We start from the raw sequence: 71,910 nt of genomic DNA on the forward strand, positions 1-71,910 counted from the left end.
CGTGCTGTCGTGCTTGAGTCGCTCTATTGGACTGGCCCTTCTGGGTCTCTGCTAGTGCCTCCCAAGTATTGTGCATGTTCAGGCTGAGTAGCTTCTCCGTCGACATCGTAGGCGAAAGCCCCAGTGCCAGCGTGTACTTATTTCGTATGAGAGTGTTCAGATTGCCCGTCGCGCAATTCTCGAGACCCAGGTATTTTCTTCAGATATATTTATGTCCCGCCCTTAAAGGTTACAGGGCCACTCACCACGCCACATAGCCTACTTCGCTTATATGCTGGAACTCCTTACGTGCCTTATAGGGAGCGTTCTAACGCAATAATTTTTCATGTTGGTTTATTATTAGCAGAGTTATAAATATTTAAAGCGTCGCGAACCCATAATTTCTGGAGGCTAGCCTCTCTGCCAATATAGTCACTTTGGTCAATTGTCCTGTCTAGCCTCAAAAACCAAAATTACTTCCCTGCGTTCTCCCATACCGGAGCCGGAGGATCGCGTAAGGTACACGTCACAATTTCCGCCTTCTTATTTTTCTCTCACATTTTGCTGCGTGGCGTACTTCCAGTGACGATCTCACGCGTGAGCCTGCGAACGGTTGCGTTTGTTTCGTTTCGCTTCGTGCACGATCTTGAGAGCTGTGCACGAGAGCGTCTGCATTGTTTTCTGCCTGTTTCTGCTAACTGGATCCCTCGGTGCGTACACGTTTGGAGACGCTGGCCCGTCCCATGGATCCTTACCAAGATACTCCACGTCGTTGTACCACTGGCACCAGACTAGCGGTATGATAAGACTGCGCATAAACACTGAGGTAGACGCGAAAGGATCAAAGACCATGATTGCGCTCTGGAACACGGTAGAAAATGACATAGTTTCGTTCTCTGTGCACGCGTCTGCACGACGTGGGAACAAGCAGACAAAACGAAGGTACAGTCGAGTGCAAAAGCTTAAGGACGAGAGGTGCCGCTATTTTTTTTTCGCAACCTAGACAGGAAGGCTGAAATTAAGTGGTACTGCCTATGTGCGCTGGTTTCACCAGCATCATGCGTTAATACAATTTCGCGTTGCACTTCGGAGCTAGGAGAAATTACTTCCAACCACGTGACTGTAAATTTAACCCACCGAGCCGACACCGAGGAATCGGAACTCAAGCGCACGTACCTTCTCTCGTACTAAGACATCACACAACATTACAAGCAAACCCGCAGAACATACGCACCCCGACACACAAAAATAAGATGACTGTTTCTGCGAGCCTGCGAATCATCATTATAATACACTGCATTTTAAAGATATTATGCTTAGCTGTAGTGAGAACGAGATCAAATGCAGCAGCATACCGTGTAACATAAGAAACAAGATTGGAACCTAACGGGGAGGACCGCTTCTGGAGGTGGTCCCCACAGGGGCATCTGTGTCAGCAGGCGCTGCGTGCGTTGCGACACCAAGGAACCGAGCACATGTCGGTCGGAGCCTACCGCGCTTAGCCGTGTATAGCTTAACCGTGTCTGGGGGAAAGGCGATCCCCCGCGTTGAGCCGACAACGAGAGTGCTCGGACCTTGAAGGCCCTTCGGCGGAGGCAACAGACCTTTTTGGCCTCAGCTAGATGGTCTGCCTTGATTGACCTGCCCGGGGAAACCATTATCCATTTTTTTTTCTGTCCACTTCTCTGACCTTTCACTTTCCTATTTTATCTTTCTTGTCTTCATTTTTCTGTTATTTTTCTTCCTACTTTCTGTTGGCGAAGGTTAACCCTGTGTAATTAGGCTCAGTCGGCTAGAACTTCGGTGTTTTAACCAGAGCTGTGCAAGGATAGTTTGCGAATGTATTATGATACAGACGCAAGATACTAAGGCGATAAGTACTCCAGATACAAATACACGAGGCTAGCAAAGTAATTATATCCGGTAGGGTACTGGCCACTTGTAGCTTATGATACTTCGATAAATTAGTTAATTTCTTGTTTCGCCTTCACTGTAAGTGCTTCTGGAACTATAATGGTGTTTCTTGGAAATTTATCTTCCACCAGCAGACCTTGTTTCTTTCAGATTTCCTCTACTAACACGTAGGAAACTTTTACATATTCTAGCAAAGTAAACATGAACTTATTTTTGTCCCCTGCATTGCGAAGGCCTCCCTCGGTGATCTCCAATCACTCCTGTCTTGCGCTAGCTGATTCCAAGTTGTGGCTGTAAACTTCATAATATTATCACACCACGGGATTCTCAGCCGCCCACGACTGCGCTTGTCTTTCCTTGGCAGCCACACACACGCGCGCGCGGTACACCCAGACATTCCTCGACCGTGCCGACTGCGTGTCTCATTTGTGGTGTTCGCAGAGCAAGATATCACTTAAAGAGGCTCCAGCCGAAATGGAAACTTCGGAAGCCTCGGATACCGAGACTCCAGTCGAGAGTAATGGCGCCCCGGACCCGAAGGAAAACTCCGCCGTGGTCTTCTCCCTGCGCAACCAAGTCGGGGGCTTGGTCAGGGCTCTGAGAGTGTTCAAGGTAAGCATCGTTGGGAACTGCACAAGGCGTTGAGGAGTAAACATCGTGACCATTCTCAGACTTGCGCGGAGCTCTGCATATAAAGGAAACCGATAGAGGTTGCTCTGAAAAGAAACTTCGCAGTTAAATCAAAAGTCATTCTGGTCCAGGGGTCGAGAACTGAACGTGCGCCTTTTCGGGACAGTTGCTCTACTACCATAAGCTAACAAGGAGGCCAGTGGGTGGATGAGAGAAAAAAAACGGGATAAATCGAGCTGCTCGATGTTTTACTAATAACCGTACGAATTTAACAGACAATGGAGTCTATATGGAAGTGTAGGAGAAATTAAAGACGAAAAAACATTTCATTTTTTTTTAATGCTTTTCTAGGCTTCATCTTCTGTCTGTTTCATATAGCAGATGCATCGTTTCCCGAGTCAATTTCCCTTAACAAAACTTCTGCCACCTTGTGAACTTCCGCAAGGTTGCATCTCCGGACGCGAACAATTTTTTTTGCAACTGCCACGCCTTATCTGCGAGAGACCTGTAGGTGCTTCTCAAGTAGAAGCGCATTCCCGAGAATATCGTTATACTTTCGCAATATTCAACATATTTATTAGATTCCGAACGGACTTTCAGAATCATCTGGTAAATACATATATATATATACACGCCGTGTGATGCCGAAAATCTGTTGTTTAGAATTTACAAGTTCCCTCAATATCGACACGAATCGAATCATTCTGCTCGGTACCCGTGTCCCGTCCGTGCTTTTTCCTTTATGCGCCTACATCTCACTTCCCAAGATTCGTTCGACGTCCACTTCCGACACCGACTGTCCCGCAGGAAAAGAATGTCAACGTGCTGCACATCGAGTCCCGCAAGTCCCGCGTCAACCCGGCGCAGCACGAGATCTTCGTGGGCGTCGACTGCGACCAGGGCACCATGGACGACGTGGTGCACGCGCTCCAACACGAGGTGGAATGCATCCAGCTCAGGGAGTACTACTCCTCCAAGGGTCAGCTGCTGCTGCAGCAGGACGGCTCGCGCGAGGGCTGCTGCGACACCCCGACACCGTCGCCACCCGCCGCCGTCCTGCGAGGCGGCCCCACCCTGGCACCCGGCGAGTCGCTGTGCATCGACGACCTCCCCGGTGAGACGCGACGAATGCGCGCATGGGGCAGTTTAAAGCACAAACTTGCTTACAAACTAAAGACGCAATCTCGGTGTTGGGCTGCTGTACACGAGGTCGCTGATCGAATCCCGGCCACGGCGGCCACATTTCGATGGGTGCGAAATGCGAAAACACCCGTGTACTTGAGATTTAGGCGCACGTTAAAGGACCTCAGGTGGTCGAAATTTCCTGAGTCCCCCACTACGGCGTGCCTCATAATTATAAAGTTGTTTTGGCACGTAAAACCCCATAATTTAATTTTCTTAAGGAGGCAACCACAAGCGTACAATATAAAACGCTTGCACGTGCTTCGACGGACGCAGCTTATCACCGTGCCAGTGCCCAAACGTGACGGCTACGATGACGTCAGTGCAACGTATCATCAAGCGTACATAGTCTCGCTTTTTAACGGATGCTGTTCTTCCGCCGGATTAGCAGTGTTGCTGATTTGTCGCTACTTGTAAGATGCGCCTATCGTGCTGTCACGTTTCGTGTTGATGAAACTTCTCGACTTGCTAGTACCCTAAAAGATGGCAGCCACGATGACGTCAACGCAAACCGTGAATTTAAGCAATGGCGACAAGTGACGAGATGGGCGGGCCGTGCTATGGACGCGATATGACTAAAAGAAGCAACGACAATTTCTATTGCTACCCGATTAAGTGAAATTGTACACTAGCAAAAATATTGCGAACCTGCCCCGACGTAAACGTTTTAACCGGTCTGCACTAGACACTGTTATGGTAAGCCGTCAGTGAAAAAGTGTTCCATGTAGCCAGAGTGCAATGTTGTGGCGCCATCTGGTGTTCATACGAATCAAAACTCTTTGGCGGCTCTCTGTGGCATCGGAGGCTTACAGCGTGAAAACAAGAGAAAAAAAAAAGAGCGAGAAAGATGCAAGGAGAACGGCAGGGACGTTAGCCAGATCCACGTTTGGTTTTTTACACTACACTGCAAGAAGGAATAAAGGGGTGAAAAGAGATAAAGACGGGAAAGAGCACTAGCCGCAAGCACACTTGAAGTAGCACACCAAGTCTACAAACGGTTGCAGAGACCTTTCGATTTCAGATACTGTAACACCGCCTTCGCTGCTTTCTGCGCCAGCGGCTTGTACGGCCATGGTCAAGGAATTTTGGCTCTTTAAAACGGTCTTCAGTCCAACCTGTTTAAAACGGTCTAGAGAGAGCAGCGTCGCACGTCATAAGCACAGGACATGTTCAGTATTTCCTTTGATCCCGCAGGAGTCACAAGTATGTGTGTGAGACATTGCTATGCGGAACGAACATGCTTTCGTAAAAGCAACCCCGATCCGGAGACGGCATAACAACGTTGCATTGGAGCGGGGAATTCGTGATGGCTGTTGCAGCTTTAAGGAAGGATCAAATTTATGTAGGCGAGACTTCGGGGAACTAAGACACCACCAATAAGTGTGCGTAATTCTCAGTCAGGAAATAACGTTGCCTTGCAGCATTAGTTCTTGATAGTGGTATAGGGACCACTTGGGTTCCTTCATGAGTGGACCAGGCCTCCTCGCCGGCGAAGTTATTACCACTAATACCAGTATATATTTCCACTGAAATTTTGTTTCCTGTCATTTCTCATAGGCTTGGTGGTGGTCATTTCTTGTTTCCTGTACCAATTGCTGGTGAGTCATGTGGCGTAATGCAAAGTGCTAGCTATGAAGGGCTACCTTTGATTCGCAAAATATGACCCATTTGCGTGGACAGTCATGTAGGATGTGTTGTATGGCAGCTTGCAGGGCAGCAAACTCTGCCACCGTGGATGTTGTTATGTGCGAAAATTTGAATTTCACTGCGACTAGCATATCCGGAATGACAAAGGCCGCTGTTCAGCTGGTGAACGAGACCAACTCATCAGTATAGGTGCGCATTTGGTCCCCATATGTCTTCGTCAAAAGAAACAGCTGATCATATAAATAACGACAAAGGATTGTCAATAGCTTGATCTCACCGCGAAATGAGGCTAAGCGAAGGCTGATTTCACCATTATTTTTTTATGTCAAGACGGAGAACAACAGTAAGAGTGAATTCCGATAGAAGTTCCTTTCGACATTGGGATCTTTCCTACGAGAGCTCCCTTGGCGTTTGTCATAATGTCCAATTGGGATGTTGTAAACCCGCGTGATCCCCATGCTCAAAAACACTGCAGAAGCGGTGACAGGTGTTCTCTGTGCTAAACTACAACCGCCCAGCAACTTGAAGCTTTCTACGCACCCGACCGAAAGGTCTCACTTACTCTGCCACTTAAGTCAAAGCCGAATAGGTCAGGCATTGGGACGCACGGTTAATCGTTATTTGGACATAAGCTGAATCGATCCCATCCTGACAGTTTTAAGCGCTGTAAGGAGTCAGGGTAAAGGTTGCCAGCTGGGTGCTCCTCTAAAATATACAGCACAGACGCTTCAGTTACGGTTGAAGATATAACCGCGAGTAAAACTAATGGCGCAGCAACTACACCGCCGAGATAAGGCGTTTCAGATACTGTGTCAAGAACAAAAAAGGAGGGAAATAAGAAACATCTATTTCTCGACAGGAACGTAGGCTCAGAAAGACAATGTATACGCAAGATATTTACAAACAATAAGCAATAAGGTGGCGAGCGAGGACAACAGCGTGACGTTAATGTTGAGTTCCTAAAATCATAGATTCTCATATAAAAATTACCAGAGGGAACCTTGGCGCTCGTGTCTACGGAAGCTGCAAGTATGACGGTTCACTCAGCATGGTAATGGCCTGGTGGCCTGGTGACTTCGCAGCATGGTAATGGCCTGGTGACTTCGCAAATTTATCATTTTGAACGGCATACCACGTTTTAAATGCCACAATTCACAGTGATTACGCATGTGTACTTAACCGTGTTTAAAATACCACGAGGGCTTGGAAACTTACAAAGCCAAAGCGCAATAAATAGCGGAACAAGTACGTTTGAAGGACGAGCACAAAGGTTAGTCAAAATGATGCACTAACCACCATTCCCGCGGTAGCTCCTGATATTAAGGCACCATATAGTAGTTGAACGACCAGAGTGCCAGAGTTTCGTCTAATAATTCTGTAAGCAGCTCTCAGTCCTGAAACTATGAAATTTTCACTCTCAGTAGTACGAAAATATGAAGAAAATGCCCATGGGAAATAGGATCTGACCATGCTGTAGGCAAGCGGTAATTTATAGCTGCCGAGCGCGCGAAGAGTATGGTGGATATAGTAGAGCAGAGAGCGGGAGATAAGGGCCTGATTATTTGTTACCGCAAACTACGCAATGTCTTGAGAGGTCCAGCCACCTGTAAGAGCCTACTTTCCAAGAATCTATGCGCATATAGAACCCGTAGAGTGGGACGGGTGGTATTAGGGGAGGTTGCCAAGGCTCGATGATCGACGTCATGCTCCACCTAGTCATTTTTCCTTCCTCCATGCATGTACCCACGAAGGGGTTCTACCACACACAGCATGTTTCTTAACAGGTCGTCATTTTTATCAACACGGCTCCCAAAATCGAGAAAGGAAAGATTCGCAGCAGTGCACGAACAACCTATGTACTTCTGAGAACCGATTCCCCTTTTGCTTTCTCCTCTTTCTGGTCCTCTGTTTCACCTTCTTGCCTTAAAGTGGTGTTCAACACGGTGGTCGTGACGTGTTTCCGGCTGCCGCAATCATTTCCGGTGCTTGAAGTACGACCTTTGAGGCTAGCTTCTATCACTCCGAAACAGCCGGTGCTGTGGGGAAAAATTTGGACAACCTCCTATGACATGCATCAAGGCTAAAGCTGTCGCGAGCTGCGTGTCTCGGCTGCCAGGCGGAGCCACTATTGGCTACAATCCTGATAAAGCATGCAAACTAAATTTGAGTTTACTTTTCGTATTTTCAAACCAAAAGCTAGCAATAACCAAAACATCTGGAAAAGTTCTTCACTCATTTGGCTTGAATTCAATGCGTAGTGCGAGAAAGGTTGCACATTCACACATTCTCGAATGTTTTGGCGTGCTTTTGTTTTCCTGGGTCAATGTACTGTAGTTTCGTGAACAAATTAAAATATGTATTACTCATAATTGAACACTAACGCCTTATGGAATCTTATTTTCTCACAGAATTCGCCGGTATGCCGTGGTTCCCCCGCAAGATTTCCGACTTGGACAAGACTTCCAACAAGGTGCTGATGTACGGTGCGGAATTAGACGCCGACCACCCGGTGAGTGACACATCTCGTTAAAGAGGGTTTGAACATCGCGCCTAAAGCCTCCATCGATCTGATTGGCTTCTCCCCAGTAGAGATAATACGTGGGCAAGTGAGAAAAAAGAATAAATTCCAGAAATATTCCCGCGCCATCGAACTGTGGTGAAAAACATATTTGTAAAATCAACATAAGATGGCTTAGAGGTAGTAGAAAAGATAGCTTTCTTATTATGTCAAATTGAAGTACTATGAAGATAAAGTGACCATACACACCATCCCACCATGGGTTGCAAAAGAAAGAACACTCAGAACTTTCTCGCATATGCAAAAGAAGGAACCTTGTAAGCCAATCCGATTCTTGCAGTTAATACAGGTTGAATCATTGGGCTCACAGCTTCGCGAAGATAGGTCCAGGTATGCATATCGAACGTACATTCTCGACAACCAAATACTACATAGGCACAGAATAATTACCCCTGTTAATTTATTCGTGCCTTCGCAGTCTTCGGCCGGTAAAATTCTAACGCCGTGTAGTTGTCTGAAGGGACCTTTGGAAACACAAGGCAGCCACACATGGTAGCCAAGGACGAAAACACGACGTCATGGGCAAACTAAACGAGTCGCAACATTTCAGCATTTCCTGGTTGGCCACTGCATTTGAGTGGCATAGTACAAGGCAGTGCCGATTTCAGCGCCTAGAGCGAACATAGAAGATATACCAAAGCAGCAGGGGCGTAGCCAGGGGGGGGGCTTATGGGGCTTCAGCCCCCCCCGAAATTTTTTCTTGCTGTCCATGCATCGCCGACAAAAGCAACCCCCGGCGCCGGAAATCATTCTGAATTTTGTCTAGAGCGTCTTTTTCACGCTCGAAAAGCCATTTCACCGCGAAAGTTGCGAACTCGGGCTGAATTTCGTGGCAACACCCATGCACCGGGAGTCACATAACGCAAGCAGCCCCATCCGAGCACAAAGTTTCAAGGATGTTTTCATGGCGAACGGGCTCGCCGCGGCATCTCGCGGAATCTACACTCTATCATGGAATTTACGGAGCGCGTGGATATCAATTCCGAAACTTTATGTGTATAAAGTTCTCATAAACTTTTGATGTGAAAGGTGCATTGACATTTCCAAACGTGTGCTTTAGATTTTCAATTGTGGAACTTCATAAGTTTAATGCTCCCATAAATATTTGACGCCAAAGGTGCATTGACTTTTCCAAAGTCGCACATCGGGCCATACAACGAGACAAGCCAAATCAACACGCTATCAGACAAGTTGACAGAGCCCGCAGCGAGGCCCGATGAGACGAAGCGTTGTGGTGGTTCATTCGTGCCGTCATATCACATAAAAAAATATAAACATTTTTTTTTTCACCTGCGCCAAAGCATCCAGTGATGACACTAAAGCCAGCCAAGGCAACCACGTTCTTATTTATTTTTTCTACTTTGACATTTATTCGCGAGGACACATTCAGCCTCTCGAATTTTTTTTGTTCTCGCTCCCCTACCCGCGCGCTGCCAGAGCCAGCCAGAGCGCATGGGTTTTTCTCGCGTTGCCCCGACCACCGCGCGGCGCACTTCGGTGCGCGTTCGGTTTTCTCTGGCCGAGTGCATTTTCGCCTGGCAGAGCTTTGGACGCTATCTAGCTAGCCGACGAGAAAAAGAAACAATGGCCGCTAGCCGCCATCACTGTGGGGACTCGACGGATTGCAGCGCGTTCGCTTGAGCGCAACCTCTCCAGAAAGTCTTGTCTCGCCGGTGTAGGATACCGAGCAGTATGCGCATGGTTCTTGGTGGACCAAGCGTCTCGTGTTTTCTTCGATATTCCTTTAATATCCATATTAGTTGCCCAATGTAGGCATTCGATTGTGACCAACATACCTTGCGTTTTTTTTGTTCATTACGGTGCCCCCGCTCCACAAAAGGAAAAAAGAAGCGTTGTGGTAGTGCAGCGAATTGTCGCATGGTGAAAGTGGTATTTTGTTACTTCTTTTGTGAAAAGTAATGGGCCATGGGACGCTTCAGCTGCCGGATACTCTTATTATATTATTGCGACCGCAATTATATGGACACTCTATGCGCATTCCTGCCGTCGCCGTCGCCCTCATATTTCACATAAAGTCCAAGTGCGATAACATCGTGACCCCGCGCCGCATGCTGTATGAACGAGTGAAAGCGTGTGGGGGGTGGGGGGGCCGACGATAGTGGCTTGATCTTATGTGCGCAAGGGAGAAAAGTGAGGAGCAAGCGCGTCGCCTTCCGTCGCGCGCGATACATCGGGGGGAGTGGATGGAATGGGGGCAGGATCTAGGATTCTGTGAATCTGTGATTGCGCAACATGTTTATTTGCCTTGTTTGACGCATTATATACCATGACTTTTTCTTAGATACGTAGATTTATTGGAGACTTACTTATCGGTATGTTTAAATGTCTTGTTGCGAGATTTTGTGTATACGTGCAGTGAACTTCGTTTCCAGTGGCACTTTATTGCCCTTTATCAAGCTGCATCTTCGCATTTGTATATTCCATTGTATATTCGCAATTCTAATGTACGAAGGTGAGTCAAATTAAAGTGAGCCTACCCACCCCGCGCAATTATGGTTCTGTTCATTATCTGCAAGGCCTGCGCGTAGCACACGGGCATCTCTCATTTACAACAGTGACACGCAGGTGGGAGGATAAATGTTCTTTAATGCTCTCATACACTAGGTTGAACATGGTTGCGTGCCGTAATGGACTCTCCAAAGGTTAAGCAGTGTGGTACCGTCAGGTTTTTGACAGCTGAAGGTGTTTCCCAAAAAGAAATTGGTCGCCGTATGGCTGCCGTGTACATGGAACATTGCATTTCATTGGCCACTGTGAAGCGTTGGAACAAACGGTTCAAAGAAGGACGTGAAAGTTGCAAAAGCGATCCCAGACCGGACCAAAGCCATCGTGCACCCCTAACAAAATTGCAAAGGTTGATGAGCTGATGAGACAAGAACGGAGGATAAGCATCGATGAACTGGCAGGGCGGGTGAACATCAGTGACGGTTTGGTTCACGCCATATTTCATGAACATCTCGGTTATCGGCTCTTGTGTGCGCAATGGATGCGCAAGATTTTGAACCACCGCCAGAATAAGGAGAAGATCGGCGCTGCCTTTACTCATCTGATCCGGTATCACAATAAAGGTGACGATTTCTTGTCTGCAATTGTGATCGGAGACGAACCATCAAGTCACTTCTACGAGCCTGAAACACGACGGCAAAGCTTACAATGGAAACATTCCAATTCACCTCCCCCAAAGAAAGCAAAGGCAGTCATTTCCGCCAGAAAGGTGCTGTTGACTTTTATTTTTCGATCGTCAGGGGCCATTACTGATAGAATTTGCTAAATCTTGAGAGACTATCAATTGATTCCGATATTGTGAAACGCCGGATCGGCTGCGTGTCGCAATCAAGAACAAACTACGTGGAAAATTGACGAATGGGGTCATCCTGTTCCACAACAATGCCCGTTCCCATGTCGCTGATGTGGTTAATACAAAACTGGTAAAGTTCAAGCGGGAAACGCTGCAGCATCCGCCACACAGCTCAGACCTGTCGCCTTTACATTTTTCACATCAGCGGCATGCACTGCTTTGCTGGCTTCGAACTGATGTAGTTCTAAAGTTCGTGTTATATATTCTGTACTTATTAAATAGACAAAATACATGGAAGCAATGACATCAGTTATGTTGGGCACGTTTGGCACATACGAGCTTATTCTTTTATGAAAAAATACATAGTTTACTTGTATTGACAGTGCTTAGCGTTCAACAATTCGTTTGCAACATCTTTGGCAATGGCAATGCAGTTATTATTCGTGTATTTGATCCCTAGGCAAATTGTTTAAGAGGAAGTTTTAGGTCGGGCCCAACTCCGACGCGGCCTATACAGATACATGTAAAACGCAGAAACGATTTTCTGAGATAACTCCTGAATCGCTTTTAATGAAATTTGTTGCATTTGGGAGAGTAAGTTAAATTCTAGTGTCTGTTGGAAGCGGAATTTCGATTTAGGGCCTGAACTCTGTTTAAAATATTTTTAAAAATTCTAAAGTTCGCAAAAAAAAATACGAGCACGAAGTTTACAAATTAATAGCTCTGCATCAAGAACAGATATCGTGGTTCTGTAAACGGCATCCATTACACCATTCAAAGCGGACAAATTCTATATGTCAAATTTGTATCTTACGTGAATTGGTTATGTTATGTACAAGGATTCTGCAAAAGCCGTATTTCCATAACACTTAATTTTTTGAGTCTCATGTGTAACATATCAATTTTGCCCGCTGTAGATGTACTATTATGTGCGATTCACAGCATTGTGATATCAATTTTCATTGCTGATTTACAGAGTTGTAAACTTAATTGTTTCGTTTTCTGAAAATTTTCGATTTTTGCCGCTTCTCAATAGAATATTGACGACCAAAATAGAAAATTCGAAACAAACATCACTAGAATTTAGGTTTTTCTTCTAAATGCAACAAACCTCGTCAAATTTGGTGCAGTGGTTGCCGAGGAAAACGAATTCTCCTTCTACATGTATTTGGATAGGAGCATCCGACGTAATGTTTCCTCTTAAGGAGGAGGCCCACCTGCAACGTGAGCCCCCCCCGAACGAAATTTCTGGCTACGCCACTGCAAAGCAGTTTACATAACATGGAAAACAGAGGCTAGGAAATATTTCTTTCTTTACAACGCCAGAGTTCTTGTTTCTTCACATAAGAAATTTCTAGCAACTATTTAGATATATGGCGCACTCATGTCTTATATACCCATTCGAGTATGCTGCTGTTCACCATCTGCATCCTGGAGTGCGATGGGCCAAGATATCACACCCATTTTTCCGTTCTGTGTGGCTCGTGCTGCAGGGCTTCAAGGACCCGGAATACAGGCAGAGACGGATGTTTTTTGCTGACGTTGCGATGCAATACAAATAGTAAGTGTGATGGTCCCCGCATTCATTCTTGAGTGGCAGTGAATTGCGTAAACTTGAAAAGCCACAAGTTACAGAATACACGGCAGCTGCCAGACATCGAAAACGTTTCTGTGAACTGCTTTCCGGCAGGCTACCCATAGAAAGCATAGCGATCACTCCCGGTTACCCTATGTGCGTAGAAGAGCGTTTTTCTTTTTTTAGTGTGTGTGCAAATATGGCGGATAAAGTCTCACTCCGGCACATCTAACTTTAACATGCATTCACTCTGACAGCTGCTTTTGTGCCATAAAACCTTACATCGCTACTTTGACAACGGCTTCTGTGAATTTAGACTGGCATACCGGTGCCGAAGTTCTGGTGCAAAATAAAAAAAAATAATCGTACAAAAGAGAGTTCGGTATTCTTTTACTTCAGTAATAATTCAAGTATAATCCATATCAAACAAGTTTTAATGTTTTGCTTTTCAGGGATATTTTACCAGTCCTAGTTTGTTTAGTGCTGATCGCTCTCTCTCTCTCACCCCGCATATATTGAACAGAAAGAAAGCTACTGCTACGGTTTGGATAGTGGTTTGAGTGAGTTGTTCGAAGTTAATGACGTGAATGCAGCTCAACGCGCCGAAATGCGGTAAGATACGTGCATGTTGAGTGGAAAGAAGTGCGGTTCATGGATAAAAGAGCTCGCCCTTTAAACGTGTGTACGTTAATGCAATCTTTCGGACTCTTATTTTTTGCCATATATGCCCTTTCAAAGGGCTCCTGCTATTTCCTTGCACCTGACGATATTCCCACGTGTCTTGAATATCGTGCTCGATAATGCACTTGCATTTTACGTTTCTATATAGTTCTTTGGCCAATAACATTCATTTGTTAGTCAGTGCCTGAATTTGCATTTTTTTCTGCTACCCACAAACCTATCTTGCTGCTCTTCGGTGCTTAAATTCCTTGTGCTGCGTTCACGTCATGTTTCGCTATGGTATACTTCCGAATGTCTGGGATGAAATAATGGGCGTTCCACTTACCTTTGTGCTTAAAAGCACGAAATAGCGTTTTGTTGAAAACGTAAACGAGAAAACATTGTATTTTTACAGCGAGTTTGATGGCGCATATCTCCAAACTGATATCATCTCGGAAAGTCATTCGAAGTGGATATGCCTTGGAAACTCACCGGCTACTATTCGCAAATTGCAATATAGGCCATAACCTAATTAATTAGGAAGTTAATTAGTGAATTTCTGCTAAGTATTGGAATATGTGCCTCCATTTCTTGTGCAAGTAATGTCCGCATCTTAGAATAATCCAACTCATGGACTAGGATTATGTTTTCAGCAACAGGTGATTTTGAAAAATTCCGTAAAACGCAAGTGGATAACCCCCTATATACCCTTGTGAGGAGTCCATGTGGGCTGTTTTCCATTGTAATTACCGGGGTGATTTCCTCGTGATGACGAAGGATTTTCATGGTCTGCTGCAATTACAGTGGCTCGCCCATCCCACGGGTGGAGTACACCCTCGAAGAACGTACCACGTGGGGACGCGTGTTCCGGGAGCTCAGTCAACTGTACACGACCCACGCCTGCTCCGAGTTTCTGGAGAACTTTCGCCTACTCATAAAATACTGCGGTTACAGGTAAAACTGAGCTGTCGTAGCTGCCTCAGCGGTCTTTCAATGACGAGTGAATGGTCCAACCTTTTTTTTTTTTAGTTTTCCATATACGCTATACATGCTCCTTCGACTCTTAACAACGCTTCATTGCTTTTCGGGTTTCTTTTATTGCAGAGAAGACAACGTACCACAGCTGGACGATGTCAGTCAGTATCTGAAGTGTAAGTTTCAATACTGCGTACTCGTAATAGGCGTGCAAGTAAAGGATACAGTTTCGAGAAACCCGGAACCCGTAAAACACGCATTCACATGAAGAAGAGTTCCAACCTCTTTCAGGCAACAGTTTTTCTTTATTCTGTACAAAACCTTCACAGTGCAAAACACTATAATATTCCTTAATCTTCGGTACTCTACTTGTGATTGCGGGTACGTTTGGTTTCCCACTTAAGATGTCTGCACGAAGGTCAAACTTTCGCTATATTCAATTATCATCATCATCGTTTTATCAGCATTACAAGGCACAAAGCGCCTTACCGAATGAGATATGTACATGGAAATGAAGTTAGCAACTAGTGCAAGCACAAACTGACTCCAGAGGTCTAGCGGAACCTTCGACAGCACCACCAAACTGAGCATAATATGGTAATAGCCCGACCAGGTAGCTATAAGGCGTATGAACGTCAGAACTGACCAGTTCGCCTACAAAACAGCGCAGCAAGCTGAACAATAACCAAGGATGGTCGTCTCTTGCTGATATTTGGTAGGCTGGCAAGCACCCACTCGTACGTTTCCTTATTAAGAAGATTCTCCAACATTTATTCTCAGACATAGTATAAGGGAAAATTAAGGTTGACTAAAAAACGATACGCCGCCAGTGGCAGCCGAACCCGCCACTTCTGCCTTACGCGCTTTACTCTGAGATTCATAACAGCAGCACGCAACACACAGCCTAGCGAGTTAAGGAAACAGCTTTCCGTATCACATGCGGCGACTTCGCGCCGGCGAATTCACCACGCTTCTTGACGTGTCCAGTTGCTGAATTCGCATCGGTGGGTTTACATTTAGGAACGCATGCGACCCTCACAAAGCACATGGTCGTGGACAGAGCTTGGCTGGACGCATCGGACTAAAGCAAACGTTGGTGCCGGTACACGTCTGTTATCGTCGAAATTTTCCTGAAATTTTCGTGGCCTCCTTACTGGTTGACGTCTGCGTATTTCGAATGCACACTCAAACTCTCATATAACCTCTTTGCCAGCGCTTCGTGGTTCCTCGTAGTACCTCGTAGAGATGAGTGGTGATGCTTTACAGTGATAGAGGAGCAAAAGTGAGGAGCGTGACGTGTTCTTCGCTTCTTTCTCTGTCCTTGCAGATAGAACAGGTTTTCAGCTAAGACCCGTGGCAGGTTACCTGTCGGCCCGAGACTTTCTGGCGGGCCTCGCATTTCGCGTGTTTCACTGTACGCAGTACATACGCCACGGCTCAGATCCATTCTACACACCGGAGCCGTGAGTACTTCTTTACGTGCTCCTGTAATTCCCGCAACAATTTTTGCTGCTGCTTATCGTCGATGCATAGAGTGGTTACCGCGCGCTGTCAGACGTCGTTCTCTCGCAGATAAAAATTTAGATAGTCTGCAGATTGCCTATTGAGCTTTCTCAGACCCCTTTCTTTTTCTTTTCTTTCTTTTTTAGACTTGTCCGTTTGGCCATGCGAAATTTACCACGTGTTTCTGCGACGACTGTCTTCGATCAACAAATATAGGGGAGACGATATGATCATTTTGTTGACCAAGTTTCTTGCGTACCAATAGTTTTCATTAGAATTAGTATCATAACTTAGTAATATTATTATCAATTAACAAGGTTATGGCATCATTAATGATAAATGATGAATGAACAATAAATTAGCATAACACTTTGATTATTAATAAACAATAATTTACGCTGATTAAGCAATCAATGTACCTCTCATCATCCAATTTCTTGCATTCTGTGTTGATCTTAATTGCTGAGCTCCGTGTCCTCAATAAAACAAGATCCTGCTCGATCCTTCTATGAAATGCAACATGGAGTGGGACCAGACCCATTGGTGTTTTATGGCAATAACAATCGCAGAGCACAAGCGGAAAGGAACAATAAGAAAATTGTCACACAGGAACAGTTTTCAAACGAAACAGAACCATGCTCAACAACGCAGTCTTCAATACAGGAGAGCAAATATTTGGGCAGGAATCAAAGAATGCTCTTCATGAAAAATGCTTTTAGAGGAAAAGGAAGGAGTCAAATTTTTTTTTCGTGCCTTTCTGTAACCCCAGGGATTGCTGCCATGAGCTTTTGGGTCACTGCCCGATGCTGGCCGATGCGAACTTCGCGCAGTTCTCACAAGAAATCGGACTCGCCTCCCTAGGTGCTTCAGACGATGAGATCGACAAGCTCGCTACGGTGAGACGTCTAAGATTATATTTTTATTAAATTCGCGCTACTTTATACGCTGCTTCTATATCGAGACGAAGCTCTCATGCATAGAAGATCTAAATGTGAATTCACTAAGGGGCTTGAATGCTTAAGATTTAATAAACCATACGCTTAATTTTCAGCAATTTCCAATTACAAGTATTACAAAGTGAAAAACAACTGCATTTTACCCCTAATATCTCTCATACAGTTATTTGAAAATCTCTCTTGCGCTGTTTAATGGTAGCAAACCATAATATGATCCTAGTTTCGAGCAGGCCTTCTTAATGTGACGGGCGCCGGAGATACCATACTCAGCCCCATTTGGGTCACTGCGTCAACATACCGATCGAGAAAATTCTCTCGGCGTTTGGCGACCTCCAGTGACAACTTTTGTTTGCGTTGTAAATATCTTCAGGGTTCAATGAAAGAATTTGAAGCGTTCTGTATTGGCTTCAAGCATTTAATCCTATATTGGGGTTTTTTCCCGGCCTATACAGTTGTATTTACCTTCGAACCGTCGGTATGGTGTTGACGGTTTCTTCTTAGATTTTCGTAACTATAAGATGCAATCTTTGTCCGAAACTCCAGAGGCTATATTAAATTTGTTTCAAGCAAGCCACCATGCGAAGTTTCAAGAAAAGTGCATGCGTCCACTGACCAACGGTCTTTACTGTTCCATAGAAAACATGCGATGGAAAAAATACAGCAAACCAATAATGATTACAAGTGCCACATCATGTGCCTTATTAACAAAATATAGCGTAAACTACATTTAAGTACAGACAGATAATTCGACGTTATCTGTTTCGGGTGCTTAGTTTCTCGAGGCTGTATCTCCTAACAAGGCACTCAAGACGAGAGTCAAAGGCTCTGAGCTACAGAATTAGGCTTTCGATGTGGCTGCTCGCAGTAATTTTGACAATTTCAGGATACTTCGCTGCATTGCTGCCATAGTACTGATATGCTTTTATTATTATCGTGTCGCACTTAAATTCTTTTTTTCTTTCCCTCTGTTGCGACATTCCTTGTAGTGTTACTTTTTTACGGTGGAGTTCGGATTGTGCAAGCAAAACGGTGAAATGAAGGTGTACGGAGCTGGTCTGCTTTCTTCAGCGGCAGAGTTACGCGTAAGTATATCTTAAATAACTAAAATAGGCATAAAGATAGTTATTATAATGCCCTTTTAAAAACTAAGCTGTACATTGAATTCTATGTCAGAACGCAGTTATACTATGCAAAAATTTATTAATTTGCTCTATAATGAAAGCTTAGCCATCTGTCATTCTATGGACAGAAGTCCACAATGGATACCGTGTAGACAGTACGTGGACTTATGGCCGTATACCATTCGTCGCTTAATCTCTAATAGGCTTCTGCAAACACCCATCTGTAAGTCTATGGGCCGCAATAACTGAAAAGACTTGTTGAAAAAATATGTACATACACAATATCACACTTGTTAGCCAAGCGGGAAAGTACATATGAAAAGGTAAAGTGATTAGCAACAATTATTGGGACAATCTATAGAGTCAAAGTTCACAGCTTGAAGGAATGCTTCAGGCTGTGAATACTGAACTCTGCTTTTTTTTTGTTTTTTACTTACAGCACGCCCTTACGGACAAAGCAAACGTGCTGCCGTTTGACCCGACCATAACGATTGAGACTGAGCCGATCATCACGGCTTTCCAGAACGTCTATTTCTACACGGATAGTTTCAACGAAGCAAAGCTGCAAATGAGGTGAGGTTGTACACTGCGGAATACTGTTGTTCCGTTTTTACCTGAAACAGCAACAAAACAGAATTGACCATAGCAAGGTGGTGAGTGCTGCTGCGCTGTACTTGCTACTGTGAAAGGAAGTTACCAAAAAGTAAATCACAATGAGCGGTGAGAGTTTTTGTCGAGGGCTAAATCCCCTGTAGTATAGGTAGGTTTAATACCACTTAAAACGAGTGAAATTAGCCGATAATGAGATTAACCGAATGTAAGATGGGGGCGTATTTCATACTGTTAAGCAAACCTGTCATCTTCACTCAGAAGAGTTCGTTGAAGCCGATGGCATTGGCTTCATGAGGTTACAATGCATTTTAAATATGAGGAATTTAACGTCCAGCGCATCGCGTCTCAAAGACGGCAGGCGTGTTGTCAATACACTCGGTGTTGTTCGAGGTGAGAATAACGCTAACTGGCGGCGAGCCATTTTTTTTTTTCAGTCAGTCTCACCTCTGCTAAGCCTTAGCCTATCGATTACCAACTGATCTCCACGAAACTGATCAACCGCGAACAACACGGCCCCTTTTTAAATCAAATATAATCCCTCCACTATTGGGACAGCTTAGATGAAACTGCAAGACGTCAAACCCTGTCAACCGGTAAATAATGCGCTTCATTGCGCGTGTTGTGTGTTTTGTGTGTTTTTGTTGCGCACTTCCTTTTTTTGTGTGTGTCACATATCAAGGTTTGTTACTTTCAAGTCTATTTACTCACTTTTTGTTTTTGTCAGGGAGTTCGCCAAGACCATCAAGCGCCCCTTCGGCTTGCGCTACAACCCGTACACCCAGACCGTGGACGTCCTCACCAACACCCGCAAGATTGCCAACATAGTCAGCGAACTGAAAGGAGACCTTTGCATCGTCACCAATGCCCTGAGCAAATTAAGGGTGTCTGACACGGAAAATCCCAACCGTTAAGCAATCTAACGTACTCAATCCCATGGCCAAGGGCTGACAAATAGAGAGCTTTAGCTGGCCGTATATGTATTACCAGCGTTTTCGTATTATATCGTTACCGTGTCAGCTCAATACGACAGACATCAACTGGATCAGAAGCGTTGGTGGTGGCGTCTTGTGGCCCTGCTTTCAACCTGTGCGCGTTTGAACATGGCCTTCGAGATTGGCCGGTTCACGCGGACACCGCGCACACTGCATATCTCGAAGGTCATCATAAAAATATCAAGTTTAACAAATTTTGCCTGCAAAAACAAAAAAAGAAGGAGAAAACCTTGCTGGTCATTTTGCCACTGCCGAAGCCTTTCAAACAGCAGATAAGTATAGCTCGGCCAGTCAATGCAGCGCGAATTTAGCATGCCTTTTCTAAACACAGCGTGCAGGATTTGCGCCACCGCGTCACAACATTGAGTTAACCATAATAGGCATATGTCTGGCTAGAATTTGTTAATTAAAAAAAATTAGCATGGACTAGTTGAAGGAAGGACGTGCTAGGAACAAGCCCAGCACTTTCTTAAATTTGGCTTGCGCACAGGAATTCCCGTCATTTTATCTCTGCTCGCTCTCTAATCGGTATCTGCTTAACAACGTAAAATAAAGCTTAATCATTCAGATCTTTCATATCAACAGATATAGGCCACGGAAATGCAAACTTAAAGGGACACTAAAGTGAAACAATAAATCAGTTTAGACTAATGAAGCATTGACTGGGAACCCTGCAGGCAATCATTTCATAAAAATAGTTTGATTATTAGCTGAGAAAATGAAGGTCCAAGTATCAGTATTTGAATTTCGTGCTGAAACCCCAGCGCCGGTACGTGAGCGTGACGTCAGGAATTCCAAAGTATGTTCTCGCATTTGGGCCGCGTTGGCTGAATAAATGTTCCCGAAACTTGCCATCGTTAATATTTGGTTCCTTTAGAACACAATGTAATCAATCTGTACCGCTATTATAATTAGTAGGTCCTAGAAGATGCCATCAAAATCCAAGACGTCACAGCCCCGTGATGCAGGAACTTACGTAGGCGTCGCCCCCCATATTTCGTTCTTGCGCTTTTTCTGGCTTACCAAACGTCTTATCGTTGTAAGAGTGGTGTTTTTGGTGTTATTGAATGGTAACTTACTGATGCAGAAGGAATCATTTTCCACTTTAGTGTCCCTTTAAAAAAACGGCTGCTAGAAGTTCCTCATAGTCAACCAATATGATCTGACTAGCGAAATTTTTTTAACTTCGTCTCAAGATGGGGAAAGACGCACGCACGACAAATACGGTTGCAGGCCGGAAAAACTTAGTTATTTAGTGAGCATACGTCATGACTCACTCGAAATTTTGCGACACGCAGCACCTTTACGAATAATTTTTTTTTAGAATTGGTATAACAAAGCGTCATATTTTTCTAAAATAGCAAATGGTATTTACCAAAAAAGCGCCCCTATGGTATGGTATTTACGCAAATATGACTCCCCGTTATTTGTTCCTAAAATATAGTTCGGGAAAACACAGAGAACTTGTGATACTTGTATGTTAATATTGTTCGACCAGGTAATATACCAGCCAGCCGCAATGTGAAGGCGGCTTGCAACAAACTCTGAGAGGTTAAGAGAAAGCCGTAACTCTAGGCCAACTTTAATTGCCTTCACCACAATTTGGATGAAATTTGTTGCATTTGATCATCATCATCATCACCATCATCATCATCATCATCCGCCTATCTTACGGCCACTGCAGGACGAATACCTTTCCCTTCGATCTCCAATTACCCCTGTCCTGCGCCATCCGATACCAACTAGCGCCTGCAAATTTCCTAATTTCATCACCCCACCTAGTCTTCTGCCGTCCTCGACTGCGCTTCCCTTCTCTTGGCACCCATTCTGTAAGCTTAATGGTTCACCGGTTATCTAACCTACGCATTACATAGCCTGCCCAACTCCATTCTTTTTTCTATTTATGTCAATTAGAATATCGGTCATCCCCGTTTGCTCTCTGATCCATACCGCTATATTCCTGTCTCTTAACAGTGCACCTAACATTCTTCGTTCAATCGCTCTTTGCGCGGTCCTTAACTTGTTCTCGAAAAAATCAAATTCATACGTTTCTAGCAAGCGCAATTTTGATTTGAACTTTCATCTTCTTTTTTACATAAATTGCAGAAAGCATGTTTCGTAAAAAGAGAAGCACAAAGTTTTCAAATCTGTAACTTGGCACCAAAAACGAATATCGCAGTTCTGTCAACTACAGCTGTTACCGCACCTAAGCCACCCAAATTTGACCTATGAGCTTACAATTTTCCTTAAAAATTACAGTGCTTAGGGCAGTTTTGCAAAAGTCCTCGTCACAATTGGTAGTACATTCGAAAGTGGTGTGAGATGCATCAATTTTTTTCCAGTTTAGACCAATTATAAGGAGTAGTTTACACAACTATGATATCGTTTTTATTGTTGAGTTGCAGATTATCAAGTTTGGTACATAAGACCTTTATTTGCAATTTTTAACATTATCTTTTTAGTATTGACCGTCTAAACAAAAAAAACGTATTTTTTTTTTCAACGCTTGCTACGTTTTAACAATTCCCTTTGAATGCCACAAACCTCCTCAAAATCGGTGCAGTGATCGGCGAGCAAAATTATTTCTCCATTTTTATGTATTTAGCTCCTGAGCTAAAGGTTTCTCTTAATTAAGCGTTACTGTTCTTTACAGTATCCTGACAATAAAACCGTCAGAGAAATCACTGACATGCAATTAGCTGCCAAAAGAAGAAAACAGTTGCAGCTATGCTGTCGTAAGGTGCATGACACTATGGTGAAAGGGAGTCTACACCAACATCGATTTCTGACAGCATGCTGTTGCAGACAGGGCATGTGCTTGGTCGATGCCATCCAGCCTGAACTGTCTACGTCGTTCGTGTTGTGTAGATCATGACAACCATGAGCCATTCAATCATACCAGTTTCGAAACTGCTTGTACACCTTATGTTTAGAAATACGGTCACAGTGACTGAAAATGGATTATGAAGGTCTGGCTATCGTGTCGCCTATTGACAGAAGAAAACATCCATAAAACGCCACATTTTAATAGCTTTCGACTAGAATTCTTGTAAGGCACTCTAGCGTTGCGTTTGTTCAGCGATCATGGGAATAATGGGTAGGACATCGATTCATATGTTATTCGTGTCTGTAGGTTTACATGTTCTTGTGTTATTTATTACTCTTTATCTTCTTACATTATCTTTGTACATTTCCAAGCAATCATACCTTTCAAAAAGCATGACGGCCATAAGGTTCCGTACTGATGTATAATAAGTGCGAATTGTTACATTCATAAAGGAATATTTTACTAAATATTATCGATTCACAAAGTCACGAAGTCGTTTGAAACCAGAAATATGAAGTCTGAAGAAATGGATGTAATACTCATTGTATGGGGGCAGAATCACTGTACTCGTAGCTGACGTAGACACTATAGCAAAAGAGTTCCTCCTAAGAAATGTTTGCAGGAAGCTTATGACTTGAACAGCACAGCAAGGCTTTGCTACAGCCACTCGCTGTAAGCAAAGCCAAACAAACAGTATTTCGATTCAACATCTGGGTATCAGTCCCATTAACCATTTCGAGCCCATTTAATACTCGATGTGTGTCGACGAGCTTCATCTTGTGGCTCCCTGGTGACACATCAGTCAGTGAACCCTCCCCCACAGGAACGTAGCTGAGCATGTCGGAAGTTCGACACGAAGTTTCGGAATCGGTGTGATTGAAGAGCTTTGGTGACAAGTGTGTTTTGTGCCAGTACAGCACTGGTCAAAGTTCTATTCCGCGCCCGCTTACGAGACAGGTACCGCGGCCAGTTGGCCGCACTTTCGCGAAAAGCGTAATGCTTTTTAAGCGTTGTGTGATGTTCCGAGAACACGGTATGGATATGTCGTCGCTGTCTGTGCTCGTCTATGTCGGTAGCACGTTTGCTTTGTCCTACCATTATTGGGAGAAGAAAAAAAACACTATAGAGCAGGGACGACGAGACACGAAGAAGATGGCACAAACAAAACGCCTGAAAAGACGGAGAAATGCGGCCGCTGTCTTTCAGTGCAAACTGAGGCAAACCGGAATTCAGCTATCCACATAATATGTCGCACGGCCCAAAGCATAGGCGCCGACTACGGGGGAGAGGGAAGTGCGAGCCCCCCACCCCCCCTTCCCCTACCTAAATTGTCATTACCAGAGTTCTGTCACCCACACCATTTCAGGTTTCATTTGAATTGGCTCAGATTTTTCAATTAAAATTTTATTGCGGCTAAAAGCTTACTGCATCACTGTTGGCGCGGACGTGCACGGCTTTTCGTTCATATTTTCGCGTTATTTCTACAAATGCTGACAACAAGAGGACAAGCGCATAAAAGTGCCAGCGGCGGCTACTGCATCCATATTTTCTCACTTCAGCATTTTTTTTAATTTCCACTGTGAACAATATGCACAGACACAATATATGTAAATTTAAACGAAGGACAAACTTCAATATATCATTTAAAGAGAAGGAGTTAGCCTACTAACAATTATTTCTAATGTTATGGATGGTTGCTGCCTAGAGAATGCAAATGTTGCTGTATGTTCACCTCGCTTCAAATTGCCTTGCCTGCTTTGTTGACCCTGAAAAAAAAAATCTACAGGCTTCAGTTACCCCTCTGGCAGGGTCTTTTATCAACGGTGGTTGAAATGCACCTGAAGATATGTATCTCAGTACTGCTTCTCCTTCCACTTGGCAATGCTAACGACTCGTGAGAAAAAAAAGAACTTTTAATAATTTACAACATTTATTAGGGATGAAAACATGGCCACTTAAATGCACAGATCATAAATATACATAATTCACACAGTAACCCATACGAGGCCAAGCAGAATTCACTCAAAATAAGAATCAATAGCATTCATGCGGAGCCGTGGTTGTACTGGGACTCACAGTAAAACAAAAAAAAAACAGAGACGCGGCAGTTTCGCCGGAAAGGCGAAGCAGTATTAGTGATAGCGAAGTATACGACAAATACATGAAGAAAGATCATACCACTAAGTGACGCCAGATTCATCGTGGTGCGAGTGGACTCGTGCTGTGAAACTGAACTGTCTCCTGCTATGAGGCCTTGTAAATACGCATATAAGGCCGCCATTTCAGTGAACAATTCCTCGAGATCACGCGAAGTTTCTTCAAGTGAAACTGTTGGTGAAGGTTAAATATATATATATATATATATATATATATATATATATATATATATATATAGTTTCCCTGTGGACACATTGACCAAACAGGCCGTTGTGTTAATATACGTCTCAGTGAACAGCGAAACTGATTGAGTAATTCGCCGTTCCCTCATCTTGCGTCACGTTGCCAATCGTGCCAGCGTCAACCCTTGTTCGAAAGCACAGTCATTTCGACCTGGCACCCTGACCATGCAGACACCGCGAGAAATCTCGGAGGTGTATTACATCACCAAAAGGGCCGCTCTGTGCGTAAGCCAACGATTTTTGTCACTTAGTGATAGAGAGCTTAACAACCTCGATCATTGTTAGACACGTGCTTTCGATGTTTGTTTTTAGCTCAACTTAGCATGCACAGTGATACTGCATATTTCTTCCCCCGTACGTGCAGTAAAATTTAGTTGAGAAAAAGGAACGTTTGTTTGTGTCATGTTCGTGTCTCGTCGCTTCCAAGCTACATGTTTTTTTTTTTTTCAATGCTTAACCACCAAATAGCCCAAATATCCGATTTTTTGTTTTAACCCATGTTGCAGTTTGTGTTACTGCAGTAGTAGTTCTCAGCTTTGACAAAGGTGTAGCATGTACAGATCGTTCGTAGGAAATGCTACAGGATATGAGGTGACAATATTCGGCAGTGTACACTGTGTAAAAGTAATTAGTATTGTCATTTTGCTTGTCACGTATTGTTTGTCGTGTTCATGTGAAAGTCCAGAGTGTCACGAAACGCAAAAACATGTTTATGAGAAGTAGACTTTTGCGGCAATGTTTTTTTTACGGATGCCGGAGTGTGGGCTTTTTACTTCTTTGTGTGTGTGAGTGTGTGTGTACGTGTGTGTGTTTGTGTCTATGCGTGTATTTTTGTCTGTGAAGTATTTAGTTGCTTTTGATTTTCGTTCCTTAGTTCGAGTAAGTAGATTTTGGTTTACTTATTCGGAAACAAATCAGCTAAATTTTCCGCAACGCTCTTGTGCAAATTACTAAGTGACTAATGAGGCCAAGACAATATTTATTACGAAGAATTATTATTTAAATCAAGTAATAACTGGGTACTAGGACATACAACTAGGAAATGCACAAATCTTATGGCGTTTGAGAAAAACTTCGTTTCTTCCTATAAATTATGTTAACTTTTATTTCGAATAACCTGCGGATTGAACCACGGAAGCTGGCGCACATCTTTAGGGAACCTAAACCTCTTCGCTTTCAAGAAACCTCATTTGGCATCTGTTATATATTCCCACAAGGAACGGGCGATTCCTCACGAAGACGACTAAAGTTTTACTGTTTAGTGCCGAAAGAAATCACTTGATAAATGTCTAATCTTTTTGCTATAGTTATATTGCTTAGAGGAGAAAGGAAGACGTTAGCGATACCTTGCCGCACCGAAAGGGACATTTCGTTCACTATTTATTTTGTTTTCATTATTTTAGCGTCCGTAAGAATTTCATTCAAGTAATTTTCATCAATCATTAGGCCATACGGAAGTGAATTGAGAAGCAGGAGGTAAATGCTTCGAACGTTTGCACCTGATCTCGCATGTAAACGTAATCTAATCTACAAAGAATCAATCTACAGTGTCACGTTACCTTTCTAGAAACTTCGAAATGGGTGTTGTTTTTTTGTGCGAATACATAACTTTCAGACAACTGTGTCATTGAAGGCACCGAACAATTTTCTTGCAGTTCAATCTGCACGCGATGAATGTCGTCATGCACGTAGCATAAGTTGCGGGGGTAATCTCGAAGGTTACCGCCCTATTATTTGCGCAAGCAGTATTTCACATATATATATATATATATATATATATATATATATATATATATATATATATATATATATATATATGTGTGTGTGTGTGTGTGTGTGTGTGTGTGTGTGTGTGTGTGTGTGCGCGTGCTATTTCTGACAACTTCAAATTACCTATTTCTCATGTAATAAACGAGAAGAGAGGGGGTTAACCGAGGGCCCCGATTTTTATTAGTCATATCATAAGAAGCCAACAAACACTGACACATATATACGTCAAGGTATGTCAAGGTATGTGAGTGCTGGCGCTGGCTAACACTCCCAGGGTTCTACTAGTACACATAAATACTCAAGAAAGTGGATGGGGAAACAGCGCCGCGGTAGCTCAATTGGTAGAGCATCGCACGCGAAATGCGAAGGTTGTGGGTTCGTTTCCCACCTGCGGCAAGTTGTTTTTTCATGCACTTTAATTTCCGTTAATTTATCGTTTCTTTATTTCATTTATTAAGCACAAGTAATTTCCCCTATGTTGTCCTTGGTGTCAGTGTTTGTTGGCTTCTTATGATATGTCTATTTCTCATGTATTACTTATGTTGCATGTACCACTCTACCACGACCCCTGTCATTGGGGTTAACAATTTTTCAAATAAATAATCGGGAAAGTAGCCTCAATCCAACAATGGTATTCATACTTGTAGAGGCAGTACAAAGGTGAAGAGAACGAACTCGGTGGCATGCGTCATCAGCCCGTTTTGAATGGCATGTTCATGACACCTTGATCTCCTTCATCCCCATTATCATTGCACGGATAGAGAATTGCAAAGATGTAGAATCAGTAAGTTCTTTTCAGCAAATTGCAGTAGCATTGGCTAAACGACGCTTTCTTTCGCCATGAAATGCAACTTCAGTTAACCTTTCGTTTTCAACGGTTCACTCTCACGCTGGTCATTGGCTCCGAGATCAGCTGGCACGTGCGTTTCGCGGCACGAAATCTCGGAGGCCATATGTTGGCTTCAGTATTTCAAGTTTTCGTCGAAAGATGGATAGCAAATTCTAAAGAAAGAAAGATAGGTAAGACAAAAAGAGCTTGGTGGCACAACCCACCACGCCGCTTCACAGGGACGCTCGTAGCATTCATACACCTAGCATCCATATGTAGGTGACAACCTCAAAAGTCAGCTCAAGCTCCACCCACACAGATGCACTTATCTGCCATCTATGACCCCATGCTGCAAACCCCATGGTACTCGAGACACACCAATAATTAAAGAAATTTGCCTCAGCCGCGACGTCACGGAAATGGGCGAACGTAATTGGCTGGCGCATTTACGCAAATTTTTGGTGTGTTGAACTGCGGTCTCTGCATTCTTAGGTTACCCCGGACTACAGACAATACCAACTGAGCAGTAAAAATTCATGAAACAGGGCGAAAATGAAGGCCTGCCTTTTCACCTCCATTCAAATCAAGGACTTGACTATGTGAATAAGTCTCTACGCGCGGTATTTAGAGGTGCTGTGACCAATAGTGTGTTTTTGAGCCATCATTCTTTTGCAATGTTCTTCCCTTAATATTTCCCCATTGTCATGAGCACACTTGTCCTATCTGGTGTGGATTCGTGCCTGTATTAGTTTCTACGGAATCATACCTGTGTTGTGTGTTCTTTGATGTACTGTCTCTCTCTCTCTCTCTTTCTCTGGGATGCTAGCTCATTGAGCGATAAGAAAAAAATGTCGGAGAAAGAACGGCTTATGCTAGGCGTTCTCTCCCAAACGAGCAGATATTCTTGCTGGGCTACATCTGTACTTGCGACATTTCTTGTTTCCCTGTCTTCTTCGAATATCAAGATATTTAGAAATTTAGTCCTTTTTGTGCAAAACGCACATCAACGTATTACTGAATTTCTGTGCCGCATTTATTTATTCTATGTGATAATAGCAGAATCATAGTCTCGTAGCACCGCATATTTTAAGCGCACTAGTAATCTTGTGAATCAATCCCAGGGTTGCTTCGAAATGGTACTACGTAGGCCCGAAAAAAAAAGTGAGTCGGACAGTATTTCTACAACCTCGTGAATAACTCGTTATCATGTATATATAGGGAAGACAGTATTCGCAGATTATAAAATATATATATATTGTATATCGTTATGTAAACATGCTTCAGGATCCGCAAAAAAAAAAAAAATCACATCTCTTGCTATGTCAGTTTTAGCTCATCCTCGTAGTTACAAACGGCGAATAACACCGGTAAAGGCATTGTCAGTGACGTCACTCGGTTTCAAAAAATAACTCAAATGTTTGTTTAAAAGTGGCACGGGAGTTAGGGACGAGTTCCGGAGGTTCTAATACTGCACGGAACAGTCATTACAAGTGACTAGAGAGGAGCACCTTTTGTTCCCCTTGCAGAAGCGATTGTGTGCAAATATAGGAAGAGTAACGTTTGTTTGGTGTACTCCGAAAGCAATGTAATTCTGTCAGTTCTTTATGCTGGAGTCACTGCTTGTTCGACTGCTATCGGAGAGCCCTCCAGCCTCGTACTCCTAGATAGAAACCTTTTACACTGCTTTTGTCCAATCAGAGTGAACGTGCTTGCTTATGTGTGGAATGAGAATACTAAATATAGAGTTAAATATGCGATCCCGTTTGAAGAGTTGTATAATTTTATACACCGAGATGAAGGGCTCCGAGATTGTTTGAGCCCCCACTCAAACAAACTTAGGAGTTAAATAGTTAAATAGTTAGGAGTTAAAGGAGCTAAATAGTCAACTAGCACTTAGTGCCGCAAAAGGAGTCTCTAATACTCCCTTTCTTAGTTATTCTTCGTGGTGATGTAAAATGTGTCTATTTTAAATCGCCAAATGGTGCCACTCACCTTTCACATTACTCTTGTTTGTGTTTGTTTGTTTGTTTGTTTTTTCTTGTTGCCGAGACCACCCGAAACAAGTAAAATCGGGCTTTGTCTGCATACGTAGATAGCGTGACCGAAAAGAAAAGCATTTCAGTTGTACCCGCATTGCTGCTAAAACACTTGTATACTTGTTGTACCTGCAGTTACACTGTCCTTTTCAGATTTAGAAATAAATGATACATTCCATGGAAGATACCTTGGTCTCATCTGTACTTTCAAAACTGCCACTCGAGTACAACAAAGCCTTGCCAAAGTTTTGTCACCGGTTCTGAGTGGGCTTTCCAGCAACTGTTCGACGACGTTGTTACCATCCTGACCTTTTTTTTACAGCCATACTGCTGTCTTAAGACCAAGCAGGTGGGAATAACAAGGTAGGACAAGGTAGGTGGGAATAACAAGATAGGACATTATATTAACAAGCTATATAACGGACGCGACACCATATTCAAAGGGTGGACACAGCACGCTCAGATGCGGTGACAGTATCTGAAAAGACACTGGCAGGCAAGGCATGCCACTCTTGGAGTGCGTGTTGAAAAAAATTAATGTTTAAAAATGTTTGTACGAGACGAATAGGGGAGTAAGTTGCTACAATGACGTATACAGGGACGAAATGTGTGTGCCGCAGCCGGCTGAATACATTTACACGTGTCAAGGCGCAATGACCTTTCACACAAGTTCTACAGCAATTTCAAGCTTGCGATTTTTCTTCGATGCTCCAGTGTGGGAATGTTGGTCACGCGCATAAGTGTGGATGGTTTTATTCATATGAGTAGCGGTAGTCCGTCTCACGCAGACCAGACTTCTGGCAACTCATTCACGGCGAAAAATCTAAACTTCTTCAAGTTATCCAATATAATCAAACAGTATATGCAAGCAACTTGCCCCTAATTAAGCATCTATGAACAGATGTGTTGTCATATTGGTTTCTTGCCACGCTTACAAGAGGGTTTCCTCTTTATTTGGCCGCGGATGTCTTTACCGTCTCGCTCAAGGTATGGATACCTTAACGATTTCATGGCGGTAGAGCAGCCAACAGTGGGCTTTCGCAAGCAGTGACTCCCCCAAGTGCGGAAGAAAAAAAAAAGTAGGAGGGAGCGTCACGTGACAATCCTGAAATCTCGTAGAAAACAAATATAAAGGAAAGACGCGTGAGAAATACGCTCTCACCGCGTAATAAGCAAACGATAATTTCTAGCATCCAAGCACGTGGAAACTAACGGAAAGTGTAGACTGGGTGGCAAGGGCCGATTGTGACGAAGGCGGCATTAACAGCTACCACGAACCATGGTCTCCGAGATCCACCGCGACGCGCGCTGGGGTAAATCTCGGAGGCCATGCACGAACCAAACAATGTGTTGAAAAGACTGACAAGCATAGCGGTCCTACTTCCCCAGAGTCGACACGAAAATGGGCCTCGTCGGAAAGAAGGGAAGAGTCAAATTAGGTTGGCTTGCTGAGGCCAGCTGCTCGACGTCATACTGTCTTAGAGTAGTTTTTTTCCTTATTCCATGCTAACAAGGAAAGCATGAACTGAACGTCACTTGTCCTCGCTCATCAGTCGAGAACTAGTGTATTCAACATGGCATGGTTGGAAGGTCGGGGGAAAAAAGAAGGTCAGTTTTGAAACAACATTATTTAATGTCGCCAACAAAGAACAGAGTCCCCATGCACAAACAAAAAGTCCTCAAGCGAAAAAAAATAATCAAACACGTTTCCCGCTTGCGATAATAAAGATGTCTGTGTCACTCTCACAGACTCAAAGTGCGCTCACGGGATGGGGAGATGAGCAACTTCCAACAGAAGGCGATGAGGCAGTCATGTGTCCCACACAGTTGTTCACTGAAGTGGCAGTCACTGCGAAGTCTTCAGGTCGAGGTGGAAACGACGGCCCTCAGCTTCCTACAACGCTGCATTACTGTCTTGTCTTTTGAATGCCTTCAGTGAAGTACCGCTCACGTCAAACATTTAAAAGTCACTGCGCGCGTAATTGTAACCAGAGCTCTTTCGAATTGCTGTCTTTTCAGTAGCAGCGTGGGCTCCGTGAAAGCTTAAAAAAACACCTTCTGCGTGCGTAATGTTCAAGGGACACTGAAGAGGTATTTAGGTAAGTGAATTAGGTTGAGTTATACTTTTGAAACAGCAAAACGGCAAATGCGATTATGATAGCGTGCCTAGGTAAGTCAAAAAAATACGCAAGAACGAAAACCGGTTGGCGACGCCACCTGAAAGTCGCCTCACGCGCTCCCTGGGACGTCATATATTTTGACAGCGTCAACTGTGGTGGAAATTACTGTTTATAGTTGAATTATTACTTCATTGTGTTCTAACTGATTTAAAGTATCGACCAAGCAACTTTCAATATCCCTTTCTGTCCAAAAAAACAACTGTAATGAGAGAAAACACTTCGAAATCCGCAACGTCACACTGACGGACCAGCGCTCTAATTCCGGCGTGAAATAAAACAAAAGAAAGGAAAGAAGACTTCGTCTTATTATGTTCACATTTTCTTCGTCAGGTGAAAGAAAATAAGAGTTTTTAGAGAAAATTTTCCGAGTCCAAAGTTATTTAAGTGTGCCCTTGGCGTCCTATTAGAGTGATGAGCAGAGTGTCATGCACTTCTGACCACACCATCAATGCTCAGGTGAGTGATGAGCAGAATGATGCTCATTATTTCAACGTAAGGTGTACGCTCGTCACCGTCGCTTGTACAGGGGCCAAGGAAGCGGCTCGTTGAAGCCTTGAACGAGCGCAACCATGGGTTCGTGGAGCATCACGGTGGCGTCGTAGCCGACGACGAAATCCAGGTGCATGAACGTGTCCTGCGGAATCTCGTAGTCAAAGACGATGGCGTCGCCTATTCGACTCCTCAGGCTTTGCACGTCATTCGGATCGGCGAAGCGGTCCGCGGCGCCGGTGAAGAGAGCAATGGGTGCGAAGATGTGTTCCAGAGGGTACTCGTAGGGTTCAGGCTGGGTATAAGGGTAAGGAACGTTGTAGGGGCCACGTGTTCAGTTAGCCGTGTACACGGGGAAGTGACGCAGTGGCACGAGATTGGCGAGTTTTCGCTTGTCTGTTTATATAACCTATTTCACAAACCAGCGGGTTAGCAGAGACGTAGAAGCGAGTAACAACGCTGTTAGCGACGTCTTGCGACGCTTTGGCCAGCGACAACGCGTTGGAAGCATTTTTTGCTTTACGAAGGGGTTCTCACCAGTGGAGTAGCTAGGTCGTCTGGCAACCGGGGCCGATAGCTCTTCTGTTAACCCCCCCCCCCCCTCCCGGGTGTAGTCGAGGCCCCCCCTACTGGCCCCGTGCACCCGGGGCCCACGTCCCCCCCCCCCCCCCCCCCCCGTTGCTACGCCACTGGTTCTCACCGAAGGAAGATATCAAAATAAGAGGCATGTTAAAGATTACGTCCATAACCACGCTATAACTAAGTTATAGTCCATAACCATAATTAAGTCCATAACCACGCTATAACCAACTATAACTAACCTAAGTTTAATGCGGTAGTTCAGTGCCATAATAACTTTGTATCATCTTTAGTTAAACAATGCGTCGCATGATGGCACCACCAGCAAGGCGCTCACGTCTACGCCACCAGTAACCCGATATTCTGTCAATGGTATTAGTGTGGATGAGGACAAATGCTCTATTAGCCCTTTAATGGGCATATTTATGTGCGCACTGTGGAGCCGATTCCTTTGCTACATTTGAAAACAAAATCTTTTCAATGTTTCTTTCCAAAATTAAAAACTTTGAAAGAGCATTCTCGCTAACATTCTGGTCGTACTTCCCGGTACAATAACACTTACTGAAAGAACATATACATATATTCTACTATAAGGCGACAAATGAATGCAATGGACTTGTAATTTTTTCTTGGCTAAAAGCCCACTCCGCTCGTCGTACGAGAATTTAACTCGTTCATCTTGCGTTGCATTTTGCAACGAATCGGCGCTCTGCAAAGTGTCACGCAAGTTGCTTGTTTAAGTGACACATAGGCACACTGTAAGCCTTGGAAGGTGTTCCGCATTCAGCGGTTGCATTCGAGCTGCAGTTCCACCATGTTCTGTAAAGTGCCTCTCGTTGCTTCCACCAGGTGCCTATGGTCACATCTGATTACTGGGTGGGGGAGGTATATAGCGTAACGTTACTTTTAGTAGGGAAATCCCGTATTTTCCACATCCATAATTTCATATAATCATATATTCAATCCTGCGTAAAAAACCGTGCATCCCCATGTGAACCTTTACTGACATATGGGAATATGGTAAAAGGCATATGGGTATTTTTCATAGGGAAGGCTTGTAAAACAGACTGCAAGCCTATCAGCGGTTTACTTCCTGCATATTGAACTTATGTAACAGCTACATTAAGTAAATATCAGGAGCATATATGTTCTTACGATTCCATGCAAACTCATAGTTTTGTGAGAAAGTACTGTTTAGTATCACTATTGCCCAGTAAGATGTTATCGGAACTGAAAACTGATAAAACTGCATGCATCAGCAAAGAATGTTGTTTTCTGATAAGCGCTATTAACACTGCATTATGTGTCGGTAGCACTAATGTGGGGCTAACAAGTTACTATATCGCTTACAATATTAAATATATGCCAAAACACACATGCATAATATGGTCCCGTGGGTTAGCATATAAGTTAACTCACCTGGTTGTATCGTATCAAATTTTCTTCGAAACCGTAGTTGTACATAATAAAATTCTGCGCTCTGTACATCTGAAAAAGTAAATTAACATCAGTTACATAAGTAAAATGTTTGCGCTAACTGTACTGCCCGCCTCCTTCAGCGGCACTTGTAAAATGCGGAGCTAAAACCGAGGGAAACGCGGCAGTGAGAGCGTGTTCTCGGTAGCGCTAATTTGCTTACCGCACCATAGATATCTTTCAGTCCCAAGTCTTGGCACTCGAGTTTCCTAAAATAAAGGTGCTGTTTCTTTCCTGAGCTCCCTTGCGTGAAATGTGTATGTATGCGAGAAAATAAACGGTTCTCGAAGCTTAAGCAAACGCACGCTCATATTCATTTTCTTCCTTTCTGTTTTTCTTGCGGCAGAGCTGCTTTATAAATCTGCAAGCAACGACGAAGAAAAAACGCCTTCAGATGAGGTGCCTGTTATCCACAGTCTCCTGTGGCCTACTACGCTTGTTCTTTTTCTTTTCTTATTTTTGATCTGCTAGATTGAGCGAATTATTTCACAATACTAAACCGGTAGTTTCGAGGCTTCAGCTTGTCAGCAGTCAGCGACTCCAGTCAGACGATACATATCGGGGCCATTATGGCCGCTGTCAGTGTTGTCGAGTTCCGCCGTTTTGGCGTTTTTGAGCCAATCAGAGCTGACGAGATGGCGATTTTGACAATACGGAGGAATTTGACAGTGCCCAGGGTATGGCACCCTTCAGATTCGATCACTGAAGACCGCGTGAAATATTTCATCGACTACAAAGTTATTTTTCTTCCGAGAACTCATGGTGGCTTTCCCTAAGTAGTTTTCCGTTGCAGACAGAAAGACGACAAATATCGCTTTGTATGATGTTTTTCTTGCATACACCGCGAGGATCTCTTTAGACTGTCATAGAGGAGTTCTTTTATTCAGTACTTTCAGCGTATTCCATATTTTATAAAAATTGCGGATAAGAAGTATCACAGAAAGCTCTAGCAGTTCGAAACATGTGCAGCTCTTAGTTAATGAAACCATATCGAGAACATTGCTCACCTGCGTGTAATGAATTATGTTACGTATTGACGTTCCCGCTGGCATGTGGGCAAGGTACACGGGTATCCGGGTCTGGAAAAAAAGTGACACTGTGACCCAGCAAAATTATTTGGAACCGATCTGACAGCATGTGTAAATAGTCTACATTGAAGGAGTAAATGTTTTAAACTTCCTAATGTTCACTTTTCTCTCATACTCTTCTTTTTCCTATTTAATCAGCCAATGAGTTGATTAATTAATCAACTGAGCAGAATTAATTTTTGTAGAGGGCCTGAAAAAAATAGTTTCACCCCTTTGCGTTATTAAATTCTCTTCTCCTCGAAATTATCTGCATAATTTACATTATAAGGCTTCGTTTAAACAAAATACCACATACTAGCGCTACACATCCACTCATCACGCCATCGACACCACCACATATTCAACCTTAGAGAGACAGAGACGTATTACACATCAAGAAACGCGCCGGCTATGTGCCTTACACGCTTTTCTATACATCGGCTAGGTGGCACACCACAAAAACTGACTCGGGAAGTAAGGGAAGTCCACAGAGTACACTGGTAAATCGACTTCTAAATTTAGAAGCGCCCTTTGCGAGACCGCCGACTTACCTTGTTCAACTGTTCTCGGCTTGCCCCCACGGCAACGTTGACTGGTAGGAAACAGGCCCCACGGAAAACATTGTTGCAGAACTGAGTGATCAGGAACTGGGTCGTGGGAGTGGACGTCAGGAGGCCTCCCTTGGTGAAGTGGTGGAATACCGACTGCGCAATTTGTTACGCTTTAAGAGCGGCTGTTTGTGAACGTCGATTGTTGCGGCTCGTGGCAAAGACAGGCACGTGCACAAAGTACAACTTGGCTGGTATTGTATAAGTAGGGAAATGTTGCGTAGCTTAAAGATTTTCTCTATTTATGTTGTTTTAGTTTTAAATATCCACTTGATTATGAATTACCTATCCGGTAGCAGTCGTAAATTAGGTGAAAACAACAGGCAAATCATTCTTTATAACACTCCTTTCAAGCGGTATCAAGCGTTCTTAGCAAACCTTTGACAATTTCGTGATTTCACCCTTCAGTGTTATGAATGCGTTTTTTTTCGCATTCAAGGTATTCTAGGGCAATATTGCCGAACTTCAACGTTTCACAATTCCTAAAGATTCTGCAGCCCACAATCCTTCCCAATGATTTGGCGGTTTCCATCTGTAGGGCTTCCTTATCGTAACATTGTTTTATTCCTAACGCAGGTAGGGTAAAAGAATAAAAAATTCGCTGCAATACTCTGTCACAGAATCGTCATGAAATCCCATGCACAGAGTTCGAATCCGTGTAAGCGAATCTTTCGCGTCCACTCCACCAGCCATGGCCAAGTGAGCACGGGTGCATGACGACATCTTCGGCCTGCGTGCTGTCTGCAGTGGGCAGCCGTGACCTGATGACGTCATCCGTGGCCTGAAGACCTCATCCGTGGCGCCAGACAATCGGCATCGCGCCGTGCCTTCCTCTCACCCTATAATGCCAGTGCTTGTGTCCACAGAAACGTGGTGTCCAAAACCTAACGCAAGCGCTTCTACCGCATCCATCCAGCAAAACGTGGCCTTCGAGATCTGTATTTTACACCTCCCTAAGTTAACCCATTCTCAGACGAAGGAAGCAAGCCGAATGACAGGACGAGACAGGACAGGTTGACAGTGTAGCTCGCCCTTTTTGCTTCGTATGAGTGTGTGTTAATTTGCGTCACTCTCCTCATAATTACTGCTTCTCAGTAAACCTCTCTCCCGTCGGCACCACCACTGTACCGCTCCTCCTCACGCGTTGCCGTCCATACACACAGTCCGCCAACACATTACATCTACCACAACTGACCAGGCTATCGAAACTCCTCGGGCGCCACAAAAAAAAAAAACTGCGTTTAAGAGATGACACGATTACTCACGGCAATGAGCTCGGCGACGGGACCCAGAAGAGTGAGCGGCGTTTCGATGTGAGAGATGTTTCCCACCGGTGCGTAGCCTGCCACGAGATTTACCTATCAGAAACCAGCAGAACACAGGCGGTTTCTTAAAGAGCAGCACATAGTTCCCTGCTAATGTTAAAGAATTATACTTCAGTGTCTGAGAGTTTTCTTATTTTTGTACTTTGCATCATATTATACTTACTGTTTCCACTGTGTTAATTACTTCATTCATTTGCACTGAAATTGCCGCATCTTCTCGCCTTCGCCATGCATGATAATGAAATCCCACTTCTTCTTTATTAGTGAAAAGGATATTCTGCATTGTACTTGCAAATTCGGCTAACTCTCAAGAGTATCGCTGACAACGATCATTGAATGTTGTCAGAGTTAACATTCCTAGTTTTCACATATGTATTCTATGGATAAGGCTAGTGCATCTGTTGTTGTTGTTGTTGTTGTTGTTGTTGTTGTTGTTGTTGTTGTTGTTGTTGTTGTTGTTGTTGTTGTTGTTGTTGTTGTTGTTGTTGTTGTTGTTCACGAAATGTATCAAAGCCTTTATCTCCCCTTCAATTTCTTTATGGCATGTCATGGCGTACAACCCCAAGGCAGCCAGCGCACTTTCTGTATGCTTCTTTTTTTCCATTTTTGTTCTTATTCTTATTCTTGTCTCCTTACGTATGTATTTCGCGAGACATGTTCCTCTAGAAACGTTTCTTGTATGTTGTAAATGCGCTTCAAGTATGTTGTACTTTACCCGTATAGTCAAGTTTGTGACAAATAAGGTGACACTGACAAAAGTGCTGCTTCACTGGTCTGAAACTGTAAGAAACTTGTGCTGATGTCCTGATGATTGAGGGACATTGTACCGGATCGAAGAGCGTTGTTCAAGAAAGCCTTTACGATACGTGTGCATTCGTCATGGCTGTACACAGAAATGTCCTCATTTCTTCTGCGTTTGCTCTGTAAAACACACTCCAAGTTTTCGCTTTTAGCTTCCGTTTTTATTCTATTTTTTACATTGCAGCATAAGTGGAAAGCTGTCTTCGCATAACTAGGTAAAATATAGCTGACGCCAGCACCCAAGGTATCAAAATCTCCTATGAATACCTTCTTTCGCTGCCAGTTCAGCGAATGCTTCCCACGAATATGTATTTGGATACTCTACAGTAAACAGCCTAATAGTTATTCTCCACAAAACGCGCACAACAGCCTGTGAACTTGACATTACACTTTTTCTCGACTAATGTCCACAAACTTTGCGCAAACAACACTGTCTACAAATCTGTGAAGCGCAAATTCGCCAAAATAGATGACAAATTGATGGCTTTCAAAATTAAATTACGGGGTTTTACGTGCCAAAACCACTTTGATTATGAGGCACGCCGTAGTGGAGGACTCCGGAAATTTCGACCACCTGGGGTTCTTTAACGTGCACCTAAATCTAAGTACACGGCTGTTTTCGCACGTCGCCCCCATCGAAACGCGGCCGCCACGGCCGGGATTCGATCCCGTGACCTCGTGCTCAGCAGCCCAACACCATAGCCACTGAGCAACCACGGCGGGTAATTGACGGCTTTGTCTATAGAACTAAACAGCCTTTATTCGGTCATAAGGTAGTGATAATAATTAAAAGCAATATATAGATAGAGTGTCGACGCTCTACAGACTCTACGCTCAATGGACGGTGTGGACAGAGTCACAAACCTTGGCGTTATATTCGGGTCTCGTCGAAAGAAGCACCAGCATTTCCGTGAAGCCTTGAGACCACGCAACGATGCTGATGTTCATAAATCCTGTGACGTGGGTAACGTAGTCAATCGTTGCCGCCAAGTCGTAGCGACCGATCTCGTCAAAGCTGCGAAGACCGACAAAAACACCGCCACGCAATATTTGGAAAACAAGAAAAAGCCATTTTCAGCAATTTTTCGTTCATTTGTGTTCTTCGATGCTATAAACAACTTGTGCTGCATTCACCGAATTTAAGAAATGCAGTAGACCAGCATTAATATAGCGAAATAGCGCACGCGAATATTTTTAGAACTCGGCTAAAGTTAGCTGACACACCCTGTAGATAGATTTCTCTAGCCTGCGGACTTGTTGCCTCCAACTTCTTTCAACTATAGTGTCCACAGCCTTTCCACAAACGACCCGTCGGAAGTTCTGTAAACTAGAATGGGCCAAAGTGCAGTCACTAATTTTTTTATATGTAGTGTTTACGCTTATAGATGTTTGGGCAGCTTTGGAAATAGCATACCCAAGCGTGTTATCATTCGCAACAAAGCAACATTATCGTTATTTGCTCAAAATGCTCAAACGTATTCCCTTCTGAAGCAGCTTTGCTTACCCAAAAAAACGAAATTCGGTAGAACGCCTTTCGCGTTCTTTTGTACGCCTAATCGGTAAGCCTCCTGCAACTATAGGCGCTTTATTTGTTAAACTCCCTGTTGTATGCCCTTTATGTACTTTTGTGCCATTTTTGCACCCTATTGTACGCCCAGCGAATTGCGTCCGCTAGCTTTGGGTGCCATAATTCTCAAAGTCCCTGTTCTTAGCCAGAAGGTCACGTGCACAAGGAGATAGACCTAAAAAAATCGCCAGACAGTAGTCTAAAAGCGCTTTTATTACATGGCATGCTGGACCAGCAGTAATTGGGCCACTCTTGCAAGACTTCCTTTTCAGGCCGTTGGATGCACCCTGTCACTATAGAGCCTGCAGAAAAGCCACGCTACGCACTCTGTCCTCAGGTAGTTATGTGTAGCGCGCTATGACAGCATCTCGCCATCCATACCGGTACCGTCGAGGCTTGCAAGGTTACTCATTTCTATATATTTGCATAGGCTTAGTCCCCTCGCGGGAAACGAAACACGATTTTAAAAGGTTGGACAGCAGTTCGTCTTTCCCGTAGTGGCACTTTACAAAGTATGCACCATAAACTACATGCCCTGCGCCGAGACAAAACAAGCTGAAACTGACAGAAGTCCGTTGCAGTCAGTTTCAAATAAACGCGTATTGAAATCTTACGCATTAAATGTTAGACGTCCCTTTCTACCTGCTCATAAGAGAGAACACTAACTGGCTAAATGCCTCGGGTACTCATGCGGCTTCACTTCAAGCAAAAAATAATAATAATAAAAGTACAAAACCTTTATCTTTTTGTATGAATGTGCCGTGAGATTATACGCGTGGCACCTCTTTTTCTTTCTTTCTTTTGCGAGGTTTCTTTCAGGCTTAGAAAAAAGTTTTGTGCAGCAGGTATTAAGCCAAAGAATACTCATTCAGGTTGGTCGACAATTTTGTCATTCGCGCTTTAGCTCTGAGTATAACGTTTGAGAAGTTCATTAACTATTATTAAGTAATTAGGTGAAATGTACAAAACAGTGCGCCTTGCTCCAAACGACGGCAAACAGCATTATCTTCGTTCTGTTCAGGTAAATGGACCTTGCATGTTTTTTGAATTAGGCACAAGTCACATAGGACTCATGGTATATACGTCATCAGAATGCGCGATACCACAAACGTTTCTCCGGTAGTTTGCATTGTCACGCTTCATTTACTTTCAAATAGAACTTGTGGCGAGAGGGAAGACGTTCCCTAACTTGTTTCACAACGCCCGCGCGCCCATTTCGTTATTACCTCCATTCCCAAAATTCCGAGTCCTCCGTGGTGAGCGTCTTGTGGTAGTTGGAGTACGGCGTCCCCCTGCTGTTGATAAGCCATACGTCGAATCCTCTGTCCGCTAGAAGAAAGCCTGCGCATGTAAAGGACATCTGAGAGCATTTAGAATATTTGTTTGTTCTTTAGAAAAGGAGTACTGACAAAAGAAAATTTTTGTGAACCACTTTTCTCGCTTTCTCAGGTAGGAGTAGACTCAATTATGACGGTACAAAGTCTCAATTACTCCCCGGTGTTCCAAATAATTGATTACCGCACCTTGCCTGCAGCCCGACGAAAGTTCGCGCCAAGTGCAACTTGGGCTAGCCTCGACCGAAAGTGTATGTGACTGTCAAGTGTCACAACATTTGTAAGGTCATTCAACCTCTGTGTGACGTCGATGAAAGACCTAGTCTTCGTGGGCGAATATGGGGTGGGAGCTGTTACGCACCACACGCTCGAACAGCCAAAATTTCTTGTAGTGAGGAGTTAAGGCAGTTAGCAGTACAAATGTATTGTTTTTACCGCACATACTCGCACTGATATTTCCTTCCTCCATCCCTCTCCTTTCTTTCTTTTCATCCCCTCAACCCATTTCCCTCGTGTAGGGCAGTAAACCGGACGTGCGTCTGGCTGACCTCCCTACCTTTCCTTCCTTTCCTTTTCTTTCCTCCTCTCTGGTGTAATTTTCGCAGCCTGGGATACATCGCTTTAGGCCACGATCCATCTTTTTCTGAAATAAACTGATCCGCTCATTGGCCGAGATGGCTCTGCGATGCGCATACCACAGATTATCGAAGATAGCGAAGATTAAAGCCACTGCCTCGCCAAGTAACCTTAGCGTTCTTACTCGTGTATAACCTCAATTGGTGCTTCGGTTAAATGCGTAGAGCATGTCTGAATATTTCGTGAACGCACGCATTGTCGCATAGTATGAATAGCATTCATGAAGAAATGCAGTACAGGCGTGCTTCCTCTAAGATCCCCGTTGCCACAACGTTTAGTCCCGTGTTCAAAATTACAACCACTATCGTCCTTGTCAAAGTTACCACAAAATGGCACCACCGAATCATTCAAGTTAACAGGACATAAAGGTGAGTTGAACAGATGCGAACGCAAGCGACCATCTTTTAAACCATGCAAGTATGACTACAGCAGTTAAATTAGAAGGGCACGCCAACGGTACCACGTACTTCCAAGCGACCGCAAAGGTTTTCGGTGCACAGAATTCGTGAGAAAAAAAAATTTACTTCTTTTTCTGTACTTCTCCACTCAGCCTGGACTTTAATTTAGATAAGCGATATGTTCACCACTTCAGCGAAGTATGACCTGTACACTCTTAGGCATATAGTTTTCGTTGCCCCTTTCCCCCGTTTTCGGAAAATAAGTGATGCACGAGAAATGATGCATCAGAAGAACGTATGCGGCCGATGTGCCACGTAGAAGCAACGTTGCTTCTGGTAACGTTGCGCAGAAGGCTAGGCAGACTGTCCTGTATCGAAAAGACAGAAATGGTTCAGGAAACCGCGCATAAACCATCGAAGATGATTGTCAATGCGAGCGAATAGCCAAATGCTTCTAAACAGCTATTCGCTTTATTAAAGGAATACTGCGATTGAGTGCGTGCATTGGTGCAGCGAGGACATTAGGGCAGCCTGCGCTGTTTCACTGCGCTTTCACGCAGCGTACAGGAGAGGAGAGACAAAGAGGAAGAAAGACAGGGAGGTTAGCCAGTGTAAGTACCGCCTGGCTACCCTGTGCTGGGGAAAGGGGCAAAGGAAATAAAAGGAGAAAGAAGAACAAGAGGAGAAAAAAAAGAGAAATCGGAACATCCACGCAGTAACGCGATAGTACGCGATACAACACTCAAAGGCGATCGCACAATTCGCATGTCCTTAAAAACTTCAGCAAAGCCCTTAAGGCTTTGAGTGTCGAAGCCCGTTTGGACCAGTGTCCTAGAGTACAGAGCCGTTCTACCCACTCTGTAGCGGCCGCATAAGGCGATTCCTTCATTGTCTCCAGATCGCGCGAACGCCTAGGGCCGATTTACGCTCGAGCCGCCCATCGCCGCAAGCCGCACTGCACGCGTGCGGTCGCGCGAAAGATTACACGTATCAACCACTTGTGCACAAATTTCGGTTTACAATGTGGAAGGTATACACTGTGCACACAGTGTAAATGGTAATTTGTGCACAAGTGCCGGATATGTGCCATTTTTCGCGCGACCGCAAGCGTGCGGTGCGGCTTGCGGCGATGGGCGGCTCGAGCATAAATCGGCCCTAAGGCGACTGCTGTCCTCCTCTCCCTCAGCCGCCACAGGTTGAGAGGGGCGTCGGGAGAAGACGACTGATGTCCTTCCCGAGCGCTCCACAACAGCGTCTAAAGTCTTTCAGACTCTCTCGCGAGGACGCACGTGCGTCTCGAAGAGCTACGATAGTGGGCGTTTGGCGACGAACTGGCCCTGCAACACAGTGGCGCGAGACCATGCGTCACTTGCATCGGCACACTTGTATAGGCGGTGAGAGTCCGGCCGCGAACTACGTCTGACCACAGAAACGGGCGAAAGAGCCAAAGAAAGCTATTCGCATTTCAAAAGGAAAGTAACGTAAATGAGATTATAGAGCCCAACCAAGCTATACGGCACAAGCATGAATTTGCGAAGCCTACGTGTAGTAAGCGCGGATGTGCCCAACGTCCCCGATTCGCGAATGATTGGGGCCGCGAAATGATAGGGCGTTAACGTAGTTAGTCAATGCGTTTTGGTTTATCGACACACCTTCCCTGAGGGCACCGGCAATACCTGCGCTCTGGTGAGGCTTGTTGATGACGAAGTCTGCAGCCGAGGAAACGATCCCGTGAACCAACAGCACGGGCGGCCTCTGGTTAGGCGTGTCACCTTCCACGCCGTACGGCATCCTGTCCACTTCGAGGATGTAGTCGTCCTCGGTGATCACGTGGTGCACTTGGACCGGGTAGCCGTTCTTGTGCATCAGACCAGCCTGCGCGGCAGAAATTGTCTTCTCATGTTGAACGCGCCGCGGTTCTCATCGGATCCCCCACTGAAGCTAAGCCGAGTATTCCAGAGCGCTATTCCACTCGACACAGCTGCACTCTTGGCTCTAGCAAGTAGTCCCTCTATATGCTTCCTATGAGAACATAAGTATAGCTTTCAGGATATGTCACAGATGTTACATCCAGAACCCATTCCCAGCTTCCATGGCACTGCTGGCGATGAGCCGGAAACAATTAGGTGGTTGAGATAAAGGCGCAGCTGCTAATCGTGCTAGTGCTCCGACATGGCGATCCCCATGACGTCGGGGAAAACCGTGGAAGAAAGAAAGATAGTCTGGGAGGAAGCGTTACGTCACAATCCTGATGCTCAGCGATTATACAATACAGAAAGGACGAATCACGGGAAAAGCACCCGAACATGTATATGGCAAACGGTGGTCGCCTGACATCGCCAAATTTACCGAGGGCCAATAAAGCCATATTAATCCAATTAAGACGACCCACTAAGCTTCAACAAAAGGTACTCCGTCACCGGAACAGGAAATGGCTTCCCTAGTGCAGCATTCGGCCACTCCCTCTAAAATAACTCATTCGATCAACCAATGGCCCTCAGTCCCCAGCAGCTGCGGAGCACCTGACCAAGGCGGCGGTCAGACCTATAACGCAGCATAGGGTGCTAAGAATCTCTGCACCCGGACAGGCCGCCAATAGAAACTGACCCTGGCAACATTTAACACCCGAACTCTCTCGAGTGAAGCCAGCTGACTCTTCGAGGAACTATCAGGCATTGTCTCGAATATCATTGGCCTTAGTGAGGTTAGAAGAACTGGGGAGACTTATACAGTGCTGACTAATGGCCACGTCCTCTGCTGTATAGAGGACTTCCAGATAAGAAGCAGTATGGAGTAGTATTCCTAACCCATAAGGACGTAGCGGACAACATTGACGAATTCTACGGCATTAATGAGACGGTAGCAGTAGTCGTAATAAAGGTTAATAAGAGGTATAGATTAAAGGTAGTAAAAGTCTATGCTCCAACCTCCAATCATGATGATGATGAAGTAGATCAGCTTTATGAAAATGTTGAATTACCGATGAGAAAAGCGTCAGCTCAGTATACTATAGTAATGAGTGACTTCAATGCAAAAGTGGGGGGAAAGCAGGCTGGTGAAAAAGCAATTGGCAACTACGGCGTCGATTCTAGAAACACTAGAGAAGAGATGTTGGTAGAATTCGGAGAAAGTAAAAAGCTGCGAATAATGAACACTTTCTTCAGGAAGCGTAGGAACAAAATGTGGACCTGGAAAAGCCCTAATGGTGAAACAAGAAATGAAATTGATTTCATACTTTCTGCCGATCCCAGCATAGTGCACGATGTAGAAGAGTTTCGTAGGATAAAGTGCAGGGATCATAGGCTAGTGAGTGCTAGGATGCACCTCTATTTGAAGCTAGAAAGAGTAGTATTGGTGAAGAAAGAGGCCAACGCAGTAAGGATAAAAGCAGACCAATTCACGGTGGTACTTGAAAACAAATATGCAGCCTTTGAACAGCGAGATGAGGATGACATAGAGGTAATGAATGGTGCCATAACTAGGCTGGCTTCAAAAGTAGTAACTGAAGTGGGAGGTAACGCCCGAAGGCAGCCAATAGGTAAGCTCTCCCAAGCAACGAAGGACCTAATAAATAAACGAAAAAGAATGAAAGCGTCCAACGCAGGAGATCTGATTGAATTCGCGGAATTGTCAAAACTGATCAACAAGGAGAAAACATGGGATACTCCAAATTATAACGTAAGAAAGACTGAAGAAGCAGTATTAAATGAACGCAGCATGAAATCAGTGAAAAGAAGACTTGGCATAGGACAAGCCAAAATGTATGCATTGAAATATGAAAGATAATTAAGCAGGGTAACATTATCAGCAATTCCGAAGATATAATAAAAACAACGGAAGAATTCTATATTGATCTGTACAAAACCCAAAGCAGTCACGTTACCTACACATGAAGTAGTAATGAACAGGATACAGAAACTCCTCCTATGACTAGCGATGAAATCAGGAGGGCCTTGCAAAACATGAAACTAGGAAGAGCGGTAGGAGAAGATGGAATAACAGTCTATTTAATCACAGATGGAGGAGACATAATGCTTGGAAAACTGGCGGCTCTTCACGAGAAGTGTCTATCGACTGCAAGGGTCCCAGAGAACTGGAAGAATGCTAACGTTATACTAATGCACAAAAAGGGAGACTTTAAAGAATTGAAAGATTATAGGCCCATTAGCTTACTTCCAGTATTGTGCAAAATATTCACAAATATAATTTTCAATAAAATAAAGGCGACACTTCAGTCAACAAAGGGAGCAGGCTGGCTTCAGGAAGGGATACTCTACAATGGATCACACCCATGTCATTAACCAGGCTATCGTGAAATCCGCAGAGTACAATAAGCCTCTCTATGTGGCTTTCCCAGATTACGAAAAGGCATTTGATTCCGTAAAGATACCAGCAGTCATAGAGGCATTACGTAGCCAAGGAGTGCAGGAGGCTTACGTAAATACTTTGGAAAATATCTACAGATATGCCACAGCTATCTTAAATCTACGCAAGAAAAGTAGGAAGATACGTGCAAATAAAGGGTTCAGACAGGGAGACACAGTCTTTCCAATGCTATTCACTGCATTCTTAGAAGAAGTATTCAAGCGATTAAACTGGGAAGGCTTGGGAGTAAGGAGCGATGGCGAATATCTCAGCAACCTTCGGTTTGCAGATGATTGTTTTGTTCAGCAACACTAGAAACGAGTTAAACCAAATGATTGAGAACGGCAACAGAGTGAGTGTAAGAGTGGGGTTGAATGTTAATGTGCACAAAACGAAGACAATGATCAATAGCCTGGCAAATCAGCAAAAGCTCAGGATCACCAGTCAGCCTCTTGTGAATGAATACATTTGCCTAAGTCAATTACCAACAAGGGACCCTGATTATGAGAAGAAAATTTAAATGCATTCTAGCGGTACTAACATATGGGGCAAAAACTTAGAGGCTGACGAAGAAGCTCAAGAACAAGTTAAGGACCTCGTAAAGAGCGATGGAACAAAGAATGTTAGGTGTAACGTTAAGAGACAGGAAGAGAGCGGTGTGGATCAGAGAGCAAACGGGGGTAGCCGATATTCTTATTGACATTAAGTGAAAGAAATGGAGTTGGGCAGGGCATGTAATGCGTAGGTTAGATAACCGGTGGAGCATTATGGTTACAGAATGAGTGCCAAGAGAAGGGAAGTGCAGTCGAAGACGGCAGAAAGCTAGGGGGGGATGAAATTAAGAAATTCGCAGGCGCTAGTTGGAGCAGGACAGATAGGAAATCGCAGAGAGAGCCCTTCGTCCTGGCAGTGTACATAAAATAGACTGATGATGATGACGATGGTGTGTGTGTGTGTGTGTGCGTGCGTGCGTGCGTGCGCCATGTGAGTGATTTCCTAGACTTCACACACACTTTTTCCTACTATGACACTTCTAATGCGAACGCATTAAAACCTCACGTGCTGGTTCACGTGCTAGTTCACGTGGTGGTCACGTGCTGGATCAACTTTTTGAGAGAGAAAAAGGAAAGAAGAAGACCGCTTCGAAGAAAGTTAGCTTGCAAAGGCTGGCTGCGTGACATAATGGCCTCTTTTAGTTTATTTATTTCCTCCATGGCCTTGTGCCTAATTTCGCCTTGCTTAGGCGATCGGTTGTCGCGTCACTCTTCACTGTGGTGCGAAAGCTTTCTTTAGATCCGCTTTCGCGTGGCGGCATGGTTTCGTATCGAGAAGCAACATGTGCATTTCGCCATGGCTGACTGTTTGACACAATGATGTCTCTTTAAATACGAGCGTTTGTTTCATGCATGATACAGTAGCTCTACCGGATGGTGGCTTCCCGCACTGCCCTTCGACTTAATGCGGTCACTTGCCTCAAAAGAGACTACGGGAAATTTTCTAAATTAACAAAAAAACATTTCCAAACTGCTCTCGTCGTGTCCTCCAATTCGCAGGACTGGAGGCGTGCTTTTCAAGCAACTCCTTGTCGTAGGAATCCCTTGGCATGGCAAAGTTACATTGCATGGCCTCGGAGATCTAGCGGTGCGCCGGCCGTTATTGCAAGGTACCAACTTCTTTAACCTCGAGCGTACCGGAATCTTGGAAGAAGGCCAACATAATCTTAATCCGTAAGAAAGGGCACGTCAAAGACTTGAAAAATTGTAGACCTATCAGCTTACTGTCCGTTGGATACAAAGTATTTACTAAGGTAATCGCAAATAGAATCAAGAACACCTTAGACTTCTGTCAACCAAAGGACCAGGCAAAATTTCATAAAGGCTGCTCAACCATAGACCATATTCCCACTATCAATCAGGTGATGGGGAAATGTGCGGAATATAACCAACCCTTATATATAGCTTTCATTGATTACGAGAAACCATTTGATTCAGTCGAAACCTCAGCAGTCATGCAGGCATTACGGAATCAGGGTGTAGATGAGCCGTATGTAAAAAATTGAAAGATATCTATAGCGGACAGCCACCATAGTCCTCCATAAAGAAAGCAACAAAGCCCCAATAAAGAAAGGCGTTAAGCAGGGAGATACGATCTCTCCAATGCTATTCACAGCGTGTTTACAGGAGGTATTCAGAGACCTAGATTGGGAAGAATTGGGGATAAGAATTAATGGAGAATACCCTAGCAACTTGCGATTCGCTGATGACATTGCCTTGCTTAGTAACTCAGGGGACCAGTTGTAATGCATGCTCACTGATCTGGACAGGCAAAGCAGAAGGGTGGGTCTAAAAATTAATCTGCAGAAAACTAAAGTAATGTTTAACAGTCTCGGAAGAGAACAGCAGTTTACGATAGGTAGCGAGGCACTGGAAGTGGTAAGGGAATACACCTACTTCGGGCAGATAGTGACCGCGGATCCGGATCATAAGACTTAAATAATCAGAAGAATAAGAATGGGCTGGGGTGCGTTTGGCAGGCATTCTCAGATCATGAACAGCAGGTTGCCATTATCCCTCAAGAGAAAAGTTTATAACAGCTGTGTCTTACCAGTACTCACGTACGGGGCAGAAACCTGGAGGCTTACGAAAAGGGTTCTACTTAAATTAAGGACGACGCAACGAGCTATGGAAAGAAGAATGATAGGTGTAACGTTAAGGGATAAGAAAAGAGCAGATTGGGTGAGGGAACAAACGCGAGTTAATGATATCTTAGTTGAAATCAAGAAAAAGAAATGGGCATGGGCAGGACACGTAATGAGGAGGGAAGATAACCGATGGTCATTAAGAGTTACGGAATGGATTCCAAGGGAAGGAATGCGTAGTAGAGGGCGGCAGAAAGTTAGGTGGGCGGATGAGATTAAGAAGTTTGCAGGGACAACATGGCCACAATTAGTACATGACCGGGGTAGTTGGAGAAGTATGGGAGAGGCCTTTGCCCTGCAGTGGGCATACCTAGGCTGATGATGATGATGATGATGATGATGATGATGATGGATGAGATTAAGAAGTTTCGAGGGACAACATGGCCACAATTAGCGCATGACCGGGGTAGTCGGAGAAGTATGAGAGAGGCTCCCACCTCCCTGCAGTGGGCGTAGCCAGGCTGCTGCTGATGATGATGGTGATGAACTTCTTTATAGGAGTGTTGATATTCAGATATATATGACTGGTGCTTGTACGCATTCGTCGTTCTATATATTAGAGATAGACACTTTTAACAGAGAACATGCGTTGCATAACGCGTACGTATATCGGAATACCACCGACAACATCGCATCTAGCGACGTCTTCCGGCGCTGTGATCAACCATCACACGCTAGAAATCCTAATTTCAGTTACTCTTCCCTTGAAAAAATATAACGAATTTTTGTGGTGTACGATTTACGGATTTATGGGAATATTGCAGATTTTTATGGTTTTGTGGTGTCATCTATATATATATATATATATATATATATATATATATATATATATATATATATATAGGAAGAGTACAGTCGCTGATTACAAGGAATGAATGAACGAAACATTGACGATGCAGAATACGCTCTCGCTTGCTGACTTCAGCATTGTAGTGAGATGGGTGTATTCTTTAGTATTCTTTAAACCAGATTAGTTTGCACGGCCCGGACAAGGATGCATGATCGTCGCGTGTCTCAGCGCGCTTTGGTTAAACAGTGTGCTGCAAGACGCAGCCACTAACACTGCGATACCACGGCCGGTCTAGAGGGGAAAGGAGCGCGCTATTTTAGGAGTGCGTGTCTCTAGCCCGGCCGTGACTATACATACGTCTACGATTGTACGTCTCAACGAGGCCTAGAACTGCGTACACTGCATGAATGCCCCGTAGCAGTCGCCGCAACAGCGAGGGGCGATAGGCCCCCGGGCTCCATCTCGCTTCTCAATCCGGCCTTGACTGACTACCGCGCGCTCGCTTCACCCCCGCGCTCCTTACCGTTGCTTGCACGGCTTCGCACGCAACATGTGGATAGCGCCGCACGCGAGGACTTCCGGGAGACGGCGTGGAGCCCGTACCGTCCCCTCAGCGTGCGCGATGCGCGCGCCGCTGACGGTGCTCGGGATCCGTGACGCATTGATGACGCATGGGAGGGTGTATGCGCGAGAGCTTCTTGACACGGTCGCCAGGCGTGAAACGCGACCGCCAGGCTACCGATAAGCGAGCGCGGGTCATCCTTCTTGGCCTTGAAAAGACGCGCGCTGCACTCCACGGCGCTCACCCGTGAACAGGCGCCACCGCAGCCCGTCGCTTGAGGAATGAAATGTGCCTAGCCCCGCTGCCTTCCAGTAACGTTTTGTCTCTTGATAAGAGTGACTCGTTGGGCTAGTTGGTATATGAGAACACCAGGAAATTTAAAAAAAAAATAGACATCGAGAGGCAGACAGAGACAAAGCGACAGGAAGGTGGCCGGCCACCTTTCTTTCCCCTTTTTCAAGTTTGCTTCTATTCTTTTAGTTCTGTCTCTTACCCAGCTAACCGGCTGACCCCATCGAGACTGGCGAGAATGGAGTGTACTTTACCGAGTCTTCTGTCTCATCAATGCAAGCGATCACGCACTGGATGCACTTGCCCTTCGCCAGCCCCCTCCCCCCTCCCTTTGGGCATTTCCCTCTGTCCTGGCCTCAAGCCGAACGTTCAATGCACTGTATCTTTTCTGTTATTCAATGTATTGAGAAGGATAAACACACTACTTTAAGCTAGGCGAAAACCTAAGACAATTCGAAGCTTCAGTTGTGTTCATTCTTTTGAGGTGCGCATAAGTAAAAGTAAGACAGAGAGAGAAAACTTTGGGGGTATGGTGGGTGAGAAACGTGCGATGTGTAAATCAAAAATTTAGTTTTTTTTTTGTATTGTTGATATGAAGTGAAAGGAAATGTGGGCCCCATTATCGGCGCCAGCTAGCCCATTCGGCAGGAAAGCGAAGCAAAATCACAACAAAGAAGTCACATGCACTGCCGATGTTCAAATAGCATCCACATCTGCAAAATTTAGAGTTCGCTAGAATTACGTATACACTATACAATACCATACAATACCTCTGTCGTTGAAGAGAAAAGTGTACAATCATTGCATTCTGCAGGTTGTAGCATATAGGGCAGAAACTTGGATGTTAACAAAAAGCCCGAGAACAAGTTGAGGACCGCGCAAAGAGCGATGGAACGAAATAAATGTTAGGCGTAACGTTAAGAAACAGGAAGAGAGCGGTGTGTATCATAGAGCAAACGGGGATAGCCGATATTCTAATTGACATTAAGAGAAACAAATCGAGCTGGGCAGGTTATGTGATGCGAAGGGTAGATATCCAATGGACCATTGGGGTTACAAAATGGTTCTCAAGGTACGGGAACTGCAGTCGAGGGCGACAGATAATTAGGTTGGCTGATGAAATTAGGAAATTTGCAGTTGCAAATTTGAATCAGCTAGCGCAGACAGGGGTAACTGGAGATCGCAGGGAGAGGCCTTCGTCGTACAGTGGACATAAATATATGATGATGACGACGCTACCAAGGCGATCCAAGGGATTCAAAGACACGCAAAAGTCTGCAAAAGGCCAGCTGTGCATTATGAAAACATCTTGCGGTTTTTAAGAGATTTACAAGCACGGACGCGCCTTTATGTACATTTGTATGCACTGCACTCTAGTACAGTATTGCTGCCAGAGCTTCTCTCATGTCTCTCGATCACGCCACAGAGTACTTTCTATGTCAACGTGAAAATATCTACACGCGCTCAATCACGAGTTGAAAGGGCTGACCAACAGGCAAAATTTCTATACCATCAAACCGACAGTTGCGCCAATAGGAGAGGTGTGTCTCAAACCGCAATATGGTGGGGTTCGCGCCGCCGTAGCACGATGAGGGCAAGGCGTCGAAGAGGCGGGAAGGGGGCGAGGCGGGTAGGCGGATAGAAAGTGGGCGTGCGATGATATGAAGATGTCTGCCTTTCTAGGAGCGGGTGTACGTTGATGATTGTAGTTTTTATCTGCTACGGTGTATGTGAAGTATGGCCGCTAAGCGACTGACTCTCTCAAAATTGTGCCTTAAGGAACACAAAGGGCAAGCAATAAAGAAGGATGTAAGGAAGCAATGAAAAAGCAATATCAAGACAAATCTTAAAGGGAGCTGAGAAACCGGGAAATATAGATGTAATATAGTGCGTGCGTGCGTGCGTGCGTGCGTGCGTGCGTGCGTGCGTGCGTGCGTGCGTGCGTGCGTGCGTGCGCGCGCGTGTGGGGGGGAGGGGGCGGGGCTAAGTCCTGGAAAGAGATGGTGGGGTAGACGTCGCAATGAGCGACGCTGAGACAGCGTCCGCATCTGTATACTTTAAGGAAACCTGTAAACAACCCGAGTGTTAAAGTTTCGGAGGAGTAGGGTCCTCCCTGTGTTCAAAACGGCTGGATGGACCCGTTACGCAGGCCGACCAACAAAGCGCGTGGCGATCCGTGTCGGGAACCGTGATCATAAAAATAAGGGCGTGATTTTGTTTAAGGTTCGCATAGTTCTCAAGCACTCTCGCTCGGTGGCACAGTAATTTGATTCTCCACAGGATGCGTGCACTGTGGTCGTTTATATATATAGTGCCTGATTGTAGGTGACGAAACAAGGTCACGGCGAAACGCTGTGAAAGAATCGTCACAATCCGGAGTACGAACTAGATAAGTAAGCCGGGCCCTTCAGAAGCTTTGTGTGTAAGTGGTGCGACGACGGAGCCCAAGCGGCCCCGCAAATTAGGGACGATAACAGAGACCGAAGAAGCTGCGGAGCGCTAGACGGTGGAATCCCTCTTTAAGAAAGTGGCAACAAAGCCAAGGCTTTCAGGATCCAAGGGACGCATTTCTGGAGAAACCATCTTCCAAGAGCGCTCGCCACCGTATCACAAAGGTCGCCACCAAGCTGACCTTCTTCTACAGCATCATGTTTAGAAACTAAACGCAAATCCCCAACGTATCACTGCTGCTTCTGCTTATCAAGAACGATAAATGTTTACACAGCAAGGCACAGAAAGAGCTATTGATTGTTTGGCAAATAAATCACATCCTAAGCCCAACTGCGCAAACTTATAATTATTTTGTATGCTGCTTATTCGCCATTTTCTGCAGTGCCAATAAGGCATATTGCAGGGGGGGGGGGGGGGGGGGACATGGTACATATTAGAAGTGATCCACAAAAAAAGAGACGTATAGCAAGCAAACAAAGTAAAGCAAACACAAAACAAGTCAGTTAAAAGCAAATCACGTAGCATGGCATCAGAATCGCAATCCGTAACCGTTCTTGCAGAATTTGTTCTACGTAGAAATGACATATGGAAAAAGCGAGTATTTAAACCCGTTGGTGCGGCTGTATTTCACGGACATTCCAAGCTCGATCTTCAAGACAACATAAGGCGGCATTCTTTCAGTATCCCGATCTTTTCAAAGTATATTTTGTGCAGAACAATACTTTTTTTCCCTGAATGGCGGTTCACTCAAGGGGTTCAATTAAACCTGGAGATCACTTCTGCTTACTCATATTACAGGTTAGTCTTATTAACCATAACCTCCAAAATGCTCGAGCAGATCATATCTGCAACAATGACGTAACTGGACTAGCACGGCTTCTTTTCGCCGAAATGACATGGGTTCTCACGTATGTGATCCTGAAAGTCAAACTTATTTGACTTCATAGCTGAACTTCGCTAGACTGGGAATTACCTATAATTACATATAGATGCTGTGTACATAAAGTTCGCAATGTATTTCATAAGTTTGTTCACACTCGTATGATAAAACACTTGCTAATCTCCTATAGCATGAACTAGTCTCTTTAACTTTTGGGAAAATACCTTGTTTCTGCAAAAGAATTTGCTCCGCAAAAACTTTACTAAAGTCTGGAGTACCCATTTGTTGGTGCATACGCAAGCCATGTTCGGCATAGATATTAATTATATAAGCAATCACCCTAATTCCACTACAATATTGTTTTGCCGACTACTGCGCCAGATTGAGGAATGTTATTTATCTTCATGTGACAATTTTTTTGCAGTCAGGCTCTAGCTATGTCGTGCGAAAGATTTCAAATGTAAATATGTTTACGAATAAAAAATTATGACATTTACGATGACCGCTGAATCTCGTGCCTGTCTTTACGCTATTAATAACGTGGCCACTGAAAACTTTCCCACAATAACATATCAAGGCATTCTCATTTCATAAGGCTACGCGGCATAATCACACTGTTTACTTCGAAAGCATCCAAGGCTTTTGGTTTTGTGATGCCTCAAACTCGGCCAATCAGGCAAATAAACTCTTAGCACAAACGACTTTAGTTAGTTCCCAAGTGAAATTTGCCACCGTGATTTAGAATCCGCATGAAGCATATATATTTATAACGTACTCGCATAGCTACAGAATAGAGCCGCTATATGGATCCGTAACAAAAAACGCTCTGGCTACTTCATCATGACTGATAATCAATCTAAATTTGTGTTCAGTCAAAAAGCGAATATTCATTGTTCATGTACTTACATTTGGGTGCATATTAAATGACCCCAAGTGGTCAAAGTTACGGTGGAGTCTCGATAGGTTGTGCGTCAAAATTAGATCGTGGTTTTTGCGCATAAGCCCCCCACCCCCAATTTTTTTCTTGTCAGCCTAATGGCCCATATCGACAATACGAAATCGGTCGTGAATCGGTTTGTTGAGACAAAAGCAAAGACAATTCGTTAAGCAAATGTTTGAGCGTTGGTTGTGTTTTCAGCCTGCTGGAAAGATTTTCTTCTTTTACAGGTTTGTTAGAAACCTGGGCCGAGGACAAGGTTTCTAACGCCGGAAGACGCTCGGCTCCTATCCCTGGCTCACCACCACCGGCCTCCTGCACACGTCACTACATCGCGTCTGTACACCAAACTGGCTAATATCGGTTGTTGTTCGCTTTAGAGCACACGGCACATTTCTTTATTCTTTCAAGGGCTCATATTTGTTCAAACGCAGACATCATAAAATGCGAAGTTACGATGCGTTCAGTGCGACAGCGATGCTTTGCTGATAACACATGAAGATATCCGACCCCCAACCGGAAAATTTTTAGAAGCACGGAAAGTGAAAAAAGAAAGATATATATCTCGAAGCTAGTTCACTCGTTCTCGCGAGAAAAGATGCTGATGATACTTCGCAAGGCAAACAGACTGTCAACCTGCATTCCAGCAGGAGTGGTGAAGCCGCAAATAAGTTTAACTTCATCGTTAATTCCCCACTTCCAAAACATATGTAGTTGGCTTTATTTATTCAGCGGTGCTACCAAGCGAAGAAAATTTACTGTGTGAGGGTCCGTTTGATACGACACGCAGTGCAGAGCTAGAAATTTTTAAGGCTTATGTTTGTTGTAGCTTTCCGCAGAAATTGAAATTTATAAAATTTAGTGACTTCCCAAAGGACAAGAAAGTAATTTCAACTGCTATTAACTAATAATCGCGGAATTTTTACGCTACGATATGCTGCAGCGTGATCCACCTGCGAAGTAATTCAGAAGGACTCGGTTTCGAAATAATTTGGCAAGCTCTGTCTCTTAGCGCGCGCACGTCTCCGCCCACAAAAACATTATGGCACTCCAGCCTTTTCGGAATGCAGCGGCTTCGACTTGGATCCGATCCCGTGACCTCGCGCTCAGTGTCAGAAAACACCAAATATACCCACTAAACCACCATGGCGGATGCTACGCAAACAGCACAGACGACATAAAGACATGTGTTTGGACTGGATCGTCCTAAAGAAATGACATAATTTAGCGCATGGGCACAACCACAAAGAACAGACGTGTATCTGCGTGTCGCCTTCATGGATGTATCTTTGCGCTATGTTATGTCGTTAAGTAAACAACATATAGAGTTATCTACGAGAATCCCTATAGAAAACTATGGCGCTGCAATCGTATGGCTACCACGTGAATTGTGTATCACGTACAATGTATACGTGGATTTGTCTGATCCGCTCTCGTGGCGTTATTTATTACACCTAAATTTCCCCTGAAGAACCATATTTTTGTAAGCGCCAGAAAGTAATAAGTTTCTGCGCCCATCCACAATAATAGAGAACTGTTGCATTTTTAACCAATTATTTTGATGAAAGTGGTCAGTTTTCAAAATCGCACAGCGATTTAGAGTCACAAGGACGAAGTTAAGGCAAGTCCATGTGCTGTACCAATAATTCTTGTGCTGGCTGAACCACCAAGTTTGAAGCTCCCGTCAATCACTAGTTTCCCCTGGTATATTAAAGGAAACTCTATGAAAAACAGGCCCAGAGTTGCAATGTTCAAAGAGGTTGAGCTTAATCGCGTCAGCCTTAACAACTTAACCACTTTGACCGAGAACCAACTATTTTCATTTGAATGTTGAAAAAAGAATCACACGCCATTATTTCTGCGTTAGCGTTTTATCTTTCACCTCTTATCCTCTCTTGCGCTTTCAGCAAATGTCAGTTGTTAGTTGATGCTTCCCTCATTCAGTCCTGTTTCTACGTGTTCGACTCCCTCTCCTTGCATATCCTCACGCTTAAGGAAGAATGAAGGAACTCCACCAACTAGAACTTTATGCGGGAGACAGAGCTTCATAATTATCTGCAACGTTTTCCTTCTGATGTCGTAGGGCAAACTAACTCAACAAATAAAAAGCAATGAAAGTGAGACATGTTTGAAGCATCGAGGATTTCACGCGCACACGTGTTCCCAGTAGATTGGGCTACCTACCGGACTTAGTTTGGCGTCTTCCTCGACGTCCGAGCTTCCGCCGAGCAGCTTGTTGAGCAGTCTACCCGCCATGGTCCTCTCTACGAGCGCGCATGCCAACATGCCTAAAAAGAGCAATCTCAAGAACGCCTGTCGTACCATTGTAATGACCCAGCGTGCGCTAACCGCCACCTAAGCAGAAGCGCCGCCACTCAGGCGCCAAAGTCCCAGTTCGAAACTCTGCAGGACGCATGGCATCTACCTATGTCCGTCAGTCAACGTCCTTGATTCCCACATTCGGAGCCACACACACACACAAACAAACGCTACACTGGAATACACAATGGCACGCCTGCGAAGTGTACGGCTGGTGGACTTGTCAAGTCCCTCGTGCTCTCGTGTTCCAGTGGTGCCGCGGCACGGAACAGCTGAAGGCTTTGTAATCCGTGCCAGGCGTGTGACGTCACAGCGACGTCAGATGCCGATGAGGCGGAGCCGACCAATGAGGCGACGCGAAGCGCCTGTGACGCGAACGCTACGAGAACGACCACTTCGTGAAAGCCTGCGTCCATCGCGGCATCTTGTTTCGAGAAGCTTCGACTCTCTGGCAGAGGCATCTGTTTCAGACACGAGCAGCTTTCGAGCGTTATGTGGAAAGGATGAGAAAAAGAACAACAAGGTGAGAGCAAAAAAAGAAGTTTAAAGAGATGAAGGCGGTGAGGTGAGTAAGAAGGGAAGGGTTCAGAGAGAACACTGCGTCGGTTTGCGTTTTATATCAGGATTTCGCCTCAGGTGCTGCAAGAGTGAGTTGCCTTTATTCAGCGCCACCATAGCGTAGTTATCGTCACCGAGTGCCGTTGCCCGCATGACCCCCTCTCCCCCTGGCGGAAAGTGGGCGAAACGCGAAAGGAGGTCGGTGTCGAGCCTGCCCCTGCAACTTCCGAATACGAAGCAAGTGTAAAGACACACGTACGTCGATTTCTCCTATACTATGCTTCTCTTTCCCTGAATAGCGGACCACTCCGCCGCGCATTCCATTGCCACGTGCTATGCTGGACCAAATTAATCATCTCAGTGAGTGATGAGTTCTTACGCCACAAGCTGCACACGGACTCCATACAAAAGGGGACTTTGTATCCCATCTGAGCGCGTGACCCCAGGTGGTCAAATTTAAGCTTGTCCGAGTGTTTTTACATCAGGCTACCGTCGGAATGCGGCAGCAAAAGTTTGTATTCGATTCTGTTACCTCGTGCGTATCCACCAGAATGCACAGCGAATCAGAATTGCGGCGATGATGCATGGCGTTGATGTTTTCATGAGGTTTAACATTGATTTGGATTTAACTTGAGGCTGATTGATTGATTGATTGATTCATTCATTCATTCATTCATTCATTCATTCATCCATTCATTCATTCATTCATTCATTCATTTGTAAGCAATAAATACTGCCCAAAAATTTTCCTACCGGCTTTGCAATAGAATAGAGCTGCTGAATTAAAGAACAGTATGAATGGACGACGGAATTCCTGCTGTAAAGCGGTATTGCGGTCAAGATAGCGCTGCTTTCGCTAATGTTTTCTTGTGGTAGACTGATTTATGTATTCGGCAACTGTCGTGGTCGTTGGCTTCCCCACAAGCAATAGGTTGTCAAAAGGTCAAACGATGACCACATAAGGTCACACGAGAGCGTTCCCTGCAGTGGAGGCGTAAGCGTTGAAGTGTTGGTGCCAAAATTTCTCAAGCCGCACGCTAAATTGCTGAGTCACTGTTTACTGCGAAACTATCTGCCTCGTATTCACTGTTCTTCCATATCCTCTTCAGAGTCGATGGCAGCTCAGGGACACAAATGCTTTTTCAGTCGGTTCTCAATACCGGCTAGTATGTTACGAAAGTGAGAAACCCATTGTTAAATGGTGAACGCAGAATAATAATTTCATGGAACAAATAACATTATCCTCATATTCCTTGCCGTAAGAGTAGCTTTTATTTGTTTTTTGTTACTTACAGACGAGGAAATCTTGGGAAAATAGGCCCACGAAGGACAGACTTTCTTTGTAAACTTAAGCGACTAAGAAATGTACAAAAAGATTGCCACACTCAACTATGGTTCACATAGGCGTAATGCGGAGCATTACAGGCGTCTTAGAACGATATAATTTAGCGTCTTAGCACGCGGCAAATTGTTAAGAATGTTGTACTCCGCCTGTCCACGTATGCGGCACATTGGTCACGTACTGCGTGCTAGATCTGTGTTAAAATGCGGTCATATATATATATATATATATATGTATGGTGTCCCAACTATCGTGCACCAAACTTTAACACCATCAACCAAGGTAATGTTATTTGCTGTCGCTTGGAGATACTCAGACTATTTTTCTTCAATTCCGCTTAATTACATAACTAGACTTAATTCGCTAATCGAATTCTCAAATATTATAATTAGATTAAACGTGGCAATGAGAAAATTCTAGAGCAACATGAAAAACTCCCGACAAAGCTTTCTGTTGATCAGTACGTACTACACAAAAGTGTTTTTTCCGATCGTGAAAGAAGCCCGGAGGTAGCAGGAGCAAATCCCAGCCGCGGCGACCTCATTTCGATAAGAGCGAATTGCAAGAACGCCCGTGTCCGTGCATTGGGGGCACGTTGAAAGTCCCCCTGGTGGTCCAAATTGATCCGGTGTCTCGAACTGCGGCATACCTCATAATCACAACGTGATTTTGGCACGTAAGACTCATAATGCTATTCAAAGTTCATATATATATATATATATATATATATATATAGAGAGAGAGAGAGAGAGAGGGAGAGAGAGAGAGAGAGAGAGAAACGCACACAAACTGTTCATAAAGTCAACAGTTCAAAGTATTGTAGGCAATGTGCAACATAATGTAGAATGAGTGGACAAGCAACCGCTGTGTAATCGCCAGCTAACACGCCAGCCACTATGTTACCGCTCAAGGAAAAGTCAGCATCGTTTGAATTAAACCACAGGGACCTTTTCTTTTTACCTGCTCGCAATTCGAACGCCTGCGCAAACGGTGTCTTTCATGTGGTGTCGACAAGACCGTCCTGAACAAACACGATTACATCGTCCACTTCACGAGCATTCTCGAAGCGTGACCTCATTCGTTTCCGGGGCAAGGTGACCACGTGCAACAGCAGCACATGCACGTGCGACACTTCGAACCAGTGGCGTGTTTAAACAAGCCTGGCTTCACCCACGGCGTGCTGCACTTAGCCGCAGCCAACGTCGACTCGAGCCAGCGACCCGAATGAATAGCGACCGCTTGGTATCTCGTTGCCGGCTCCACCCCAGATACTACGAAAGGCGCACGTGCGCAGAAACGGTCAATGGCGCCATTTTGAGCTCCGTAAAATACATTTTTTTCGTCTTCTCTTCTTTTCCTTACGCTGCTCGGTCAGCGTGGCTAAAGGCACTGTATAACAATGAAAAAAATATCAGTCAGACTTCAGCGATGATTCTTCTGGTTCTCGACCCGTTCACGGTGGCAGTCACAAGCTCTCGATGATGATGATGATGATGATGATGATGATGATGATGATGATGATGATGATGATGATGATGATCGTGGTGGTGGTGGTGGTGGCCTCATGACTGATACCCGCACTGGGGAATGGATGGATGGAAACAACTTTATTCTGAATCCGGCAAATTTGACGACCCGGGCTCAGGTCTCCCATGAGGGGACTTCGAGGCCTTGCCTCGTCGCCGCCTCTCGGGCTTGCTGGACAGCCCACTCTTGTGTCTTGAGGTTGGAGCTGCGCAGAGCGGCGGCCCACTTCGACGCAAGAGCCTCCGGAGCTACTGCCATTGTAGCTGATGTAACCCGACACTCCCACAACATGTGTGACAGCGTCGCTCTAGTGTCCTGACATAATTTGCAAAGAGCAGTCGGGTATTCCGCGGGGAAAATGTGCTGCAATCGCACCGGACTGGGGAATGTTTGTGTTTGCAATTGTCGCCAGATGACTGCCTGGCGACGTTTCAGCATGGGGTGAGGTGGGGGCAGCAACCGCCTGCCTAGCTGGTAGTGCTTGGTGATGTCATTGTACCTGACCAGGCGTTCTCGCGTGTTTTGAGCCAGCAGTTCCGAACTCGAAGAGGCGGTCTCCGATTCTGCGCGGCGGGTCAGTTCTCGCGCAGAGCGGTGTGCTACCTCGTTCAAGTTAATGAGGCCCTCATCGGTGGGGGTGGCGACGTGCGCTGGAAACCATATGATGGCGGTGTTATCGAAGTGCTGTCGACCAGCTTTCCTTAGAATCTGGAGAGCTTCGGAGGAAATGCGCCCCCGCGCGTAGTTGCGAACTGCGGATTGTGAGTCGCTAAAAACTACCTCGCAGAGGGGGTCGGTAAGCGCAAGCGCAATCGCTACCTCTTCTGCTGTTTCGGGGTATTCCGTTGCGACACTACACGCGTGCTGGGGAATTGGTCAAGAATTGCGTGCTGAGATATTTACCTGATCTTCTGAAGTGTTACATATTCGGCTAAAGGAAAAACAAAAAGCGTACAAGAAACGAACACATTATGAAAGAAAATTCAAAAAGTTATTCGTTTAGTTGATTATATGTAGCCGGAAACGGCATCAAACGCGTCCCTGCGGCTGACCCCTATAGCTGCACGCACCGAAAGATAGTACTGTTTCTGATGATAACATTAACCCTAACTTAGCAAGCGGAATTTCCAGATGTCCTTTTCTTATCAATTTGTATCGCCTACATAACGAAAAAAAATAATGGTGCAGGGATTATGTATCTTGGCAGTATGGACACAGAGGCGGTATAGCGTCAAACCAGTCCTGTGTAAATACAGGCTCATCTCACGGCGAACACTTCACATTTTTTTCTTCCCCGGAATGCACACGACGTCGCCTTCGTCAGTTAATGTTCGGCGTCCCGTGGCCTCCGAAATGCGTGCGCAAACGCTGCCACGCTCATTGCCTGTGCGGCACACAAAACACCGGACAAACTCGAAAGCCCGGATATCTTGCGATTGCCGAGTGCTTAGCGCGTCCAACTTTCTTTCAACTGTACATTAACGCGGGAGTATGTGAGCTTCATTCGCGGGTGGGCGCTAGATTGTGTTTTTCTTCGGCATACTCTTACAAGAGTGCCGATAGAAAAAAAATGTTTTTCTTGTGGATCCGCCTTGGTTGCTTTGTGGCTATGATGTGGTGTGATTGGCAATGAACTCGCTCACCGTGAGGCAAGATCGGCCTTCTCTTCCTCTGATGAAGTAGGGATTGCCTACTCGCAACCTGACACCAACTCTATGATCAAGGCGCTCATGCAGGACCTTACAAAGGCATACAGAGCCCACGACGACAACATCCACAGACGCCTACATATGATCGACCCAGACGGTAAATTCTGTTTGCCCCCGAAGGTTAGGCGGAGCAAAACGTCATTGCTACACAGGATTCGGCTGGGCGCTGCTTTCAACCGTCGCTACGCGCACCTCATCGGTCAGTCGAACAGCCCTGATTTTGAACACTGCCAGATACCTGAAACACTGGAACACATACTGTGCGATTGTCCAGCATATATGCTGGAGCGAAGGACGTTGGAAAGTTTCCTAGCCAGCGTTGTCAGGCAACCACTGTCGGTGGAAGCTGTCCTCGGCCCATGGCCTGACACTGCAACCTCAATGCGTGCAAATAAAGCGTTGAAGTTTCTGCAGGACACCAAGCTCGACGAGCAGCTCTAGCAAGGCAACTGTCTCATATACATAAGTGCACTCACTACTTCTCTTATCATCATCACCCATCCCAGTACTTTCACTCCCCTTCCCTCCTCCCCAGTGCAGAGTAGCAGACTAGAGCGAACTAGCTCTGGTCGACCTCTCTGTCTTTCCTGTCAATAAATTCTATTCTATTCTATATGATGTTGGGCTGCTAAGCACGCGAGGTCGCGGGACCTCATCCCGGCCACGCCTACCGCATTTCAATGGGGGCGAAATGCGAAAAAACCCGCGAACTCTGGTTTAGGTGCACGTTAAAGAAATCTCAGGTGGTCCAAATTTCCGGACTGCTCCACCCCACCCCCACCCAACGGCGTGCCTCATAATCAGATCGTGGTTTTGGAACGTAAAAGCCCAGAATTATATATACATATATTTTTGATTTATGCTGTAGTGATGTTGGCCTGCCGCTGTCTCCAATATTTTCTTCTTCTTCAGACGGTAGCGAAATTCACGCATAACTTCTGTGAGGGTGTATCGACGAGGAGGATGAGCCTAACGACGACGAGGCGGTTTCACAGGGAGTGCGACATTTTCTGCGGCAGGCACTGAAGCTGTGTCGCTCGAGAGGAAGTTTTAGCTCGGGTCGAACTCCGATGCCGCCTGTTCAAATACATGCACGACGCAGAAACGCTTTTCAGAGACAACCACTGGTCCTATTTCAATTATAGTTGTTGCGTTTGAGAGACAAAGTTAAATTCTAGTGATTCTTTGTAGCGGAATTTTAATTTATGGCCTGAATATTTTAAAACAAATTTTCAAAAATTGGCAAGTTCTAAAAATATAGAATTATGAAGTTTGCAGCTTAGTAGCTCTGCACCAAGAACAGATATCGCCGTTCTGTAAACTCAATCCGTTACAGCATCTAAAGCGGACAAATTTGATACACCACTTTATATTTTACGTGAAGTTGTTACATTGTTTACAAGGGTTTTGCAAGGGTCCTACTCCCCCATTCGTTGTAGATTTGAGGGTCATGTTTAATAAACTTTGTGCGCTTTATGTGTACTACTACGTGCAATTTACATAACTTTTATATCGTTTTTCATTGCTGAGTTACAGAGTTGTAATCTTGACAGTTTCGATTTCGGAAAATTTGAGATTTTCAGCAATTTTTATCGAAACAATGATGGCGTAAATAAAATATTCGCTACCAACAGTCACTAGATTTTAACTTTTTTTCTTTTAAGTTCAACAAACCTCATCAAATTTGGCGCTGTGGTTGCGAAGAAGAATGGTTTATCCTTTCTCTTGTATTTAGATAGGAGCTCCTAAGCTAAAGTTTCCCCGAACTAAACTTTGTGTCTCGAAGAAAGCCATTCAAGAATTTTAGATTGGGGTACACAGGCCGCTTGCGTCCCCTCTTCTAAAATTCTCTGTTATTATATACGGCGTTCCCGGGTGTTCTCCGTTACAAATGCTGACCAAGCACAATGCTGTTGCAAAGTTATTCCGACAAGAATTGGCGCATTCAGCATGAAATTGCCGTTGACCACGTAAAACATAAATTTATTTTGCATCATTACTACGTCACATGCCTTTATTTTTTCAGCGTAGCTGTTGCCCACTTATGCGAACGGGGCACGAACACGATTTGACGAGAAGCTCGCCTCATAGTATCGGTGTTAAAGGAGTATTAAGACAGATTTTTGTAAATTGTGCAAACTCTACTACGAGCTTCTCGCCCCTAAAAAAAAAAATAAGGCTTACAAAGCATGAAATTTCTCAAACGCTTATATCTTAACTTGATACTAAAGTTGGTCTGGCAATCTCGTTACCGCGACGTCATGACAAAAAGCGAAATTTCTGATGTCATGTATTAATGTGGCTGGGTGCGATGACGTTGCCCGTAAACCGAAAAATGAACGATAATGCCGCGTACGTCTCCTCAGGCTCAACTCCCATGTCGCAGACTTGGTACACCCGGTCGCTGCAGCTCTCGCAGGAACGGAGTGAGCCGGTGTATCATGACGTCACGATGCATCCACCTCACGGCTACACAAACCGAAACTAGTTCGTCAAAGCAAGTATTACGGTGAATTGATTATGGCGTTCTGTCACTTGCCACCATCTTTTCTTTTTCTAAGGTTTGTAGGGCCTAGGCCTTCACCTAAGAGGAAGCTTTAACCCGGGAGCCCCTAAAAACATGAGAACGGAGAAATAGTTTTTCTCGGTAACAACAGCATCGAATTTCATGAGCTTTGCTGCATTTAAAAGAAAAGTCGAAATTTAATGTCTGTAGGAAACAGATTGTTAATTTAGGACATCCAGTTTTTCAGAGGTATTGTTAAAAGTCGCAATATTTTAAAAATGCGAAACTATCAAGTTCACTACTCTGTAACTCAGCAATGAAAATAGATATCTAAATTTCGTGAACTGCACCTAACTATACATTTAGAGCGGACGAAATTGATCTATCATACAAAGCTCTTCAAAATACCATCGATATACGAGTAGGACTTTTGCAAAACTCTTGTAAACATTGTAACACGTTCACGTAAGCTGTAAATGAATAAATCAAACGTGTCCGCTTTAGATGCTGTAACAGATGCAGGTTCCAGAACTGTGACATCTCCTTTTAGTGCAGAGCTACAGATTTTATTTCTGAAAGAACTTCCAGTCTATGCCACGTTTTGTAAAATTTTCGAGGCCAGAAATCAAAATTAAGCTTCCAACAGTCACTACGATGTAATTTTCTCTTTCAAATGTAACAAACGTCGTTCAAATTGGTCACATGATTGTTTCACAAAAGCGTTTCTACGTTTTACAACACATATCTGAACAGGCTACATCGGAATTGGCCCCTCTTAACGCGAAAGATTGCATATCAAAAATGTCGCGTCAGTGCTGCTTAAGATGTCCCTTTCCGGTAAAGTAATGTGATGTCAGGAATTCCTTTCTTCCATTTCTCAATTTTTTCTTTACTTTGTACAGAATAAAGAGGATAGTTTTCTGCACAGTGGCCTCGAAGAGGAATCACTGTCTCGACGGCAGTTGTAAACTGGCTCATGCAATTGCTGCTCTGCGGGAATCGTATCTAACCACCTGTAGTTATACCACAAACCGTTATCCGTGGAGCGTACTGCAGATGTTTTCGCGCCACTTAAGCGCGAAAAACGACTACACAGTGGCTTAGGACATGCCACCGCCTATCGGGAAAGCAGGAATTCCATGCAGCGTCCACCCGGAGCCCAACGGTTGCTCTTTTCTGACGCGCATTTCGATTTTTCTTCGGGTATTGTTCACGCGTGACCTGGCGCTGTAATACGGGTACGTCGACATCGGACATCGGCACAATGCGTCGAACAGCGGCCAAGCGGATTGCGAAGTCTGCGCAGAAATGAAGTGCGAAACACAACTACGTGTATGAAACACACGGCCGCCTGTTGAGAACTCAGGAATCCCAGCTGAGTTGTTCTTTTCGGAAGCGGCTTTTGAGTTTTGTTCGGCTATTATGCACGCATGATCTGGTGCTGTTATACGACTTTAATGACATCGGAGAGTTAGCCGCGCAGTGCGTGGAACAGCGGCTGCTTTTCTTTTCTTTTTTTTTTGTGTTCTCTTTATGTAGCTTTCTTCAGCTCTTAAACACTCATCCCCCCCCCCCTTTTTTTTTGTTGCCTGGAGATGGCCGTAAACTGGGCCGATTGTAATAGCAGTGAACAATATGTGTTTTCGAAAAGGTCTTGTGGCGTGTAACGCGGGCCGATCACGGAGGCAGTGCAACGTCACAGCTTCCCACACGTCTCATAGCATTAACCAGTGGAGCTAACCAATGCAGCTAACCAGGAATTCTTCGCTGCAGCATATGTCTCAGCAGGTCTACCAGGGAGCTACTCTCGTCCTTGACAAAGATTCTGCGATGGCTTATCTCTGCCCAAATGTTTATTCTTCCGATCACCGCCAGCATTTGTCTGTCGTTTTGATGCTAAACTCTGTAGGTTCCTTTTTCCATCAAAACTCGTGGACAGACGTAGTATAATAGAATGTTCCTGCTTATGAAAGATAAGGGGGAAGAAAAGCGATTTCAACATATCCACAAAGAATCCATAAAGTAAACAAGTAAACAAACAAAACAAAGCAAGGCGGCAGGTGGGGCGCGACTTCGTTCAGATGGCGTTTCCACTCGACACAGTACGTATATACATATGTAGGCCGCCGCGCACAACGTTCGTTCGATTACGTACGCCATCGTTACATGCCCGCTTATGTACCTGCTCCATTCGCGAGACCTCACGAGGAATGGACGCGTGGTGCGACAAATCTCGCGAACGCGAGGCACCCGAACTTGCGGCGTTGTTCCCTTCGGCACGGTTTCGCTAGCCGCGACCCGCCTCAAGAATGTGGCCTCCGTATATAGAGGACGTATGCCTCATCCGTCAAACAACTGTCACAAAGCGTGCCGCCACTCAGTAGCCAGAGGCAGGCCCTCTGTTGCTCTTGTCATGGAGGACATTTCGCGTCGGCGTTTCGCTCGAACAAATTCATGTCGCGTCTTCATTGTCCTACGCTGGAATGACGAACGCGTGCATTTTGCTTACTTGGGCTCTCGTGTAGACGCTGTAGCTCCATCACTTGGCTTTCTTGTTTGTTTACCTTGTTTCTGTTTGATTGGTTGCTTCTATTCTCTAGTACGAGTTTCTTTGTACACGACACGCTGAAGTAGGCAAGCGCTGGTTAGATTCATGGCCAGAGGCTGTAGTAAGATGTTTGAACTAAAATAGGTGAGTACAGGCAACATATCGCGTTAAGAAATGCAAAGAGTATATGAGTAATCAATTTGCGTCCCTGCCCTTGAAAATAAAGTAAATGCGAGGAACCATAACGCACGAATGAATAAAGATAATATATAAGGAGAAAAAGCACAATACATGCAATAAAAATCAACTAGATGCACAATGCTACATGCGACTGCAGCTATAATATATTAAAGTACAAATGCATGACCATAAATATAATGTTATCACTTGTCAGTGGTGAAATAAGCAGCTCACAAACGAACCAAGAAAACAGAACGGCACTTCCCCGGACTCACTGTAAGTTTACTCGGTAAAACTAAGGGATATTTAAATGAAAAATCTTCTATGGTAATTGTGGTTAAAACCTGTTTATTTACAAGAATGACCGCGATGACTATGAGTAAGATGGGAGAAACACATAAATGGCAATACTGACAAATTTTCTTTTGCTACTACTTGCTTTTGTTGCGTCGTGAGCACATACATCTTTCTTTGTATCTTTCGCACCGTTAACTCATCCCAGCGACGCACAAACAAGAGAAGCACTCGACGTCTCCCCCGGGCTTGATCTTGCGAGTCTTCGCAACGCAAGTAATGCCGCAATCGAGCATATGCCTAACCGTTCGTCATTTCAATACTTCGAAAGCCACGTTTTGTGTCGTGTTGTTGCAGCATTTACCACACCGTGTGTGACAATATACTCCTTGCGAGACACAGGAAGATGAAGACTTGAAGGGGAAAGAAAAGCTCAAATTAAATTCTGCGATTGTTGCGTGTCAGAAAACACGATTTTGAGTGCGGTTTAATTAAATTAATCGGATTAATTTGGCCGCCTAGAGTTCTTTAACGTGCACCCAATGCACGGTACGCGAGCGTGTTTGCCTTCCGTCTCCATGACAACGCGGCCGGGATTCGAACCCGCACCCTCAGTCTTGGCAGCGCTACGCCAAAGCCACAACCACGGCGGGTAAGACTGGGAACTCAACAACAGTGGGTGAACTAGAACAGGCTCAGTCTGAAGCCGATGCTTGATACTTTCCCGGCCTGATTTTAGTGTGATTGACAATTCTTTAACACTCCACGCACTTTTCAGTGCATCCGTACGCATCTGATCTCTTTCGTGTCAAGTTGGGCCAGCTATTACACTGGAAGGGACTAGGAGCTAGGATCAATGGTCAATATCTCAACAACCTTTGGTTTGCAGATGGCACTGTTCTGTTCAGTGACACTGGGTATGAACACGGGACTGTGGACCTTAAACGAGAAAGTGTAAGAGTAGGGTTTAATATTAATATGCAGAAAACAAATGTAATGTTCAATAGCCTCGAAAGGGAACAAGAATTCATGGTCGACAGTCAATCTTTATAATCTATATGCAAGAGTAACGTTTATTTAGGCCAATTACCTGCAGAGGACCCTAATCATGAGAATGATATTTACAGAAAAGTAAAAATGAGTTGGCAGACATTACGCCAGACAGAACAAAATAATTGCCGGGAGATTACCGCTATCCTCAAAAAGAAAAGTGTACAGTCATTGCATTCTGCCAGTACTAACATGCGGAGCAGAAACTTGGAGGTTAACAAAGAAGATTTAGAAAGACCGCGCAACAAGAAATGGAATGAAAAATATTAGGCGAACGTTAAAAGACAGGAAAACGGCGGTGTGGATCAAAGAGCACGCGGAGGTATCCGATGCTCTAGTTGACATTAAGAAGAAAGCGTGAAACTGGGCAGGCCACGTAATGCGCAGAGTAGATAACCGGTCAACTACTAGAGTTACAGATTGGGGTGTCAAAGCAAGAGAATAAGCGCCGTCGAAGACGGCAGAGTGGTGCGATGAATTTAGGAAATTAGCGCGCACAACTTGGAATCAGCTTTGGGCAAGACAAGGGCAACTGGAGATCGTTGGGAGAGGCCTTCGTCCTGCGGTCCATATAAAAATATGCTAATGACGGTGATGACGACAAAATATTTCGACTCTTATCTAAGCCGTTCCATGCACATGCCTATCATGTTTCAGGCGAGACAGGAACTTACCGTAAGTGCCATGTAAGAGCCAAGGAATGCTTCGCAATAAGAAGAGAAAAAGAAAGAAAAACTAAGCTCGTATTTGCTCCACATGGGGTTTATACGGGACAACCTGATTTGCCTTTTCCATGCGCGGAGGGAGTTTGCCATACAGACTCGCACCGTTTAAATATAGAGGCTATATAGTTTAACTGTGCTCAGTCGGTTTCCATCTTTCCGCTGTTTTCAGACACTATCACCGTGAGCCGTCTTTATTTATGAGCTTCCACGCCTTCCGATTAAGCCACGAGCCGGTCGGAGCAAGCCGGCATGCCCGCCCGCCCACGTCGCTACCAATGCGTACTTTCGCGTTTGGCTTGCTTCTGTCTCGTCGCAGACGAAGTGTACTACGCCGTAGACAAGTTTTGCGCATACCTGCCTTACCCATAACGGGTGTATTTACGTACGATCGGACTCGAATTGCCATGCTTTCTTTCTTATCTTCTTTGCCGTTTCTTTCTTTGTTTTGATTAACTATTTGTTTCTTCTGGGGCCACGCTCTTCTCTACGCTCTTCTCGGTCGTATTACTTTCTTTTTTTTTTTTGCTAAATGTAATAAAGTGCAGCCGGCGCCTTCCTCGGACAAAGATGCGGCATGCATTAAGCCTTATTGAGACGTGTCAGAGGACGTGCATGAATTTTGAGTCGTCTGCTTGGACGTCAGGGACCATAATCGTCTGCTTCACGAGGAAATAGTTTGGGAAGTACCTATGTAAACCGTGTCCGCGAAATCTAGGGAGCACAAGTGTCGTCTATATAGACAACGGAACGTGAAGCCCGTTGAAACAGCGCCAAGTTATGCCCCCACATCTCGGCTATTCCTTGCCTTCCGAAAGAGCTCACGAAAAGTGCAATTCAGGGGGAAATATTTCGGTGTTTCGGAGCAGCTGAACCCAACCGAAAAAAAGAGCCTTGATATTTGTAAGCGCTGTATTCGTTTCGAGGCCTCCGGAATTAGCAACAGACACGCATCGCATGCTTGAGCTGCCGTTTTAAGCCCGCATAGAAATCTTCCGGACGATCAATACGCTCTCGGCATGAGTTCGCAGTTTTAGAAGCGGACGTAGTAATATCTCCAAAGACAGGTCAATCGGATAGACAAGACACAGCGCTGACTATATCAATTGATGCTTATTGTTCCAGTCTGCAGAATATACATAAGCCGTAATTAGAGAGGGAACGAATGACATCCTATAGAGGACACCATTGGTGCATTAAACCAAGAAAAACAACCAAGTTTCCTTTTTTTTTTTTTGGCAATGAAAGGTATAATCCAAACTCAGATACCTGTTTTACGAGCTCTACTCAGAAGTTGGGGTGACGAAAAGAAAATTCCGCTGAACCCAGCTCACGATGAATTTCGACGTTAGTTCGATTAGTATATTGAATGAATGCAGCGACACGCCGAATTGTCAAATCCTTCACCTTTCTGTAGCCGGCTTCTTCAATTTTCTCAAATATTTCTGGCACAGTCACATGATAATCACCCGAAAATTACAACGCGCCGAGAAGACCGAGAAGCAAACGGAACAACAAAATTGCCACTATTTTCCCCTCGTGCCAGCGCTATATCACTTTGAGACGATTGGCGAGTGCGTGACCATATGTACAGCAGCGATTTGCTTCATCTGCGGAGCTCAACATCCCCAAGCTGCACTGCTCATTACGAGGCAGGCAGCATTGAACGGCTCCGGCCTACTGTCGACCACCTGCGTGTTCCATAAGTGTGCCCAAGGCACAGTACAGGCGAGCGCTTTCGCGTTAAAAACTCCCGTCGGAACGTGGCCACGCCGTGGGATCGAACACGCGACCTCGCGCTCAGCAGCGCAACGTCGTAGCCACTAAGCCAGGGCGGCGGGCTTACGAAACGCTGTCACTGGTAAAAGCGACAGCGCGGCACTTTTTTCCACCCGGCCTCGCGCCAGCCAGCGCTTTAATGGGTCACTAAAGAGAAAAAAATAATTAAACCTGAAAATATAATTAGAATTAGTAAAGTGACCTTTTACAATGCCTAAAAGACGGGTGGCGACGCCTACTTGAAGGGCCCGCACTACCTCTCTGTGACGTCCCGGATTTTGACTGGGTCTGTTCGGACGTAGGTAATTTTTCCCCTTCGGCAAGAATGGACTACGTTGTTTTTTAATAATGCCAAACGCTCCACACAGCAACTTTCACGAATATTTTTGTGACTTAGCTACGACGGCCCAAACATGACAAGATACTTTGAAATCCGT

General features: G+C 44.7%; 2 protein-coding genes and 1 non-coding gene across 3 annotated transcripts; 2 read left to right on the forward strand and 1 right to left on the reverse strand.

The window, feature by feature from the left end:
* Positions 1 to 3,369: 3,369 nt before the first annotated feature.
* On the forward strand, positions 3,370 to 19,865 carry LOC126546179 (tryptophan 5-hydroxylase 1-like). The gene is made up of 10 exons (XM_050194320.2): positions 3,370 to 3,502; positions 7,761 to 7,861; positions 12,743 to 12,810; positions 14,290 to 14,439; positions 14,590 to 14,636; positions 15,788 to 15,923; positions 16,733 to 16,859; positions 17,906 to 18,001; positions 18,480 to 18,613; positions 19,377 to 19,865. The coding sequence occupies exons 1-10, from the start codon at positions 3,430 to 3,432 to the stop codon at positions 19,561 to 19,563; spliced, it is 1,119 nt and encodes a 372-aa protein (XP_050050277.1). The 5' UTR covers positions 3,370 to 3,429; the 3' UTR covers positions 19,564 to 19,865.
* A 7,098-nt stretch (positions 19,866 to 26,963) lies between these two features.
* Positions 26,964 to 27,036, forward strand: TRNAS-CGA (transfer RNA serine (anticodon CGA)). Its single transcript has one exon. It is a non-coding gene; the product is annotated as a tRNA-Ser (tRNA).
* A 5,134-nt stretch (positions 27,037 to 32,170) lies between these two features.
* LOC126546180 (gastric triacylglycerol lipase-like) lies at positions 32,171 to 57,403 on the reverse strand. The gene is made up of 9 exons (XM_050194321.3): positions 57,124 to 57,403; positions 43,642 to 43,840; positions 40,824 to 40,938; positions 38,895 to 39,045; positions 37,170 to 37,262; positions 35,848 to 36,000; positions 35,237 to 35,308; positions 34,173 to 34,241; positions 32,171 to 32,469 (listed from the first exon to the last, which is right to left on the reverse strand). The coding sequence occupies exons 1-9, from the start codon at positions 57,262 to 57,264 to the stop codon at positions 32,194 to 32,196; spliced, it is 1,269 nt and encodes a 422-aa protein (XP_050050278.2). The 5' UTR covers positions 57,265 to 57,403; the 3' UTR covers positions 32,171 to 32,193.
* Between the last annotated feature and the right edge of the window lie 14,507 nt (positions 57,404 to 71,910).

Source organism: Dermacentor andersoni, chromosome 10, assembly GCF_023375885.2.
Source record: "Dermacentor andersoni chromosome 10, qqDerAnde1_hic_scaffold, whole genome shotgun sequence".
Lineage (NCBI taxonomy): Eukaryota > Metazoa > Arthropoda > Arachnida > Ixodida > Ixodidae > Dermacentor > Dermacentor andersoni.

Excerpts from the sequence above, each read along its gene's own strand:
- LOC126546179 (XM_050194320.2), top strand. The coding sequence starts at position 3,430 with ATGGACGACGTGGTGCACGCGCTCCAACACGAGGTGGAATGCATCCAG. Across the intron at positions 14,440-14,589 it reads ATAAAATACTGCGGTTACAG|AGAAGACAACGTACCACAGC; the intron begins GTAAAACTGAGC and ends CTTTTATTGCAG. Across the intron at positions 18,614-19,376 it reads GAAGCAAAGCTGCAAATGAG|GGAGTTCGCCAAGACCATCA; the intron begins GTGAGGTTGTAC and ends TGTTTTTGTCAG.
- LOC126546180 (XM_050194321.3), bottom strand. The coding sequence starts at position 57,264 with ATGGTACGACAGGCGTTCTTGAGATTGCTCTTTTTAGGCATGTTGGCA. Across the intron at positions 39,046-40,823 it reads TCGGAATTTTGGGAATGGAG|CTTTGACGAGATCGGTCGCT; the intron begins GTAATAACGAAA and ends CGGTCTTCGCAG. Across the intron at positions 34,242-35,236 it reads ACATAATTCATTACACGCAG|ATGTACAGAGCGCAGAATTT; the intron begins GTGAGCAATGTT and ends TTACTTTTTCAG.